At 43.6% G+C, this 72,089-nt stretch overlaps 1 protein-coding gene and 1 long non-coding RNA gene across 3 annotated transcripts in view; one reads left to right on the top strand and one right to left on the bottom strand.

Annotated features, from left to right (window-relative positions):
* The window catches only part of sall3a (spalt-like transcription factor 3a), a 14,069-nt gene extending 4,382 nt beyond the window's left edge, over positions 1 to 9,687 (bottom strand). The window contains exons 1-2 of the mRNA XM_037454396.2: positions 8,983 to 9,687; positions 1 to 1,182 (exon numbers count right to left, since the gene is read on the bottom strand). The exon at positions 1 to 1,182 is cut by the window's left edge and continues 1,965 nt beyond it. Coding sequence (XP_037310293.2) covers positions 1 to 1,182; positions 8,983 to 9,067 — 1,267 coding nt within the window. The 5' untranslated portion in view covers positions 9,068 to 9,687. The remainder of the gene's footprint in view (positions 1,183 to 8,982) is intronic.
* Positions 9,688 to 12,886: 3,199 nt separating this feature from the next.
* On the top strand, positions 12,887 to 64,097 carry LOC119197877 (uncharacterized). Of its 2 annotated transcripts, XR_009957102.1 has the most exons (5): positions 12,887 to 12,943; positions 13,054 to 13,121; positions 40,491 to 40,528; positions 58,134 to 58,212; positions 61,587 to 64,097. It is a non-coding gene; the product is annotated as an uncharacterized LOC119197877 (long non-coding RNA). The 2 variants fall into 2 exon arrangements; XR_005114453.2 differs by lacking the exon at positions 40,491 to 40,528 and having other exon boundaries at positions 61,587 to 64,096.
* The last annotated feature ends 7,992 nt before the right edge of the window (positions 64,098 to 72,089 follow it).

Raw genomic sequence — 72,089 nt, 5'->3', positions numbered from 1 at the left:
GTATCAGCGGTAGACTGGAGGCAGAGCTCAGGAGGCTGCTGTGGTTGAGTGAGGGAGGGGTGGTGGAGCTTCTGGGAAGAGCCGAGCTGCTGCTGAGGCCACAAACTCCTGTCGCGCCACAACTGGAGCTGATGTTGTTTGTGACTGACGAAGAGCAGGAGGGAAGCAGGGATGACAATCCAGTACCACTTGCCGAGGAAAACACAGAGTTATTTGAGCACGTGTTGGGTATCGAAGAGCTACAATGTTGACTGCTACTTTGCGGGGTTTGAGAGAGCGGCCCTTCTGTCGCTGAGGACTGGGGGGACGGGCCCGGACCACCAAGAGTGGCCGGCAGCCTAACGGGCAGCTGATGGACAGGGGGAGTGATGAAGTTGTGAAGTTGAAGCTGACTTGCGACAGCAGGGGCGCAGGAGGATACAGGCCCCTGCTTTCCAGCACCATTACCGTGATGGTGGTTCAACGCAGGCTGTGAGGCGGACTGTCTGTTCATCAGAGCCACCTGACTGCGTATTTGTTCTATCAGCTGCAGCTGGTGTATCTGCTGCTGCTGAAGGGCCATCAGCTGGTCCAGGATCATAGGGATAGCCATGGTGGAGACCCCACTGCCCACTGCTGCCCTTACACTCTGCGAAAACTGGGCAACTGCCACCCGGGTGCCGTGCAGGGTCTCCAAGGTGACATTAGTGCTTGGCATGGCGTAGTTGGTCAGAGTAGAGGAGACAACGTCATCGAGCTGAGGTAGGGAGCCTTCTGGGTCGGGGGATGTCGGGTCTGTCTCTTCATGACCCATGTTTTTTTCTGGCGATAGTTCCATCTCCATCGGCTCATCCTCCTTTTCCAGGACATTGACCCCATTCAATGTCGCCGGCTCTGGGATGTCATCCCCCTCACCAGCAGAACTGTGGTTGCCCTCCCTGGGGTCCTCGCTGTCACCCTGCTCACTGCTGGGGCAGCTGGGGACAGGGGAGAGCTCCGTAGGGTACTCGTGGGAGGGGTTAGGTGTGTTTTCATTGTCATTCACTATGAGCACCAGAGGGTTTTTGGTGCAACTCTTTAAGTGTTCACAGAAGTCTGACCACTTGAAGAACTCGGCGCAGCACTTCTCACACACATGCGTCTCCTCACTGCCGCTGCGGCTCTCGTTCCCGCTGTCGGCATCATCCAGCACTTCACCTCGGGCTGAGGGGAGGGGAGGAGGTCAGGAGAGTAGAAGGGGTGGGGGGGGGGGGAAAGGAGGGAAGAAGAATTAATGAATAAATAATCAATAAAGAATCAACACATATTTTGCAGTGCAGTGCTGCAAAGATTTAACCTTTGGGTTTTTTTCTCTCTTTTAACATAACCAAAATCAATATTCTTTTCATTTTTTTACTCTGAACAAATTGCCCTAGTTTACCAATCCTCGAGATCCCGGTTGTTGCATCGCACCCTCTCAATAGAGCCAGCTAATAATTTTCTTTGTGCAATCCATCAAATTATGAGAGCCTATCAATTGTGGATACTGCCGCTTAATGAAATTCCATAGAGCCTATTGATTTCCAATATTTCATACAATTCACAGCTGCCTCATCTGTTGGGTACAAATCAGGACTTTGATGGCCCCATTAGGATTCACCTCTGCTATCAAGCCCAGTCATTTCCACCTGAATTTCAAATGCTTTGGCCTTTCCATTTAGCATGGCAAAATTAACACTTTAGCCCTGAACGATAGCAAAGAAATCTATAGTGGAAAGGTGCTTTATTATCATGATTAAAATTGTGTTGTCAAAAAGAGATCTGTCAACTTTATTGCACTTGACTATTTTGATTTTGATTTTGATTACAAGCGGGAAGTATGCTCAATCACTGCAGAAGCATCCTGTACATATTTCATTTCAAAGTCTCCTGTTCAGTTTATACACAAAGCTTCAGCATATTATATGTTGGCAATATAACTAACTTATCCACAAATTACAGTATTGCACGTACACTTTACACACTCATTGACTTCATGCAAATAACAGTCATTTATACACCCAAAGAGATGGTAGCTCAAAATAAAAGCTGTTGTAAACGTGTTGATAGTTGCGTGACTTAATCATTTTTTTTAAAACGGGCTCAATAACACTAAATTTCTACAAATAAAGTAAGTAATTTAAAATATTTGTGCAAATGCAGTTCCAGTAATCACATGAGGGCAACTCGACCAATAGTGTTCGCTCTAAAAAATGCAAAACATTACTGTACATTAGAAACTGCACGTGTTTACACAACACCGTGTGTTGTCAGTGAGTAATGATGAGCTTCACACAGTGGTTATGCTCATTTCAAAGGCCGAAAGGGAGCAAATGTGAGGTGGACACGAAGCATTTGTGCCAATTACAGAGACTCATTAGTGGAGAAATTCATCACAATTTCTGACCAACTGGGGCATTTGCTATCACGGCCTGGTGTCTGTAACTTAATTAATTATGAGCAGAAAGGCTTTGGATGGGCTCCGTGTTCCCACTGGGGGGCTGGGTGAAAAAACTATTTTTTTTATTTTTAGATGGCCAGGTTAAATAAAAAAAAATACTTAAAGAGATATAAAATGAAACATTCTTCTTTTCATTTGAGGTTGTTCTAAATTGCTTCTTTGCAATATCCAGCCACCCTAAAAACTCAAGATAAAAATCCAATTAAATCAAAAGAAATGATGGTAATTTCTTTATTTCGAATACATAACATATTATTTACCTCAAGTGACAAAGAGCAAGGTACTGGAAACATAAGCGGCACATGACAACAGGCTCCAAATGTCCTTAGTCCAGCAGAACTGATTTCCATAATTTAGGGTTTAAAGGTCAACGCAAATGAGTAGGAATTGTGTTGAGCTGATTAGTTATTAGAATGGTATTACTGTCAATCTCTTTTATTCATTCATACAATTACAAGGGGGGTCTTTGTATACCTCTGACCTCACACACACACACACACACACACACACACACGCAGACACGCAGTGACACGCTTTTTCCACACACATATGTTGACAGATGGCCATTTGTATTTGTGTTTGAGAAAAACGCTTTTGTTAAATTTACATACACAAATTTGTTTAGATGACACTGGATAATACATATCTTTAGAGTGTAAAAGTGTGCTTAAAATAGTTTTTTTATGACCTATGAATAGCTAAATTGTTTACATTAAATGATATTATGTGAAAGTGATTTTTTTAATTCTTGTTTTTATTTTTGAACATGTAATTCACTTTTGGCATTTTTAATTAGGATGCTATGTTAATTTTAAGCACAATCAAAGAAATATTGTGAATAATTTTACACGTTGGACAAAAGATCTGCACACAAGATTTTGTATTCAGGGGTTAAAAGTTGGGATTATTTTCTAGCAGTTCTGACATGAAAATGAAAAACATTAAATGGAAAAAATTACACAATATTACAATACATTCCACACCATTGTACCACAAAACTATGTGTATGCTTTTATTGAAAATAGACTTACATGGCACATGCCAATGAGCTCGAAAAAAACACTATTCACTCAGGAAACAGTGGGGTGCCATTGTGTTGTGCAGCTGTGTAAAGACGACATTTTGTGTTCTTTATGTGTTTGCAAGACAGTGAAACTGTGTGTGTGTGTGTGTGTGTGAGGGGGGGAGGGGGGGAGGGGGGGGGGGGGGGTTATTGATTTTCCTATAGCATGAGAAAAGAAGGGATGAGAAAAAAATCCAATCCGTTTTTCATTCCTTTAAGAGTCTTAATTTACTCAGATGCAAATATTAAGCTGAACGCAGTCAATAGGAGGATTGTAGACATTGAATGTGTCCGTGTCCGCTATCTTGCTCAGCAATCCGTGGCATGCTAACTGAAACCACTAATCTGGCATATTATATCAGATGAGCTATTCATGCTTTCCACTGTTTCTGTGAAAGCTACAGAGACGAGCATTGAGCGAAGCATTGTGCAATTACAAATTGTCCCATTCTTAACAATTTCCAGATTCCCATAATGAGCGCACACATACAAGCAGACAATGACACAGGCAACATTTATTTCCAATGTTAAGGTTAGGTTGTTCCTATCTTGTTTGTTTTTTTAGGACATGATTTGTTCATTTTATCCCTACATTTTAACTATTTTTCCTTTAAAACTTCTTGGTCAAACTGGGATTTTCAATTGAATTTACATAAATACTGACAGTGATGTAAAAGAAATGCACTTACAGCCTCACTAGAACCGCCCCTCCTTCTGCCCCTTTAAAATGCATTCTTATCAAGCATCTGGGGATGGCTTAGGACCCTTAAAGAGAGATGCATCACTGTAGAGTTAAGCCAAGAAGGGGATAAACAAAAAAGGTTCAACAACCAAATTCTTTCATCCAACATCCTCCGATCTATTCTCGTAAGAAACACATTGATTTATTTAAGATTCTTTTGATATATGTAAGTTCTTTCTTCCAACGGACCCCTATGTTGACCGATGTATTGTTTTTCACGTGGTAATTTGTCTGTTACCACCGGATCATTCAGGGCATCAATCACTCTGATATTCCTTTGATTGTGCACTTCTGCGACAGGTTCATTCCTATCCGGAAAAGACTGAATCTGCATTAATATCCTCTACTTATATCCAGCAGTTTTTTAATCCAGCAGATCCTTTAAAAAAATGAAAAAGAATGTGCAGTAATGTCTATGTGGTCATAAACACATAAAACATCCTGGGATGATCTCATGCGTGCTCAGATCTGCAGAGGCTTGATTATCCATCGCAAGGATCTGTGTGTGTGTGTGTGTGTGCGTGTGAGCCATCGGCCTGGTCAGCTGCAGAGTGGTACAGTCATATCTGCACTAACACAGAGGCCTTTGTCATTGCCTGCAGATGTGGAGCAGCCAAAACATTAACGATTTGTTTGTGTAAGCATCTGCGATACAGTACTCAATGACGCCACGATGGCTCTTCTTCTGGATGTGGATTCACAGAGAAGACAGGGGGGGGGGGGGGGTGGGGGGGGGGGGGGGTTATGATCTGAGGGACAATCATCGTCGGCAAAGGACAGATTCATTTTTACATGGTCTGATCTGGCGTCGGCAGAATTTAGATTCATTCAAAATACACTTTCCATTTAAGATTAAAATAAGTTATATAAAAAACAATCAACTCTTTTACAGCTGAAAAAGCAAAGCACCATCTTTAACAAACTGCAACATTTCAGCTGTCAAACCCTTTGTCCAGGACGTTAGTGATGACTTAAGGCACCTTTCAGTTCGTGCTTTGTTAGTTTTCTCTTAAATCCGCAAAAGTCTACTGCTTCGCCATATGTAAAGGACTCCACAAGTTCACCCTCCCAATCAGGATATTACTTGTTTGTGTGTGTTTTTGGGTGCTGAGAAATAATAGGACACAGGCATATTTGAGTGCCGTCATTGGCACAACTGTGTGGGTGGTCCAGCGGCCTGCACCCAGTGGTGAGGGGATTAACATGAGAGCCAAACAAAGCCCCACTGCAGGGGAACCGTGTTTTCACTGTCAGCGGGGATTTCCTCACTGTATTATGCTTTTTGCACCTAAAAACTACGTACATTCCTGCAGCGAACATGGCGTTGTAGAGCCGGCGAGGAAAGGGGCGCGCTTAAACACTGTGATTACGCTCGCCGATGCGAGGCAGATTTCGACGGTGAATGGGAAGTAGTGTGTGAAGAGAGGCGATCGAAAACAGGAGCTAGAAAAACGTCCATACGTGGCCGTCCACCTGTGCAGCGTGTCTTCCCCCGAGGTGTCTCCCCCACAGGGTGCAGACAGTGAGTGTCGTTATTACGAGCCGAATAATGCATGGTGCAACTTGATCCCGAGCTGTGAACATTACGTCCGCTCCTCTGGAAACAGAGGAGCACAACTTACGTACTCTCGTTCCACGCCTTCAAAGACACTGGATGCAGAGGGAGGGGGGGGGGGGATGAAAAGCCTTTTAAATGTTCACACTTCTCTCGGACACGAGCGGTCTGTGCTACCAAGGTCACCGGCGCACACGTCCTAATTGTACGAGGAGCTTGACATCTAGAGGCAGGAGCCCGGCCCGGGCCGGTAGATGGACAAAGGTTAAGTCAGCAAGCTTTGTAGAAGCACTCCTAAGCAGACCCCCCCCCCCCCCCCCACCACCCCTCTCTCTCCCTCTCTCTGTCTCCTCTACCCAATCTGAACACACACACACACACACACCAACAACCCCCCCCCACCACCCAAACCCCGAGGGGGCAAGTGTCCGGAAGGCCTGAGGCGGAGATGATCTATACCAGACAAGGGCTCGTCGGCACCTCATTTTTAGTTTTTTTTCCTCCGGGAAGCGTCAAATCAAAAGAGGACCACTGAGCTTCAGTGGAACCTCAAAGTAGGACAGGATTCACACACAAATGGTCAGGTCAAAAATACGATGTGAGAAATAAGGAAAAGGGAAACACGCAAGGGGGGAACATTGTCTGTATCCTTTTTTTTTCTTCTCATGGAATTTGCCACAATCAGACCGCGTGTCCCCGAGCACAATTTAAACGCCACCCCGAACGCTCAACTTCCTCTTCGCCAGCAGCACCAACATCGTATGGATTTTAAGTCCAATTCAAGCGGCGACCGGCGATTGGAGCTTTTGAATTCCTTTCGACGTTGTGTGCAATGATTTGTCGAGGCCAGCGATCGATAGCGTCGTCAAGGAGCTGCACCGCGGCAACGGGCAGCGCAGGACCCGACCGCGCTGCAGCGGCCTGACATTTGTCCCTCGCTGATGAGGAAGCTTTGAATGAGACATGGTATTGTGGGATTTATTTAAGTTTGTATGGGCTCCGCTGTGCTCGGAGGGGGGGGGGGAAGAAAAAGAAAAAAAAAAGAATTGGGTTGGCTCCACTGCAACGTCTGCCGTGGAAACAAGTGAGCCAGTAATGGTGGACAGGCAAGAACATTCCGCGGCCACTCGCTTGTCTTAAAGCACAATGGCGTCAATGCCATAGGTTATCCACAACACTGTCGAGTGGGGTTTTTATGTGTTAATGCCACACACACACACACACACATGGAGGAATGAGAGTTTTACAACAGGGAAAATGAGGGTAAAGATTTTTCTGTTTTCTCGGTGCGTCTTCCGATGGTTTTCTGTCTCACAAGCCGCAGTGGTGATATTTTAGATTAAATGTAAAAAATCATCAAGATTTTACAACAGTAAGAGGGGCCGAGCTCACTTTTTCATTCCGTGATCTTACAGGGGAGCAACCTGACGGACGTTTCGTATCACTCAGAAAATCTGAACATTAAGAGAAAACACAGTGGTGGTGTTGAATTTGTGAAACGTTCTGAAGTGAAAAAAAATAAAATAAATCAACATAGTAAACAGGGGGGAAAATAAAGAGACAAGAGGCGTCAGCGGGATCCGCCGGCCCTCACGCCACCGTTTCCCCATGCAGAGAGGGACGCTCCCCAGAGACCATAGCACGCATTTCTATTGTAAAGAAGCCCTGCAAAGTGTGTGACCATGTGTTTGTGCGTGTGTGTGTGTGTGTGCGTGTGTGTGTGTGTGTGTGTGTGTGTGTTGGCCAACATGACCCTAAATAGTGAGGTATAAATAATAGCAGTGATTTGTTGGGAGCAATACCCCCCCCCCAAAAAACACATCATCCATGATAGCTAACGCCTCGAAAAGGGATTATTTTATCCATTAAAAAAAATGCATAGTTAGTGGTTTGTTTAGGTTATTATTAACATTAATTTAAGAACTTTTCTGTATTTGTTGCAACATGCTTTGATATATTTCGGCAAGTTAATATATTACAATTTATAATTATATATTGAAAAACAGTCATATGTATTTTAGGACCTTTAAACAACATTATTAATAACATGTGTGGTGTTGGTCCTGTAATTCCCACAGCATTACGCCTGGCATAAGATGACTTTATCTCCCTAATGGTCGTTGTATTACGCAGAAGAATAAAAGATGAATGAGCCCCTTTTTTTTCTTTGCACATGGAGAGGACGAGCCCTGTCAATCGGTCGTGTCGACATTGTGAGCAAAAGGGAACAAATCAAGTGTGCTAAATTTATGTGAGGGGGGGGGGGGGGGGTAAACAAAAACATTTCCATAACAAAACGAGGCTTCGACCTGCAACAGGATCCACATTTAGCTCCTCGGGGGACCAGACAGGCGCAGAGAGACAAAAGACACGAATGCTAAATAGAAGTAAAATAAAATAAATATTGAACCCGTTTGGAATTTTTTTTTTTTAATTGACATGGAAAAATCCGAGTTGTTGCATGGTGCATTTATACCTGCTGAACTAATAATTTCTCAACAGCAAGAGAGAATGTCAAATATTTTAAACTTCTGAAATTGCGAGTGGCTGTCCATGCAGTTGTGTAGCGCGCGCAGGCACACACCCGAACATTTCAACGGAGCATTTAATAAAATAGCTCCAAGAATTGATACGCAGCGCAATATTAAATCAATTGTATTTTAGGCACCAAAGGCCTCCGGCGCACAGTGTGTTTTACAGTGTTTCAAACGAATATTTCCATTGGCTGCTTTTAATCCTGAGAGTCACCTTTCGGGCCAGCAGCCGATTATGTGCTGCAGGTTTAACTCAAGCAAACACACAACTTCCGAGAAACGCTCCTGTCCTCTAGAAAGGCGCCCGCATTAAGAACCGATTTGTAATGGATTCATCACGAATGGATGCATCTATGTTTAAGAAATGATTGGCACCGAAGAAACCCAAAAGGGAGATTTAGAGAATTAGAGGGGAAAAAAACTCCTCAAACAGAGTGAAATCAGGGACCAGAAGTCGCTGCAAAGAACACCGCCGATGGCTGTGTGTGCGTGTGTGTCTGTGTGAGTGGGTTTAGGGGTACTCGGGGGGGGGGGGGGGGGGGAGAGGAGAGGGGGGGGGGTGGGGGTGGTGTGTGGGGAGTCGGTCCGCGTTTTGAAAGGGGAGACCTCAGCTGATTCGAATCCACTCACCGTGCTCGGAGATCACGCCGGCCACCGCGGGCTCCTCCTCGTCCGACTTGAGGTGCTGCGGCTTGGCTTGCTTGCGTCGGGACATGCTGCCGGTGCTGCTGCCGGTGCTGCTGCTGCTGCTGGCGTCGGTGTCGGTGCGGCTGCCGGTGCTTCTGCTGCTGCCGTGGCGCTCCGTGGTGTCTCTCCGCGTCTTGCAGATGCATCGGCGGCGAGCGAACGACTCGACACGCACGCGCACACGCCAAAAGCAAACAAAAGAAAAAACAACAAAAACAAAACAAAAAGAAAAACCAAAGAAAAGAAAAGAAAAAAAAAGTTCGCGAAGTGCCTTGTGGCGGAGGGAGTGGAGAGAAGTTTAACACAGAATAAAAAGGGGGGTCTAAGGTGAGCCGGTGTCGCTGCTGCCGCGGCTGCTGCGCGTCGGATCCCGCATGTCGGTGTAATAATTACTATAGTGAATAATACTTGGTCGGTTGATGGCAGCGTGTGAAGGCGGGGAGGGCTGGCCGCAGTCCAGCGGACGCGCGCATCGGATATGCTAATGAGGGACGGACTAAGCAATTAGCCGCTTCGCTCTCAGACTTTATCCGTCTCTTTTCTCTTTACTGTCCAACCTCCCTCTCCAACGACACACAACACAACACACCGGAGCTCTTGTAATGCCCGGTTCACGAGGAGTGGGCGTGGGGGTGGAGTGGGTGAAGGAGAGGGGGAGGGGGGGGGGGGGGGGTGTCTTCAACAGGGAACGTCAGGCTGCTTTTTTTTTTTCTTCTTCTTTTTTTTCTTCCCCGTTCCCCCGCGGCAGCGCACGCACCGCCTCACAAGCGCCGCGCACTCGCCTGCGCGTTTCTTCTCGAAGTATCTCTCATCTTCATCGCCTTCGCGATGCCACTTTTAACCCAGAGAACACGTGACAGCGCTTCCCCGTAAAGTGTAAATCTCGAGAGTCCCGGCTCTTTCTTTCCCGCCCGGTAACTTTTTTGTTGTTGTTTGTTTTTAACGCGCGTGTTTGACGAGGCTCATCCTCGTGAATTGGACTCGAGATGAAGCGCTGTTTACAGTCTTTGAGTTGCTCCGGGGCTTTAAAGTTGTCTCTGGATGAACAGGTTTCCGGTAAAGCCGACGTGCCGCGCGGACACTGCTGCCAGGACACGTTGAAGTTCTCGACGAAACCAATAAACTGTTTTTTATCGAGTTTCCTCTTGTTTCTACTGCCGCGGCTCCGCTCTCCAAACTTTGACGCGCGTCTTCCGAGAAAGCAACAGTCCTCCTCCTCCTCCTCCTCCTCGTCCTCTTCTCAGTTTCGGCGCCAGTGTCAATGTGATCAAAAGCTCATTTGTCCAGCAGAAGACAAAGTCGCTTTAACGTAACTCGCCATCGCGGTGAAGTCCACCCTCTCCTCCTCTTCCTCGTCCTCCTCGTCTCGCCGTTTCCAAGCTCCCGGTTACTGCGCTTTTGCCTCGGTGCGCTCTCCAAAAGAGCCTTTTTATTTTCCTGGAGAGCTTGTGGCCAGGCACCCAAACACCCTCTAGTTTCTCCCGAATGAACGCGCCAGTCGGTGTCTTCGTCCTCCAGGTCGGCTCATGTCGAAGTCAACTTTAAAAAAAAAAAAAAAAAAAAAAAAGATCTTCCGGCAGACTCGCGCTGTCGGTCTCTCGGCGTTGGCCGTTGGCTCTGTGTGCGTAAGGGGACTGCGCTGTGTGTGAGAGTTAACCCCCCAGGCAGAGGTTCAGCCCATTGCTTTCAGTCACCACTAGGATGTACCACCACGTTTCTCTTCAATGGGTCGCGCTCAGGCTCCAGTGTGAACACCCACATTTGAACTCTCATCATACTATGTCGCACCAGCCGCCGCCCCTGAGGTCATGTTCATCTTGCAAGAGTTTTGTATTTATGAAAGTGGCGATTTTTTTTTAGGCCCGACGGCCATCACAACCTTGTTTTTTTTCTCTTTATGCACCATTTTACGCACGCTGGTAAAGACTGGAAATGTCATTTGCGCTTCACTGACACACAACCAAGTGATTTGTAGTTTTCCAAAAGATAACCCTACATCTTCTCTACAGCTATTAAATGCATATTTTACATATGATGCAATACTTGTATAAAATAGCCACCCCTCCCATTCCTCGTGCTTAAAATGCGGAAGATGTGAAGAGGGGAAACGATGTTGTGCATCGATGTCAGCTCGTTGTGGGGCGAAAAATAAACACATTAACCCTTTACTTGGCACGTTTATATTTGCGTTAATACCTCCGGCTGCATGTACACGTTAATGGGAAGGATATTAAAGAGATTCAGATGTGCGTGGCCGACTGGCATGTAAAAAACACGGGGGGAAGCGTGCACGATTGTTTTATTGATGAACAATATATTCCACTATTATATTTAGTATTTTTTACTCATTATTGACATAATTTATTAGTCATGGTTATTATATAACGGCTGGTTATAATATTACGCGTTACAATACATTACTTTTTTACGTTTCAAAATGATGCAGACTGTATTTGATTGCATTGTTAATTCCAACGCGTAAAAGGTGCATTTTGGATGAAAAAAAAAAACATTTTACTGTACCGTTTGGTTTTTTTATCCGGTTGAGTCTTGTGTGCGTACGTTTGCGTGCACGTGTGTGTGTTTTGGAGGTGATGGGGGTGGGGGGTGGTGAGGGAGGTAGAGCCTCCTTTTCCCCTCCCCCCTCCCTCCTGTCCGTTTGAGTCGTCTATTCCCCCGCGTGCGCCTCTTATGAGGAGACAAATCTGTCGACAACAAGGTCGTCCTGTGAACAAACTTTCTTTCTCTTTTTTTTCCTCCTTCTTCCTCTCCTTCTCCTTCCATCATCGCCCCCCCCCTGCGAAGTTATGTCCAAAAGGCTGTTATTATCTGGTATTAATAGATGCAGCCCCAGGAAGACAAAATCAGCTATTGATAATTGCAAGGAGTATACGGCAGCTACTGTATCGATCGGCGTGTCCTCCACTCCCCTGGCACTGAGAGATAAGGAGACACACTCTTTAGAGCAATATAATTTCTTTTGACCTATCTGCTCGCTACAGACTTATGATGAATAGCCAGAGTGGCTGAAGTCCTTTATCACCAAAGTTACCCCCTTGATATAATATTGATTCTTTATAACTAGCTCGCCACACAAAAATCAAACTGTCCACTTGGCCATCATCATCATCAATATCATCACAAAGGCGGAGGAATGAAGATCCCCGCGCCTCCCAAAAGGCGAGCCTTTTACAATCTCCTCTGTAGGCCTAATCTTTATTTTGCTGATGATGAAAGGAGAGGGGAAACGAGGCAAGGTGCCATTTAAAGACGAGGTGCCATTTAATCCGTGCTAGACAACACACACGCATACAAAGAGAGAGAGAGAGAGAGAGAGAGAGAGAGAGAGAGAGAGAGGAGGGGGGATCCAGATTGATCAGGTTTGCAAGAAGCTTTATTTCCTATTTTTTAAAGCATCACAATTCTCATAACCAATTACAGTAGGTAAACCCTGACCCTTCTGATGCTACTATTAAACTATTAAAACTCGTCATACGTCTATTTTGGTTTGGCCATCCAAACGTAGACCAAAATAGATTGCTCCTTAATTGACTGCATGGGGAAAGTAAAAAAAAAAAAAAAAAAGAAAGAAAGAAAGAGGAAGACACGGCTGACACCGGATGCGCCCCGGAGGCACGTCGGAGCCCCGAGGAACAGGCGCCCCATCGAGGGCTATTCGAGCGGATCCACTCTCTCTCTATTCGGCCTGAGAGCAAGGGAGAGCAGGGGGGGGGGGGGGGGCTTCTGGGGGGTGAGGAGGGGAGGTGGGTGGAGAAAGGAGGGAGAGGGAGAAAACGTGTAATCACCCAAACAACCCTTTCTACCACCCCCCCCCCCCCCCCACACACACACACACCACCACCACCACCCCCCCCCCCTACACACACTGGATCTGTGTCGCAAGGTAAGAAAAGGGCCACTTGGCTTCACCACCGGCCCTCTCTGCATCGGGAATTGGAGCGGCTGACTTTTGTTAGAACTCCTCTTCTTCTCTCCCTCTCTCTCACTCTGCAGTCTGCCGCTAGGCTATCCGTCTTTCACTGCGGATACCGTGAGGGGAGGCCGAGGAAGACACCCGAGAGGTAAAGGACGCTTGAATTTATTCCTTCTTTTTTTTGTTGCTGGTCGTCGTCATAATAAAAACAAGCAGCGTGTCAGCCATGACGTCACGCATCAGATGTCATGTAACTAACCTGGTGCGTGTCACGCACACGCCGTGTTCGGATCGTAAAAAGCATTTTGATTCGACCGCTAAAGTAGCGCAGTGTGGGATAACTGCGTCGCTTGCGTCAGCGTCCAATCAGACGTCTTTGCGCCGCCGCAACTGGTGCCAAGACGCGTTCATACCCACACGCACACGCACGCGCACGCACACACACACACACACACACGCTACTGTAGCAGACTATGGCAGCCTATGGCATTCTGCTGAGGCTTCTATGTGCACCAATCAGAGGCGATGTGTTACTTTTTTTTCCTGCCATTGGATGATCATGTAGCATCCATCCTAGAAGTGTCCATCCATCCGAAAATATTTATGCTGGATTGAAAATCATTTATTGTTATAGATAGTAGCATTGCTTGCAGATTTAACATAACACCGTGCCTGTAAACATAACCTCAACATAAACAGTTTGTGAAATTCATTCACATTAAAAGGCCACATTTATTTCCCTTATTAATAATTCCATGACTCAAACAACATCGTCATTTTCTTATAATAAAAACATTATTCCAGTACAGACTTATTGAGACTTGATAGTGAATTTGACTTTGTGATTGTAATATTCCTATATTATTGTATTCTCGTTTTTTCCGATACTACAAAGCATTTTTTATAATTAGGGGGACACCACCTGTTAGGCGTCAGTAACGTGTTGGTGGGATCATTTTAAAGTAATCTTTTATTTGATTACCTTGAAAGTGATTAACAAACATATTATAAAAGTATTAAATATTATTACTTTTTGTTTCATCTTACTATAACAAAGCAGCATTTTAACATTTACAAGTAGATCCTTGAGTTGTTTTTACAAACATGGGTAAGTTGCTTCTTTTGTTTTAATATAGTTTCTCTCATTTAAAGGAATCTTTTTGTAGTTTAGCTTATAATTCTGCTATAGTATTCTTAAAGGGGCACAACCTCTTTGTGCTACCTCGTACATTAACGGTCTTTCATTAATGCGTTGAAGGTAAACATATCTACTCTTCAGTGTGTGTGTGTGTGTGTGTGTTGTATAATTAGACACTCTGTGAAATAGCAGCTGGATGACATGAATATAAGAGTGTGTTCTTTTCTCCTGACATTTTTAAGCTTTTCTCTGTGCTGCACATCTGTTAGTTGAACATGTAAAACACACACACACACACACAAACTTGCATACACTATGTGATACATAATTGGGGACACTGTGCATAAGTAACGGCTGTTGCAGCTCTTGGGTCCGCTAAGTGGCAACTGGCTGTGGTCCTGCAGTGAAAAAAAATTGTTTACTCCCACAGTTATCACAGAATCAGAGATTAGAAGGAATTTAAGTGTGTGTGATCTGTTTTTACATAATATGTCAGTCAGTCACCAGACGTTACATTTTCGGTTATCATATCACGACCTGCTCATCCGGCCTCACATGAGGGCGAGCAGAGATCAGATGTGACAGGCCCGGCCGTACCTGAGATGAGTCAAATGTGATGTGACTGCTCCAATCGGGGCTAATTGAAATGAATCGAATCAACCCATTTCTTCTGCTACTGTAATTAAATTAGTAGCCGCGGTGTAATTGGACATCGAGTTGGCACTCGGGAGGCGATGACAAAAAGCTCATTGCTGCCACCAAAGGACTGTGTGTCAAATTCAGTGTGAACGGGACCACGCCAAATGCTGGCTGACGCGTTGACGGGGCTGGCGCTTCCCTCCAAGGGCCTGCAAAACAAAATCCTCCGATTGTATGCCAGACTGAAACGCTGTCTAATATGTGGAGTGAGACACGTAGAGAGCTACTTGTGTGTGATCTAAGCAAATACCGTTTGTGTGGAGGGTACAGCGTGTCCACATATATACCACAATTATTGTTTTTTTCTCCCCTGATATCCTAAAATAATACCAAAATGCAGAATTTGTCTTAAAGACAGAGCAGGATCTTGAATTCAGAGTGCAATAAATAACAACGTTTGAATTTAAGATGATGCCACATTAAAAGTAAATAACACTATTGTATATATATATATATATATCCATATATATATATATATGTATATAAGCAAGAACATTGTTACATGTTGCTGTTCAGATTGGAGGCCTTGTATCAAATTTCTCACATATCAATTTGGCCCTCACAGGAAGGGAAGAGGTTTTAGTGCTCCAAGGCCGTGGTCATCTGTGGCTTTAATCCCATTTCCAAGAACAATGAGCACAACGGGGCTAAAGTCACACTGATGACACTTAATCTCATTGGAATTCCGTGTCAGGTTTGACCTTGGGAAGATATTAGCCACCCGGCAAGTGACTGTGTGAGTGGGAAGGGAGAGGTGCCTCTGTGTCTCTGTTGACAGGTATGCGATTGCGAGTTGTGCATGGGTGTATTTGTGTGTGTGTGTGTGTTTTCTGGTGAAAACACTAGCAAAACGTGCTTTATGGAGCCGTTTTAGATTCGGACTGTATGATTATCTGTCAGTGTAACTGTGAGTCACTGAACCTTCCCCGTATGTGCATGGTGGTCCAGCACGTCTGAGGTATCGCTGGATTGCAGGCAGGGCGGCAGGGGGGGATTACTCCATGTGCATGAGAGCAGTCAGCAGCCAGACCAGTGGGCTGCTGGGATCTGTGGCCCGGTGGTATATGTGCCTCATTGTCTGTTCAATAGAGGCCTTTGCATTTTTAAACAGCATCGGTTACTTCGTACTGTCATTGCTTTGGCACCACTTGCCTTGCTTAATCCTGTCATGTGCATAGCTACACTGTTTCACTGACAGGGTACAAGTCTGTGTGTGTGTGTGTGTGTGTGTGTGTGTGTGTGTGTGTGTGTGTGTGAGTGAGAGGGAGTACAGATAGACGTGTAGCATTATCATTCAGAGCTAGTGAAAGTTAGCCTTTAGAAATGTGAGTAGGTGTACACCTGCTCGATGCCTTACGAAATGAGAGAGAAGGGAAACAAAAAACATTTTCACAAGTTCCCATGAATATTTAAAGACAAATTTTAACAGATGCAACCTCCCTGAGGTCAGACTCGCATGTTTCGGCGTGAAATAACGGCTTCCCTTCAGTCAACTGTCTTCCAGAGCATCAGTTGGATCTTGCAGTTCCTACCAAAAAGCCAAGCTTTGAGAGCAACATAACAGTTGAACTGAAACCTTTAGTTGCTATGTGAAACTGAGTTGGCTACCACACCGTGCTCCGTGCACAGTTCAGGCTGCACCAGCCTGCCTACAGTCCGCCAGCCTTCCCCCTCTCTGTCCTCACAGGGAACCGCCCGCACGCCGACTCATTCGCGCTAACCTGCTCACGAGCCTCCCGCTCCTCCCGTAGCGGCAAGACAGCACCGCGTGGGACATTTCGATTTCTCCCCTCAAAGTCGGTTGCGGGATCCACCCAATTAAAAAGGCGCAAAGTGAAATGAAATCACGGAGCGACCTCACACCTGATCAAACACAAGGTTGGCCGTGCGGCGGCTGTGTGTTTTGCCGTGTTCGGGCCCCGTGTTGCTATCAGCCTGCCGTGCGTTCTGGAGGGCTGCCAGCCTGTGGAGGAAGAGCACCTATTTTGTGGAGAGGTAATTGCTACACAGTAGCCTCTGATTGCCAGGATCTTTCACTGGGAACGGCCCCCGCCTCCGTTTTTCACTTGCACCGACAGCCTGATTACAAATCATCTTATTGATTTGATGAGTGCAAGATGTTTGCTAATAACTGCTCTCATACCATCTGTTAATCTTTGTTGTGATTAAAGAGGTAATCCCAATACCCATTATTCCCAATGACAAGAGCGGGGATCGTTCTCTTACACAAGCTTTAGTCCCAAGCCAGGGGGGGGGGGTAAAGGGGGGTTGCGGTACCAAGGATATCAGTGATCTCCGAATGCAATTGAGAAATCGGCTCCACCTCCCACATAACAAACGCAATACAAAAAAAGAAAAGAAAAAAAGAAAAGAATTACACCCCTCGCTAAAAATCCATTACCTCGTATAATCACGCAAAATGATTTTTCTTAAATATGATAATAAATCACAGGCTGGATCAATAGCCTGGGGACCAACTGCTATGCCCTGATAACGTATCAATCAATATTTAGTATTTAGATTTTAATTAATACCTCTGTGGGGTTTGGAGCCTGTTAACAAAGAGGGGAATGTAATCTGTGATGAAAATGGGCCAAAGTAGAGAAACTGATAAAGGAGAATCCTGTTTGCATTCCACAGATGTCCCATCAAAATGGGACAGCTTCCTGTGTGTATGTGTGCATGTTTGTGGTCAGCGCACAATAGATAGAAGAGTTATGGATGTGGGTGTTTACATGGCAACGTGTCATCCATCACGACGACCTGGGCATACACAAGATCATGTGTTGGCTCACAAGTAAGCCATATTACAGCTAAAAAAAAAGATCACATTCATTTTGGAATTCATCAGTATACTTTAAAAACCTTTTTGACTCGCCTCACAGTAGACCTTATACAGTGCAGGCTATTTTTTCTAATCCCGATTGTAGTAATCTTAATCTTCACGCTCCTGCAGGGTTACAGGTTTCTATCATACACTGTTGCCAGGCAGCATACAGCCGAGCCCTGCAATTAAATGACTGCCGTGTGACAGAAACACGTGAGCAAATAGTTTGCGAGTGATTGCATGTAAGTCGTTGCATTTTGAAAATGCACGTGACGGCCCCTCTGTAATCTTTTCCTTGGCTTTTACTTGTAAAACACAGGGCTGCTGCCAACTGTTTTTCAATTGGATTGACTCTTGTGCCGTTGGTAATTGCAATCCTTTTTCCGTTATAAAGAGATTAAAATAGATAAATTTAGAAACAGTCACAGTTTGACCATCAGGAACTGCATGGCTAACACAAGATTAATAAGACCAATAGATAAACAGGATTGGGTGTTAATCCTCCTTTGAACTAGTGCATTTGACTTGTAATCTGTTGACCTCCGCTTTTCCTCTCCAGTACCAGAGACAAACATAGTCATTGTAATAAATCAATTACACAGAGCAGAACACATTAAAAAAGTTCATTATTGATAAATTGATGATTTATTCCCTTGTTCGTATCTTAGGCATATGGCCTTTCTGCCTTAGTATTACGTTGCCCCATTCAAAACATTTGAAGAGGATAATGTGCAGGCTGTTAGCTGAAGGCCCGGGTGGGTCCGCAGAGCGTCAAGCTGTGACCCAAACCAACAGGACACATGCGTGCTGCTCATTGTTACTGCTGCATTTAAAGTGTCCCGGGGCTGTCAAAACGGAAATAAGGCCACAGCGACTGGGCGGCCCCACTAGCTCATGCATCACCTGAGCTGATCCCTTACACACACACACACAGGGTTGACCCAAACAGGAAGACACACACACATGAACACGGCGAGAAGCTCAGTCGGAAAAAAAATGATTGCGGTATCAGAAAGAAACCCCCACACGTTTGACGCTCCAGGCGACAACAACACAATGTAGATGTGACTATCATCTGAAGATGTCAGTCACATAGAAGTGGGAGTCCTCTCCTAGGTCTTGATATGAGAAGACAAGGGACTACAGCAGGTCGCCATCAAACTGCAGTTATTAGTGACGCAGGCACATCAGCTAAGCTGTGTGGTAAACCTCACACGCTTGCATGAGACTGGACTGGATTGGCCAATCCCTATTAATCCCTTCTTACTGTAAGGTGCACAAGATGCCAAGGGGGAAGGGGGGGGGGGGGGTGTGCAGGGCTGGCATGGGGGGGGGGGGGGGGGGGGGGGGGGTGAGCGGAGCGAGTCAGCTGCTGCCGGCATTACAGTAATTCAATTAGTGTCTGTGTGGTTGGGGGCGCGCCTCTAACGCGTAGCGCAGTGAATTACCTCTGATTGTCTTTCAACCTTCTTCTTCGTCTTGTGGGTAGCATGCAAACGCATTGAAACATTCGAACCAAGTCTACCATTGCATTGGTCTTATAGACAATCCTGGCAAAGGTAAAAGGAGCAAATGGTATGACAAAAGGAATTCAATATTTTATTGCAGGCAGAAATTAGGAGGTTGGAAAGCAGTGGGAACAGGATTCATGGTCTTAATCTCGAGGAGCATCACCAATACCTCTGGTGTGGAGGGGGAGCTTGCAGGGTGTAATATATATATATATATATATTTTACTTAAAGCTACATTAATTCATATTCTAATATCCACTAACAGCAACCTAAATTCTGTTGCGCCTTACATATATATAAAATATTTTTTATATTTTGTTCTCTCTAGGCTCCAGGTTGTTTTGGGACAATTAATAAATATTAATATAATCATTTTTCACTTGGTGAGGTTGATCCGATGATGAAGACGATCCGATGATGGGGATGATCCGAGGAACCCCCCCGCCTTCCCAAAGCCAATCATTGTGGTTTTCAAAATGTATGTATTCATGACATGAAGCATATTTTCAGTCAAATTGTGATTTAGCTCTTGTATGATCTATACTATTTGCATTTTTTCTTTTTGTCTCTGAATACCCTCCTCCTCTTTGTGCATATTTAGGTTTTTGATTTGACCAACAATGGTCCTTATAGGCCATCGTAATGACCTTTGTCCAGGTCAGTGTGCAAAGTACAAAACTCACGTTATTGTTAGTTACATGGACAACAAATACTGCAGCTACGTTCTTGCCTTGCCCCAAATACTCTTCTTTTTGTTTTTATTTCTTGCTCACATGCAGTTAACCAGTTCAGGGTTAAAAGGGAGAAATTGTTGTTAAACTGTGGGATTTTCCCACCTACTAGATACTAGAAAAAATGAAACCATGACTTTGCTTGAATAATAACATTTCTTACATCGTACAAATCAAAAATAGAACACATGAAAAAACAAGCAGTGAGTGGAAAAACACCCCAATCAGAATGCCTGAAATCAAGTTAAAGGAGTGAATGAAGATGGTGGGGTGGGGGGGGGGAGGATGATGGACAGTTGTGGAGACAGGGTTGTTAGTTTATGTAGGCTGTGGGCTGAGTCGACTGGAAAATTTTGATCACTTTAATTTACTATATCCAGGGTTGCTTCTCTCCCTGTCCAGCACTTTTATCAAGCCCTGTGAGCCGGTATTGATTTTTTTATTTTCTGCCCAGGATAAGAAGACAGAGAGTTAGGGAGCTCTGGTGAATGGAGAACTTTCCTCAGATTGCTGCTATTCTCCAGCTTATTGCATCCTGTCGTTTGTAGTTTCAGATGATGTCCAGTACGCCACGGCTGCTCCAGCCAATAAACAAGGTGACTAACAATGGGAGAGGGCCAGGAATGAAGAGAAGGAGACAGGCTAACCACTGCAACCACACACACACACACACACACACACACACACACACACACATTGAAACCAGTGGGGGGAAGAAAGCACGTTTTATAACTAGATTTAACAAACTAGATAAAGCTTTTGCTTTATGGTCACTTTGACACTTTTTTTAAGAGTGGGTGCTTTTGTTTGGGTGAAGAGACATTTTTACTTCATTGTATTTAGGAGACATAAAATATCTAAATGTGTTGAGCGTATCAACGAGTGTTGATACGCTACTACAAAGCCCACTAACAACATTTTTGAAATTGGTCAAATTAACTTAATGCAAATGTAATCATCACACTAAATTGAGTAATATAAAGAAATTACCCCTCTCAGTCTTTTTTGAAAATATTTTTGTCATTCCAACTTTTAATTTACAGTCTGTTGGCACTTTGGTAACTCTTCCCTTTTGTCAATTTTAAACCATGATGTCATTTTACATGAAAACCAGCAGGTATTCATCCGAGAAAAATGCTGCCGAGTGTTATGTATTATTTTTTCTCATCTCGTCCCACAAAAGGCTTTCATAGAGTTACTATGTGGAATTTAAATAGTTAGTCTAAGACTTAAGGCAAGAATACTATTTACCGTTTTTGTATATTCTTGTTATTGGTTTATGTGTGTCTCCCTGAGCAAAATTAATTGCCACCTTTGCCCCAAAGAAAATTCAATTAAAAAGTAGAGGTAATGGTTTTTTTCCTCAAAATGAAAGGGGACGAAGGTTTTGTCCCCAATTCATTGCTTTTTTGATAATTTGTGCATCAGACAAATTGTTGTACTATAAATCTTTTTATTCCTTCTTGTGGCGGTGTATTTGCATTTCTGAATGTGGGGATAAGAGGATAAGTGTGTGTGTGTGTGTGTGTGTTTGTGTGATGGAGAGAAAGGGGGTTAGGAGGTGGGAGAGAGACCGGGAGAGATTAGTGACAGTCTGATAAAAGATGTCTCCAAAACCCTAATTAAAATTGAATACCCCTGCAAATGCAAAGCAACATGCAATCTCCAGGTATTTCATTTAGAGCAACTATCTCAGTGCGAGGCTGTTTTTTTATGTCTGTCTTCATTGCACACAAATAGATATCCCCTTTTCCTTTTATTTTTCACCCTTGCACATCTGCCACTGTCTTTGTCAGACCTCACGTTTGCTCTTCCCTCCCTCCCTTGATGACAGGCACAATGACAAAATAAAATCAAACCGAGTTACTCGACGTGTGTCCCTTTATTATCCAAAACATTTCCAAGGTTCAGCTCATTAAACTGCAGAAAAAGCAGGAAAAAAAAAAAAAAAAACCTCATGGCTTCTAATGCAACAGTGAGCACAGCGTAAAGCCTTCAATGTTTTTATAACACAAACATGTTCAGCAAATTAGAACAAACTTTAACTTTTTTGTTAGTGTTGACTTTCCAGTTGAAATAATCCCCATGGGTTATTTTTATTGCAGAAAAACCTATTTTGACATTTGCATTGAACTGTACAGTTTGGAGTCATTTCATCGCATTTTAATCATTGATAATTTATATTATTGTGACTATTTTCGTGTTTTCCATTCTGATCTTGCTTCATGCTCGGATCTTGAACTCAAAGTGCATGTTCATGAGTATTCATGTTACATCATTAAATCAGGGGCTCATCCTCTGTCCTTGGTCTTCAAGTAATATGCTGCAGCTTTGTGAGTAAAACAAGAAGAGGGATTGCATTGTGCAGCGGAAAACAGGGTCGGGGATCTGACCCGTGTTGTGGCTGCGGCGGCACTTTCACTTCCTACTGTCTGGACTCGGAGGGCCGACCATGTGATCTCACTTAATAGGAATCCACACACACACACACACACACACACACACACAGGCTCACACTCACTTGTCATCGTCATCGGCAACTGGTGGCTGATATCACAGCATCAGATAGTCATTTCATTCAATTTGCCGCAAGTTTTCATTAAACAGTTGAATTTCTTATTAATGATCTCAGTTGACAGTTTTAGTGATGATTGAAATGTGACTTTTGTCTTCTGTTTTTCACAGACTTTTTTTTTGGAGAATGAAATCACGTCAAAGACGATAAATTCCTGCTCCAGCGAGTGAGTTTATTCGAGTGTGATCTCGGTCCTGGAACCTTTGCCAGGCATTCAATTCAAAGTGTGGAACTCTACAGGCGCAACAAGTAATCAAAACAACAACCATGCCTCTAACGCTTAAGACAATTAACACATCGGCAATTAATAAAAACAAAACAACACCAGAATGCCCATGAATATAGAAAACTAAATTAAAAATAGCCAATGACAAATGATTTTCATGTGGCAACCATGAAAAGTTCCAAAGAAGACAGACGGTTTACAACCTTTTCAAAATGACATCCAGCTGTACAAGAGCTCACGTTTGGCATGTGAGAGAATAATCTTTGTAAAGACAAAAAAAAAAATAGGTGTCACAATAACTGGTCCAGCTCTCTTCCCTCGCTTTATTCCATGAATTGAACCTACAAGAAGCCGGTGTCCAGTAGCTCCGGCTGCTTGGGGCCACACGGGCCGGAACGGGGCTCCAAGCTCACACCTATAATCATTTTTTTTACATGGCTGCCTGCAGGAAACGCAGGGGAAATGGCTCAGGCTTAAGCTACCGTTTAGTCATAAGGGTATGGTCAATTTGGCCGCCTGCCAAAACCATGCCCCTGAGTCACTTTACTGTACGCAGTTTTTTTTTTTTTTGTCATCCACTCCCGGAACACCAGTTGAATCATACTGCAAATAAATAATCCCCAGCTCGGGCGGGGGGGGGGATTGGGAGGTTGCGCAATAAACACGTGTCTCCTCATGCTTGGGTTTTTCTTTTCCTTTAGATACACGGACTTAGTTAAACCTCCCCCGCACTCTCCATCATGACAGTTGTTAACTTTGCAGATGATATATCTTGTCACGTTAACTATCAATCCCCGTCATCATTGGCGTGCGTGACAACGTGGCTCCAGCCGTTTTGTTGCATCTGTCAGGAGTGACGGGCCCTTGTGTTAAAGACATGTTTACTTCAGCGCGGGATCAATAAATGCTGTGAGCCAGCGTGAGAAAGCATAGGCCCTTACCCGAGTTATCGACGCACCACGTATCGCATTATGAAATGTACGTCGGAGGAAGCCGGTCTCACGATTAAGGAGTCCTCGTGGATCAATGAAGAGCATGAGCATTAATGTAGTGTCTGCTACTTCCCTCCCCTGGACACCGCGGGTTATTTTTGCTCTCGGGCTGAACACTGATGCACGTGGACGTGCTTTCGCGTGAACTTGGGGAATTAGATTTGCCTGTCGGTGTTACGATCCAATATCTATCGCTGAAAGGATTCTTTCCACTCCCATAGCTAATGCTCCCTCATTTTAGGTGCTCGTTGCATTCCTTTTTGAGATTTTTAAACTTATTAACATGTTCGAAAAAAAATGTGCTTCTCATTGGTGGGGGCCGCTGTGTGTGTGTGTGTGTGTGTGTGTGGCGTTGATCGTGACCTTGAGACAGGACTCAAGGACTGCGTGCCTGGTTCGTGTTGTCAGGAAACGTTCCTTCTTCAAGTGATTTCACTGGTTTACACCATGCTGAAGTTTAGCCGTCTTCATTTAGCGGCTTATTTGAACCCTCGTTTCTTTCATTCTGCATGATGAAAATCCTTTTTAAACACACTTTCCTGCCTTTCTATCCCCAAAATTGTGCTTTTGCCCTGCGTCACAAGCGAGACGTTGGAACCAGCGGTAATCATTTTTCACCACATCCAGTCGACCTCATGTGTAAACGGGACTCCTCCACCTCATTTCCCACAATGCCGTGCGAGGCCTGTGTCTGAATATATCCCCACCGTGGAGCAGCACAACGGAGGCCAGTTGTCATCCAGCTGACCCTTGAAGTGGCCAGATGAAGGGCGGGGGGGGGGGTGAAGAGTAGAAGGGGAACTCTGGCCAAGGTCAAGAAAGCTAATTTGTTTCCTGCGTCCCCCGCCGTCTCTGGGAGGGCGGACCACACACTGCCCATGCAAGAGGGGCTTTAATGTGGTTGAGGGTGCGTAGCATGTCGTTGATCTCCTCAGCTCCCGGGTCCCATATCCCAGAGGAAGAAACCCGCATCCAACTAGCTTCTTGTTGGCAATGTAAAGAGGACCAATCAAGTGCTCAATGAACAGCGTTATACGCAAGCTTTTTTTTAAATTTGAACTAAATGATGATTTTAAATCAAGAAAGTATAAAACATGTTTAAATATAAGGTGGTAGAATGTGAACAGACTCTTGCATCATTACATGCAAAAGACCTGCTTTCAGAATTTGTTTTGTATTTGTATAATAGTCCTGACGTCATTTCATTTAAAAGATCAACCCTTAAAACAACACTAAGATTCTATAAATGATTACACTCAGACATGTTATGATGAAACTGTGTGTGAGAGAGAAATTGTCTTGTTTAGCATAAAAACTTTCAACTTATATTTCTAGAAATCAGCATAACATTCAGCAGGTTTGTGCTAGATTTATTCTTTTGGTTAATACTCAAGTTAGCGAGCTCCTGCCGTCAATCAAAAGCTTACCGGAGTAAATGACATGAAACAGTGTTTTTTAAACAGTCAAATTGAAAGAGGAAATGGATGTATTTGCCACCTCAGGGACGCACGTGGCACCTCTGTGGCACCTCTGTGGCGCCTGTGAAGCAGCCCTTAATCGCTGTCTGCATAGAGCGGTACTTTGAGCTCTCAGGTACGACGAAGTCCTGTAATTCACAGCTCAAAAGTGTGCATATGACACTGATTTATTATTTATTGTAGTATTTAGAAATGAATGATGTGGCACTGCATGAATATCATTATATCTTGATTATCATTTGGATTTGAAAACAGTGTATATATAGGAGAGATAAGTTTGCCAAGTTTGTCACGGATGAATTTATAAATTAATGGACTCAAAGTTACCAAAGAGATCTTTTTTTTCTTCTTTTTAATTAGCACCTGTGAGCTGTTTCCCATTAACACTGTGCACATTAAAAAATCCCTCTGCTTTTTCTAATTAAGTAAAGTGGAAACAGATTAGATGGCGTCTTTGAACAAAGGTCAGTGATTGCACTTTGTCTCGCTCCTGTTTGTTTGCTTGGTCGGCACCAGGAGGGAACCTGCTTCCCAGAATGCAACTTCACAATCACTGTTTGCTTTACGGAAACAGCCTTTTTTTTTACCCTCCATCTTCATTGAAATCTTTTTTCTTTTTTCTCTTTTCATGTGATCAATAGATAAAGACGTGCCTCGCACTACGTTGTGTTTTTCTCTTTTTATATCAAAGCAAAAGTATATTGTGCTCCACAGGTGGGGCGCCGGGAACGAGTGAGCCTGATGTGATATAGATTTTCTACTGATATGATTATAAAGCATGTGGAATGTCAGATTAAAGCCGGGCTGATGAAAGATAGGCATCAATCAGCAATGTCTCTGGGGAGACTGCAAAGGCATGACATGGTTGTCAAGAAGGAGGAATATGGTGACTCATCCCTCCCTAATCTCCCTTTCCTGGCCAATTGATTGGTCTTTCATATCCATTAGCCGTGCTTTCATAGCTGATGTAACAAATGGGGACACTGCAGATATACTTTAAAAGTAAACTTGTCAGAGCAGCTGTGATTCATTTAGGCATCTCGCACAACATCATGATACAATCCTCTACTATTGTTTTACTCCTGGACTTACATAAAACCTTCAGGGTATAGCTTATTGTATGCCTGTTGTTGAAACTTAACTCAAACTTAACTCGTAGAAATGTTTACAATCATTTTTGGCAACACAATCAGCAACGTTGGTTGTGAGGTTTGAGGCTTCCTCATTCCTCGTGTGTGGTTACGTCAATGCAACCCACGCACTTTGTGAGTGAATGGACACTTGTGTGAAGAAAGTTTTCATTTCAGTATTTTTTCATTTTCATCATGGGATTAGTTCATATGGAAGCACTGCAACATTAATTGTAATTTGATAAACGTGATAGAATAGACCAGAAACTTGATGAGTAACCTAAGGCATAAGGTTTTCATTGTTTGTCTCTATGTTGGGATCAGGTACAGTATGAATAAAAATACTCACAACCGATCAGGTTGACCTGCAGTTTCAACTCGGCCTCTGTCAAACTAAGATAAAGAAAAACTGTTATTTTCTCAACTTTTCAAGTGCCCATTCCAGATGTTTGACAGTGAATCCTTTCATTGGAATTTGTACTTTATGGTTATTACCGACACGTTCTTTCAGCCTGAATCCCCTCTGCAACACCTTTTTTTTTTTGTAAAGAAAAAAAAAATCAGCGTTACGCTTGAGAAGAAGCTGACAAAAGGGAGCTAGACGGGAAGGAGAGAAGGACAGAATTTAATAAAGTTCAACAAGGCAGAGAGGATTGCACAAGCGGTGAATGGAGATTCTGCCTTTTTTCCCCCCTCCTTTACAACTCCTGCCTACTGCCTACTTAAACACTTTTACACCCCCTCCTTTTATCTGCGTCTGCATTCACGAGGAATAGCTTGACACAGAGGGAGACACTCATTCCGTTTTTTATTTTTTTTATTTGAATGTTGACCAAGGATGGCCACCATCTGTGCAAACTGTCTGACTCTATCACTCCCCTGCATGCCCAGCCATAAATATCCCACTTCACAGATAATACACATATGGCAATTTATCGTCTCGGGGCCTGTTTTGCCACTATTTAGGCTCTTATCGCTAACAAAAAAAGAAGTAGCCTGTCATTTTTCAGCAAACAGGGATTTCTGTGTAACATTATCTCACACACTCGCGTCCCATTCACTTGTGGCATCTGGTGCTTTTTGTTTTTCCCCTTTCCTCATCATAGAGAAAAACCTCTCCGGTCTTTCCAGAAACCCAGCCTACACTTATCTCTTGCTGTGTACTTCCGCTAAGCTCCAACACACAAGGGAGGCGGTGGAAATGGGGTGGATGACATTGTTTTCAGCGATATGGATGTATGGCTTAAAGACAAAAGTGTTGGTTGAATGTTGTCATGTCAATAAGCCATCAGTCGCGCTGCTAACAATAAGTTAATGATTCCCCAGCAGTAATACGTTTATGAATAGAGAAGTGTCTTCTTCGGCCCAGCGGGTGTGCCCATTAAAACAGAGCATGAACAAAATAATTGTGATTTGCGGATAAAATCCACTTTAAAATGGGATTCCGACTGAGGAATTGTTGAGAGAGCTGTAATTTTCCACTAAAACGTGACGCACACTCACAGGAGCCGTGCTAATCAACTGGAGTTCTTCGGTGAGTGTGTGTGTGTGTCGCTACGTCTGTTTCAAAAATCTGCATCTTTGTACAAACAAATTAAATGCAATTTAGTTAGGTAGTTCCTCTTCCTAAAGCAAACGTATGGGATTTTTTTCTTTTTTTTTAGCTGCAACACAACTACTTTTGCTGAATCTTATTAGCTTATCTCCCTAAAAGATGTTTATTTTTAATCTTAAAGCATAAAAACGGTCTAAATTCCCTCAATAGCAATTTGTTTGATGCAGTTTAACAATATTTCAAATAGTATGAAGCATAGAAAGAATTGTATTTGAGAGAAATATGTGAAATTTCCCCCCCCCCCCTCCTGCAATGGCGATGGTAAGTTAATTGGGGCGCTAATCTGTGGTGGACACATGAATACGAAGGTTCAAAAGAAGCCTGTCGGGTCGATCCCTTTGTGAAACAAGAAGTCAAGAGTCACTTTAGGTCATGAACATGTGGAAGTAGAATAACAAACACATTTTTTATTTCTACCAAACTATGTTTTCTTTCTAATAACAAACAAAGCATGTGGGTTGGCATAAACTAAGCTTACATTAGTTCAGATGGAGGGGGGGGCATTCCCACTACACGTAACGTGCTGTAGAGACTTTGTAGTCATTTCACGTATAAAAGATGAAACCTTTTTTATTTGAGCTTGTTTGTTTTATGTATCTTCGAATACGCGGCTTTCACCCAGGAGACTTGGGTCTGGGTCCCATGTGAAACGTTGATGTTAAGTTATTCCGAATAACCAAAGCCACGCAACAAGTTAGAAAACAAACAGTTTTTTGAACCCGCGCCATGAAAGCGCCACGGTTGTGTTGACTTAACCCAGTGGTTCCCAAACTGGGGGGCGCGGGGGAACCAGCAAACACTATTGGGACAGAGTTGTAAAGGAAGTGCACTTTATTATTATATGTTTGCACCTATGAGATTAAAATGAAAGAAAAAGAAATCAAGCGGAACCGACGTGACATGCACTGTGTTCCACCCCCGCTATCTTACAGTGTTCAATACATCTCATACACACAGGTGTAGGGGGTCTTTTTGCAATTAACCCAGACTTCTATGTATTTTAATAAAAAGATGACTAAAAAATCCAGTTTACACAAAACGTGGGGCTATTTCTCATACCTCACTGGGATTGTTAGAGCCTATAGAATTGAGCCATTTCCATCGAATTGAGATTGACAGCACTGTTAGCCAGTAAGAGCAGCTTCATGGGGAAGCTGGCGGTGCGGATGGCGATCGATAGGCGGACGCGTAACCTTTGACCCTTCCACCAAAGAAAGAGAAAGAAAGAGAGTGCGTCCTGGCACACAGGAAGTTTTCGTCTTGTATTACCTCGTTGTTTTCCCGTTAACCAACATGTTGGCAAACTGCTAAGGTAAGGGAGATTTTACAACTATTAATTATTATTGCTAGGAAATTTATGTGATTGAAAGATGTCAATTCACCAAGACCTGAATGGCTCTGAATAGGTAACATCCTTGAAAATGGAGAGATAGCCACCCTGGTTCTATGGCCAAGTAATAACATGTCTAGACACCAACTAACATGAATTTCTCTAAGGAATTAGTGTCACCAGTGTGAGGGTCCTGCCCTGTACTCTGGGGTGCACTTCTTTTAAATCGATGCTTGCCTGTCCTTTAATTGAACTTTGTGGCCTCCTGTCGACAGGAAACAACCTGACTGGGGATTAGTCAAACATTTCAAACTGCTTCCTCTCGTGACAAATATCCGTCCGTTTAATTCTGACAGTTCTTAGTTGAAAGAAAATGTCCCACATACATATAAATATTATTTACACCTTTAATCTTTAATCCAACAGTTTTTCCCCAAACAAAGTAATAATTAGCATTAGCAAACTAGCATTGATATTACATTACTAAAGGAAAACGTGTATTCCTCAGGAACGGAAAGTGTTCAAAGCAACCCCCCCCCCCCCCAACGGAATGAAAAAGTAGTTGCTACACAAAGCAGCAAAAATGTGGAGGGTTGTTTAGCCATTGTTCCTTTGATTAACTTTATTACCTTTGCCCCTTCTACTTTCAAGAATTGGCCGTCTTGACAGAAGTCCACGTAAAACTTCTCCTTCTATTATGCCGGGCGGGATTCCAGGGCAGTGTTATTGCCTCAATAAATTAAAGAAGGCATACATAGGGTAGCTGACAGATGGGAGATATCAAAAGACAGCCGTGCCACACTAGGTGTGTTCCTCTCTTTTTACTCTTCACGTCCATACTTTAAATTTATTTCCGGCGCTACACTTTGTAATTTCATTGTCCATTCTATTTTATCTGCATCTAAAAAATACTTTCCTAGGTTTATATGTCCTCCTATTTACCTGAAATGATGCATCTGTTGGGTATACGTAGTCAGTTTTATTGGGTGTATAAAAGAAAATACAATTTTATAAATTCAATGCAAATAAATTATTTGTTCATGCTTTTATTTTGTTAAGCACCAATATTGATATTGATTTCTATTGGTATGTCTTTGCTTTTTGTCTCCCAAGTATTTCCTACTTACTTTAAGAGAAGCTTTGTATTTTTTCCACTCATTATAAAATTCCCCCTAAAACCTCAGCTAAGACTTCCAAACGAGTACATCTCTATCAGTCCTAATCTCTTTGTGAATCTTACAATAAGAGGAATTATCAGTGTTGAATATGATACTGACGTCTTTCTTTCACAACAGATTACGATTCACATGTTGAAGTGTGATCGCAGCGTGAAATGGTTTGCAAATGCAATTAGAAATCCTTGCTATAGTAATTGGATTATCATTTTATGTAACAATTTACAAAGACTAGTGTTTGGTCGCCTGCTTAAAACAAGAGTGGGGTACCTAAAAACTCGAGATCTGAACAGTTTTGAACAGTAATACAGGAGGTGCATGAGGGGGGGGGGACTTGGAAAATGCTTCTTTTCTGTCAGGTCCTGGATCCTCTAAATGGCATGGCAAACTGCCCTGGTTACCATGGCTATGAGGGGGTTCGAGAGCACATTATTAAGGAGGATTTAGGTTTCTTTCCTTTTCATTTTACCTTCTTCTCAAAAACACTCCCCGACTTCCATTGTGAAGCGGATTCATGGTGGACAATTTCTGTGCTGGTAGATCATGGGATTTGACTGTGAGAGGTAACAGTTTATGATTAAAGGATGATAGATGGCTTTGGTCTCAGTCAGCAAACTGTTAATGTTAATGTAGAAGTGTGTTTCAGTAGAAAATAGCAGAAATACCGCTTACATTTCTTAAAATCAAAGATTTAGGCGACGAGGTGTTATTACTATGCTAAACAGGCTACATGGCTGTGTGGTTCATAGCTTAATGACGATTAAATGTTTTGTGAAAGCTTTGGCATTGAAAGGTGTATTCATTTGCTACAAGGCCCATATTTGCCAGTCAACCAGCCCCTTGTTAATTGTGCAATCTGGAACTAGTAGATGATGTCTGATTTGGCTGCTTTGGTCTTGGGTAAATGGAGCTCTTTGTGTTCACACGTTTTACCTGTGACGGACAGACAGCTTATTAAAAAAAAGAGATCACGCATAAAGCAGTATGCGCTACTTTCCTGCAGCGATTTCCTTCTCTCTTATTTAGTCGGTGGGACACAGCGAATTGATGATGACAGAGTGACATTGCATTCTGGGAACCCACAACTGAGGTCATAAATCCATGGGCAATTCGGCTTTACAATGGCCCACTCCAGCCATCACAGGGTAGGAGGTTGTTCTTGCATCGGCCTAGTGAGCTGCTAGGGTACAACTGTAATGCTTTGGTGTGGGGGGGGGGGGGGGGGGGATCCAATTAAGACACATGGGGAAAGATAGTAATGAATTATGAGAAAATAATAGAATAAAAAGAGGAAGAGGAGAAAGGCAAACTTCTTTGGTGAGTGGAAATTTCCCACGCTCTTCAGATGTTAATGTGCTGTGATACTTTTCAAATAGATCTGTCAAATCGGAGCCTCGGCTGTATTAGAAAGCAAATAAAACACATGGACAAATAAACACTCTTGACCTTTCAGAACCAGCTGTGTTGTGAGTGCTGAAAACTGCCCCCACCCTCTGTTCCCCCATTCTGGCCAAAGTGTGTGTGTGTGTGTGTGTGTGTGCTTGCTTACTTCTGTCTATGAACAGAATAGAGCTCTTGAGCATAAGTGTGTGTTTTTGTTCAAACTGCCTGCGTTTGTGTATGCCTTTGTACTCGTGCACGATGAGTGGCTGCAGCTATGTCATTTGATTGGTTAAAAACATACTTCAAATGTATTGATAATTCCCATTAGTCCCAGATGGCCTTCTGCAGTCTTGGGATATAAGCTTGAGAGACACTGGCTTACATAAATAGTCCCCATGTCCACCAATAATAACAGTATAAAATGTTTTTTACTTATCGTATATCCTTCTAGTTTATATTCTTCTATATTATACAGTACATTTAAATTGTAAATTGAACGTGCCTTATTTTCCTGCACTGTGTCATTTCTCTTTTTGTCCATTGTCTCAGTGTCTTATTGTCCAATGTTATGCTCCACGCGCCAGGTCAAATTCCTTGTATGTCTGACATACTTTGGGAATAAATGTTCCTGATTCCTGATACATCGAGAGTGTACCGATTTGTAACAATACATTTATATCAGATGCAGTGTTTGTGTTACACTATTATTATTATAATAAGAGTAATATTATAATATAATAGTTCTTTGGTTCTCACCTATCTAATTTCATGTTGTATTGGAGTGATGCTATGTGTGTTATCATGCAATGCAAACAATTGGAGACAGCTGGCGAGCAGAAATTACTTCATTTTAAAGGATCCCACTGTTTTAGTTGTACTCTTTTGTGGAGATAATTTTGTTTTTTTAATTTTCTGAATGGAAATGTATTGCTAGTGCTAACAGCATGCAACATTAAGTTAAAAAAAGTGACAAATAATTCAAATTTTGACAGTGTGTTGGACCGGTCAGAACAACAATGACACAATTAACGAAATGACTGCATCATTTTTGTAAATTTCCAATAGCATTAAAAAAAAATTCCATTCATTTGAGCTATCTGCAGATTTAACTTCAAAAGTACAATGTGTGTAATTTAGTAAAACTAAACTTTTATGACGAACCATCACCTCAAAGCACACGAATGAAAGAGAGGGAAGAACTATGAATTCCAACCACGCTTTTCTGCAGCTCTACAGTGTGACCTCCTTCCTGTGCGATCAGCCCTGCAGGACTTGTCATCTCCCAGGTGGCAACTTAGAGTCCCCAATTTTTAGGTTAATTAATCAAAAAGGATTTCTTTTCTCATTAGCCATGCAGTTGGTTTGCAATCTGCGAAATCAATGTTTTACAGATGTTTCCTTGGGTTTTGTTTTTCGAAACGGCGCTGATTTTTATTGGGTATAGATTTTAAGAGGGTGCTGAGGGATTGTGAGTTAACTCAGACACACACACAATCAAACACACACGTGCAGCCACAGACACACAAACTGCATAGCATGCATAGTAACATGCTCAAGTAAACACCAACATAAATACAGTATGAACAGACACATACACACAAACTCGGCTCTTTACTTTCAGGAGTGTTGAATGCAATTGTTTTCTATCAAACTGATATGGACAGCAGTGCTGCTCTCTTTCTCCATTTTGGTTTGCCTATATCGAGTCGAGCGTTGCCAAACCCACGGGGTCGAGCCACACACACACACACGTGCACACACTCTCTGGGTAGCACTCTTTAATCACGTCAAACAGCTTCTGGTTCGAGTTCCTGTTGGTTGTAAACAAATGTAATGTTGCATTTCCTGCAGTCTAGACAAAACAAAAAAACCCTGGCAGAACCAGAAAAGGGAGCGACTGCGGTTGTTAGGGAGTGGCTGGCACAAGTCGGCACCAAACCAGGGCCCAAGGTACGGAGGAAGGAGCATTCAAACGTACAGCTGAAGCGTCGGGCACATGGTCGTTTTAATTCGAGTTTTGCGTCATTGAGGAGGGGTCTAAGTTCTGGGTAAAAGTTAAGGAAGTGTATGTCGGAGTGTTAAAAATGCATCAATGCACAGCCGTTATTAAAAAGCATTAAAACAAAAAAAAAATGTTTGAGTCTTTTTCAGATTGATGAATTCCTTCATGTAAACCAATGTTAATTATTAATGCCATCTGCTTCACAGTTGTTCTGCCGCCTGTAGTATGTTGGTGAGTGTGTGTTTGTCTGTGTCTGCATTTGTATATTTGTACGCTGGTCCCCAGCAAACCGCTCCGCTCAAATACGCCAGGAAAAAGAAGATGAAACAGAGGAGCAAAGGAGCCCAAACAGGAATTATTATTGATTTAATCACATAATCAGCCGCAAACACTTCAGGCCAAGATAGCAAATCCATAACAGCCTCCCCACATAACCATCCATACAAATTTACCATCAAAGCCCAGCGCGCACACACAGCAAACATGGGGACCGGGGGGGGGTCACCTTCACTGGCAAAATATTGATGTTCCTAATGCTTCTATATGTTTTTGAGTTAAGTGTTATCAATCACTGATAAGGGCTGTGTGTCTCTAAAACGTAACTCCTATGGCAAAGGAATTACAGCATCGCCTTTCTCGTCATAATCTAAAGCATATCTTCTCAAAGTGAGAGGATGGTGAAATCAATGTTGTGCGAGGCGGACATTTCCCACCACGGCCGATCCAGTCGGTGTTCAGATGAGAGGCGGCAACAGTGTTCAGACCTTTGAGACATCCAGATCTGTCTTGACACAAAGTGCTCCCGTTTCAGAAAACATGGCTTTGTTTTCAGAAAACGTCAAACTAAAATAACCATTATTCTTTTTTTCTTACAATGAAGCTCTGAATTATTTAATCAAAGCACACTAGGATACATTTTGTCCTGTTGAATGATTTAATTTCATTACTGTTTAATTAGAATAATCAATAAAGACACAAAATGGAATGGTTTTTACGTTAATAGCCTAAACTCCACTTTTTCACCTTTATTCCCCACAAGTCAAAAGGTGCACCTCTGTTACCCTGAGAGCAGTTGCACAACCTGCATGTCTGCAAATATGGCTGCACAGCATCTCTTTTTTAATCTGTGTATTTTACAAATGTCATGTGCAAGATTAAATGAAAGGCCATACTGAAAAAAATGGTATCAATATTTCTTACCAACGATTAAACTCCCTACTCAAAAAATAAAATAAAGTTTGAGTGAATTGCATTTGTTAGCGATAGCCATTAAATGTAGTTTCTGTATATACAACTCTATATTAGTTTTCATTGTTTGGTATTGCCGCGCTAGTATTAAAATGCTTTCCTATGCTCACTGTTTAGTGTTTCTGAACCACTTTAGGGTGAGTGTCTCTTAAAGCATGATGACACTTTATTTCTCTGGTTGTTTTGTACAATTTGTAAAAAAAAATGGTAGAAACCTTTTAACATCAGATTCGCTATATTGTTGTAAACTTTAGAAATGGAGGAAACCGTATCGTATCGCCACTAACCGGCTGATATCTGTTAATTGATAAAAGCCCCAAATAAACCTCAACTACTTACCCAATTACGCTGCATGAGAAGGAAGATGATTTGCCTAATTTTGCGTGGCTGTAGAACAATGAACTGGATTCAGATTTCACATCCATCTCTCCAGCTATCTATCCGTTCACTTGCCTATCCTTGTCCATCCCGCCCGGGGCTGTGGGAAGCCTAATTGTTTACCAAAGGGTTGCGGCTCATTTGCTCCTGGAGATTGGGCCTAATTAACACTAACTTGTCTGAACACCGAGGAGCGCTGTCCACTCCACTTTAATCTAATCTGTACTCTTTCAAAAAATAATGAGATCATTTACACCTCATTAACGAGCAATGTAATGTCTCGGCATTAATCATAATGATTGCTTATCATTTCACTTTGCAATATTATCTCCTCTAATGAAACTGTTCACACAACTGCCAAGAGGGCCTTAATTGGTCGTGTGAAATCACAGAGCGCCCGGCAGCTTGCCGCAACGTGTGTGAAGTTCTAATTTGCATGGGTGGGGTGGGGGAGGGAGTCGGGAGGGAGGGAAAGGGGGAGGGGGGGGACGTCAGGGGAAGGCATCACTTGGGAACGCGAATGCACACGGTCACACACACACACACACACGTGGTAGAAAATAAGTTAGCATTGCATACTGGGAGAGATCCCAAGTAATGATGCTCAAGTTGATACTTCTGTGCATACTTAGAACAACTCCAGACTCCTTGGCCATTTAAACATTAAGTCTGCCGTCCTCCCCTTTGGCATAAGATCCATGCCAGTGGTGGATGTGATTATCCAGGTGACATGGCACCCACACTGATCCCAGCTTTGTGCCTCCACCGTGAAGCCAAGACATGAAAAACACCCGACCAAACCACCAATCCACGTCTTCCTCACAGCCTACTGTACATCCACCCAGCTGGTCACCCCCGGCACTCCCTGCCCCTAGAGGGAGGCTAAACAGTGCTAATAACAGTCAAAATATGCAATCCCTCTGCAGTGTTCGGACCACCTAAAGAGGTCACGCTTGAGTGGAGGGAGGAGAGCACTGAGGCTGCTCCCGTGCCCTGCCTCCTTAGGCTTAGGAGGGCTTAGGTGCGGATGTCATTTGCTCTTTTTCCCTGGTCAGAGTGGCTAGCTGCTAATTGTGGCCCCTGGTCGGTGAGTTGAGCCTGTGTAGCTGAGGAGAAAAGGCTTGCCCAAATTGGAATCTCAGTAGCGTGTCTGAGAGTTGTGGGAGGGGGGGGGGGGGGGGGGGGGGGGGACTTCCACTCCATCATGCACACAGTTTTTAAGGCACGTTCCAAAATTCCTTCTGCACCAATTTCATGATCCATTTGAGCAATATTATGTTCATTGGTTGCAGGAAGACAGGTCCATAATCAATGGCATCTCCAGGTGAGTAGAGCGGGTCTAAAAGTCAGGGGCAAGATAGAAAGAAAAAAAAAGTTCAATTCAGGGTTTTAAAACTAAAACGATCTGTGTCCCTCCGGTGTTTCAGTATCGTTTGCAAAAAAAACGTTATACCATACTAGCCTTAGTTGTTGTCTGTTCTCACTCGCGTAGCTCGGCCTGTGGCTTAAGGCCCTGTCGCAGTGAAGAGAAAATCATTATTTTGTTCCCATATAGTCAAGGTGTGGACTTTATACATATTTTGTTCTGGAAAATTGTTATCAATAAGAAAAAAGGTTTTGTGTCTATTGTCCTCGAAAGAGGTGCAAACCGCGACACGACCAGTCTGCTCAGTAGGGCTCAGACCGGCTGGACACGATTCTATTCTATTCTATTATGTATATATTGCTCCTATTGAAACGGTTGGCAACCGTTTCAATAGGAGCTGCTTCCCCCGCATGCTGGCATTAGACGCATTATAGTATGCAGAATTGCTTTTCACAACAGCTAATAGTGTGGTGCTCTAATACACTCCAGTCTAGTGTGGACGCTCAGTAAAAAAAACACTGGTTTAGAATGAAAACACGGACACATTCAAAGTCATAAATGGGCAGTTCAGGTTGAACATATCTGATGGGTATTTTAGTCCCCAGCACGAGTCTAACTAGCATTTAACTAACTAGCATTTAACCCTTTACCCATAATTCTAAACGGGCCCTAAAATGGTAGAGAAGAAGTAGAAAAGGCCTTCTTTATTTTTCCCTTAAAGGCAATAATAAAGAATGGCCTTTTCTACTTTTGAGGGCTGACTGCCTTCTAAACTTTGTCCAAAACTCTGGTTCCAAAGCCAAAGTCCCAACAATCCACTGCTGAACGTTGTGGATCCAAAAGACCACAGCAAGTCCCGGCCCAAACGCACGCGACGAGGAGAGGTACAAGGTGTCAGAAAAGTCGGCCAGAGATTCCCCCCTCTTTAAATAATTCTCTACCTCCATCGAGCCCCTCCATCATTTCCACTTGTCTCCCTCCCTCCGGTTGAAGCCAACTGTCGGATCCTCTCTGTCTTATTGAAACTCCTCCGCTCTGTGGCAGAGCGGAACGCCCTGCGCTGCCATGACCACGTGCTGATATGATTTATTCCACCCCCCCCGAGGACCCTTGTAATGAACAGAGATGTATGCTCAGCAGCCCCGTTCATGTAACCTCCGTGAGCTCAGAGGACGGCCGTGCTGTAATATGATAAGTGCCTTGTCGATAGGCTGTATGATATGCTAATCACACTGAAACACGGTGCCTCGGGCTCAACCCTTGTTTATTTATGAAGGCTTGACCTGAGGGAGGGCGGTAATCGGCTTTTCTCTGAACCCTCTAACCCTGGGAGCCAAGGGAACCGCCAATCACACACATCTGAGTCCTATAATTCCCCCACCTCCATCCCTCTGTTCTCCCTCAACCCGGCGCTCGAACGGCAGATTTATGCAAACCGCACCGTGTGTGCATTTTCTTGCCCGCATTTGTTCGGTCGGGCCACGTGTCAAGTGCTCAAATCATTAAACTAATTATTAATTGGGGGTCGACGTAAACAAGTTGTCGGCAGCCGGCCGACTGAAGCGCATTAACCCGAAATGTTGGACGTGGAAATGTGGGACCTTCTCCCATGCAAATCCAATGGAGGAACTCACGCATATACTTTGTGTAAAAAGGCTATATCAGTGGAAGATCAACGGGACGGTGACCTCTCCGTCTCTTTTAGAGGGCAGTGGGGGTCGCTCACTGTGGAACACTCGCGACGTGCGCGTGAACCCGGCAAAATTGTGTCCCGAGGTCACAGAGAGGTTCACACCCGGTGGCTGAGAGGACAAACTTTATGACAAGGTCAATCTTCTTGATTTACTTATGTATTGCATATAGAGGTATTGGAATTAGATTGGAAACATTTCATCAGCATTTAAAGTTCCTTGTGGCAACTTTATGTGACAAAAATTGTACATAAAATAACATGTTGCCTATCATATTAATAATAATGTAATAATATATATATATATATATATATATATATATATATATATATATATATATATATATATATAGATGTATTGTACTGTCTTACACACACTACTGTAACTGCTCCTAGAAATGACTCTATCAGTACTGTGGTCTTAGCAAAATGTATTCAGACGCATCCTCAAACAGGTCAAACATGTCCTGCGTACTGTAAAGAATAAACATTGACATACCTCAGAGACCATGTGATAAACAAGGGACTTCTACGAATGAATTAGGTAGGTGTCTGATAACTAAAGACATGGAATGCATCAATGCTAAAACATAGAGCATCCATCAATCAGGGTAGTTATACTTAATCATTTATTTTTCTATTCATGTAGCCATAACAGCAACATACATTGGCCTTTCAATTCAATCTATATATATATATATATATATATATATATAAAAATACAGTGTTTGTGGCTCAAAGCATTTAAAAAGGGCAAATGTGTCTAGCTGTGGGACGTAAATCAGAGCTCGGCCTTTATATCTGTGAGCCAGGAAACAAAGGTTTGTTTGTGAGCCTCAATCACTCTTGCTCATGAAAGCAGACACTTACTCGAATAAAAAAAGATCCTCTTTTTCTTTTCAGAGAAACACTCTAAACCAACATCCTGGGTATAAATTTGCAAAATGCGATACAGGCCTGATTGTGTGTGGAGTCGATGTGGGGTGCATACGAATGGACCTTACACCCATTGCTCTTTCCTCCTCCTCCTCCTCCTCCTCCTCCTCCTCCTCCTCCAAATAGTACCACTCATTCCCTCCAACCCCCCCCCCCCCCCCTCAACCCTCTCTGTTGTCACGCAGCCAAGTAAGCAACGTGGACACAAAACGAACCGAGGCGGTTTTGGTGTTGTTCGTGGTTACAGCATTGAACTCTGAGCTTGTGTCTTCATTTACACCTGACAGTGTAAATCAAGTGCAGCTGGCCAAACATCATTTCAGGGAAGGATTAAATGTTTTTAACTCTATTCACATGTTCACAAGCATTTAACGGTGAAAGTTTTTCATAGCTGCCGTGTAGAACCACACTTTTATTCAGAAGCGACTCACTCGGCTTCACGACATCCTTTTTAGAACATCTAAGACGTTTTGATACAACAGAACCCTCGTTTAGTGACTCCCATATGATGATCTAATTCTAAACTCCAAACCCAAATCGTCTCCTCTTTGTCTCTTCATTGGCATTTCATACGACGCTGGGAGCATGACGTTCCATGTGCGTGGCGGTCTACAGTATCAGAAAGAAGGCTTAGGCAGGGGGGGGGGGAGTCTGAATGGGGAGGCTGGGAACAAGTGAAGCCTTGGCACTGACACCGGGTCAGCTCCAAGCCCACTCTCAGCACCAGGTGTTCCCCTGCATTCAAATCATTCTCTTATTCATAGACTGCCCCAATTGGAGTATTAAAACTCACAATTTGCAACTGAATGCTGATATAATCCTGGAAATATATGTCTCCATTAAAAAGTAGCCCATTTAAAAGGAACAAGGCGCTCTTTGTGTGGGGCTTTATGTATATTTATCAAGGCGCTAAAAGGGAACCAGGGGCGGGGGTTAAGGAGAAGGAGACGGGGGGTAGGAGGGCAGACTTTCCAACTGTTTACATGTTAATTTCAAACTTAACAACCCTTTCCCTGGAACTATTTATACACCAAATGCAAATCATGTTTCCCTCCCTTTGTTATCCTCGTTTTTTTTTTTTTGCAGGCACTTGACTGTTGATGGAAAAATGCAAATGAATGAAGGTATGGAAAGTTTTTTGACATTGTACCTCTGGGTTTGATTGACAGATAACATATTTGCTGTAACTATGCCACCTGTTTGACTCGAGACCCGTGAATGATATATCGTGGGCCCACTACAATCTCCTCTATACAGCAGGTTTCTTTTTGCATGTTAGGGTATTTATTTCATAAATATTTCCCGTAGGTAGTTTGTTTTCTTTATAGACTAGTTAACCTTCAAAAGAAGCTTCAAACTAGTTGTTGGAATTTTTTTTTTTTTTATTATATTTGAAATGTCTTTTGCCAGGCCTGTAAAATGACAACGTATACAAGACAAAGTCTGCATATGACAGGTGGATGAACGTTTTATATACACAACAAATGAGAAATACCTCGAATACAACGAAAAAGGGATGATTTGAAGTCTTGACTTAACATTCAGACTGAACATAATTAAGGTGACCCATCATGTGCTAGCTTTGCTGTTGATAGCGAGGTCTTTGTAAATAGAGACAGAGAGAGAGAGAATATGACATGTGGTCACCTACATTGACATGGCAACACCGGTCAAGAGTCCACAGAAAAGGAATGTGTGTAATGAAATGTAACAATACCCCCCCCCCTCTCCCCCTCCTCCTCTCCCCCTCTCTGCAGCGACTTAATGAGAGAGTATGTTTTATGGTCGGTAGTGCTGCGGCTCAACTGCAGCTTTGTTCCAACCGCTTTTAGATTTTTGGCCCATTACGTCTTAATGTTTCAAGGATTTGATTAAATAAATCTGAACACTTTAGCATTTCTTTTAAGGGCTGATAGAGCATCTTATCTTGTAGAGTGCATATTTTTGGCCTTCCTTCTCATTTGAATTGTTTTTGTTTTTTGTTTGTGGGATGCAGGGAAAAGACAAGGTCTCTTGCTGTGAATAGGACACCAATTAACTACACAATCACTGTCAAAGTCACAAACCTTTGATGTGAGTTAAATGTAAACCAGAGTGCAGTACTCTCATGGTAAAGCAATTTGTATGAAAGGTGAAGACATTCACGTTGATTCAAAGTAAAAAAAAAAGAACTTTAACACTTAAAATCACGGCACACAAACTTTTGAGCAGCTTCAAAGTGAGGAACAATTATTGCACCACCTGAAAAAAATGAGTAAATCGTTAATGAGTTATTTAACACAAATAATATCTCAGAATGTACGACTCAATAGGAGGCATTAATGAGTTACTGGAAAAATAGCCCTGGAAGTGGCTTTATTAGTGAATCATTGGATAATATTCACAAAATCATGGATACTACGATCACATTCTTAATGAGTCCTTAACGTTTACTGCTTTTTTAGTCATTGCCTACTCTTGTGCAATGCTAAAAAGTAGTTATCAAAGTTTTCCCAGAGCCGGATTTAGGAGCAATTACATTTTTAAAACCAGTTAGCACACGAATGGCTGAAATAATGAACTTAAACATAGGCATATCTGATTAAAATGCACAGTAGTTGGTCACCGGTATTGTTGGTTTCTCCACACAAACTACGCATAAATCAGTCATCACCTCATCCTCTTTCTCTCTGTCTGATTATGATGCTAATATCATCATTCTAAACAAAGAAACAATCCCAGTGACAGCAATGAGGGCCGCGGCGGTGTGGTTCACAAAAGAGGGAAAGTATAGAGGTATTATGTGGGCTACAAGACTGTGGGGCAGAGGGTGATGCCTACAGAGAGGTTGCATCGGCTTGCTAACGTGAACACCTGATTTATGCACAATCCATTGTGTTCAAATATCATAATTTGATGCGTGAAAATCCCGCCCCCTTCCATCATGTGCCGAAATTATTATTTATGTGTTTGCAGAACTGCAGAGAGACAATTAGTCATATTTGTATGCTGAAATTAATTGAGAGAGATGCGGGGGATAAAGAGAGAGAACAAAGACAGCTTTTTTGTCACTTCTTTCCATCTGACAGGGATAATTAGATATATGAAATTGAAATTCCTCACCAGGGGGTCCTGTTGACAGCACTAGTATTTTCTGTTTCCACTCCTCTCCCCTTCTTCTTTTGTGTTCCTGTTTATGCTAATCTGGACCCAGTGTTTTTCTCTGCCCACTCAAAACAGCTTCTGATTTCATTCACGTGCAGCCTATTCAAGCCTCCCCTACCTGTGATTTAATGAGGGGCTGAAATATTTTCCAATATTATTAGTACGATTTATCCATCTTATATCCACGTTTATGTTATGGAGACCCACAATGTTCATAAAACATTGTAGAAATGGGATGAAGTAAACCAATAAATGGTCCTTACTTTGAAAATCATTGAAGCTCAGGCTGTTTTCATAGTTCATTTTGTATTTCATGACAGAAATTAGATTTCAAATCCTTTAAAAAAAAAAAAAATTCATTCAACTTTTAAAGTCACAAGACAGCAAAAGGATCTATTAGAATACTACTAGAATTGCTTCTTGCAGCCAAACATCTTTACACGTATTTGTTTTAAAAAATGAGTTTCTAGTATTCATTTTTGCCCTTCATATCCATGACATCGTGTCCTCACTGGCTGCGAGATGGCTTGAGGGAGATTGCTTGAAAGATACAGATACATTTTATGCAATTTCCAATAAATATCACAAAATAAAACTGGATTATTTCTTGTTTAGTTTGACTATAACCTTGTACGTCATTTTCAATCAATGAAAGTGGCGCGTTGCAGGTGTGGTGCCTTCAGTGAACACAAGGACAGCAGCTGCTTTTATTTCCCTGATATATTAATATTGATTTGATTGCTTGAGTTAATATTTGTATTTATTATATATATATTAACGGTTGAGAAAGTGACCGCCATGCATACATACATTCACACATACATGCGTACACAAACATACATGAATACATGAACATTGAAAAAGTATAATATAGTAAAAATGTTCATTCAGTTGTGGACCCTTTAGCTTCCCACATTTTGTGCATTTTGCTGGCATTGGTTCGGTCATTGTGACTGTTTTGAGTTATGTGAACCAAGCTCGCAGCATCGGAGAGGAACGTCTGATGAAAGAACATTGTGGTTTGAGTGGAATTATGGGTTATGTCACCTTTCACCACGGAACTATTAGGGGACAAGTTTTCCTCTTACATGAGAAACAGCCACTGTAATGTTTCTCACAGCTGAAATAGACCGTGTGGCCCATTATGTGAAACATGTTCAGTTCATAATATGTCGACACGGGTTTACCTGAGGTGGTGGCCACGATTAGAAATGATACATTTTATAAATGTTTCAAAGAGAGGCTTTTATACTGCACTTCAGCTCCTATACATAAACAGGTCTAGGGTGAAAGGGCATGGGTACTTTCATGACTAATTTTAACTTATATTTAAAAAATCTTCAATGTTATTTTCTTGTAATTAAAACAGCATGTTCGTATCCATAACGTTTTACCAGTTGAACAGTTAATTAAGTATTTGGGGGTTAACAAATGAACACCAGGCAAAGGTTGTTAGATTGCTGAGTGAAATCAATTTATTCCTCCAAAATCACAAAATAGAGGGTTTTTTTCTACTTACTGACTGACAGCTTTTTATCTCTCTGTCTGGACCCCAATTTTATCACTAACTAAAAAAAAACGAACAAACAAAAGACAACAACGCTGGGCCAATAATTGACCTGACATTAGAGATTGTGACTGGAGATATACAAACAAAAGTAAAGGGGGGCGGGAGGGTGGGTGAGGGGGGGCGGGGGGGGGTGAAGATGGAGCGTGGTTGTTATAGGAAGGAAGGCAGGATGGAGATATGAATTGAACCGGAAAGTGCCTCGTTTCTAATGCTTGCCACATTTGCTCTTGAATGAAGGTCTAATTACCCATTGGTATTTGGTGCCAGCGTTCCCAGGTCCCAGCAGCCCCTGGGCCAGTGGAGCCACTGAGCGTCCTCAGCCAGCTGCCTCCCAAACATTTGCAGGTATACAGGCTCGGCTAATAGTCCCACCGCAAAGGAGATAGATGAAAGAGGAGCAAACTGCTGCCAGAAACCCCGAGAGTATTCATGTAAAGACGGGAGAGAGATGTAGGGATGTAGAGCTGACTAAAGCCACCGTAGCTTAAGCGACCTACCTGTTGCGTGCCGAATGGTGCACCGTGTTTAACGAATATTTATATTCATAATCCCAGTTTAAAATAACTGATAGGATCAAGATGAGGGAAGTTAGAGGTCTGTTGTTTCCAGAGCCACAGAGGACGTTATACAACTGTTTTTACAGGATAAGTGGAACTGTGTGTCGACAAAAGGCGTGTGAGTTAAATCAGTGGACTGCACCTTTTAAAACGAAAACATTAAATTGTGTGTGCAAGCATGCAATCCACTCTGTCCGATGACCGAGCTGCAAAACTATAAACTCCTCCCATGCGTTTGCGTGTGTCCGCGTGAGTAGTTTTGCGAGAATCTAGTAAAGGAAAAATGTGATTTGAAAAAGCAATGAAAGAGCCCGGCAGGGTGGGAGGGAAACATCGAGAGGACTCTAGATCCATCCCGAGGAACAGAAGTTCCCACGAGCTGGATAAACATGCAGTTTGGTGGAGGAATTGCCTCTTCGACACTTGTTGTAGCCACACAATTACTCATCATGCTACCAATTCCCTGGGATTCACTCCGATTGAAATCTTCATGTAATTGTGCATGTATTCCCAGCGCCGGTGAATGACATAATCATTTTTCATGCAGAATAACGGCTGGACTGTAGGAGAGAAGAATCAGCCATGCCATGTGTCACTATTCGGTGGCGAAGCAAGGGAAAGCCCCGAGAATACTCTTATGGGTTGAGAGAGAAGCATTGAAGGACTTACTTAAAATGAGTTTATTTTCTGAATGACTCGTCTGCTGCAAACAGCTCCCACCATGTACGTCTTTCATATCCAGCGTGTGTTCTTCTGCGTCCGTCTCTCAGCGAGCTCACATATGCGCATCGGCTTTTGTGTTTTTCGCATGTAATTACTGTGAATCAACTCTTTGTGCGAGGTCATAAAACAAGAGAGGAGGGACGTCGTTATGCTAGTGGGGCACCTCACTAAAAAACGCTCCAGTGACGGAAAATGAAAAGCCGTAATTCCTCCGGTGAGGTGAAGTCTGACTTGTCGGAGTAAAGCACTTCCGATCCTTTTGTTCGCATCTCAAAAGGAATTATGGGGGGGAGAGAGTTAGATATGGCTGTTAATAAGACCAGCGAGCCCCGACCAGATGAATGTCCAACTGATTTAGACCATAACAGTTTTATGTAAGTAATGAAACCGCAATTTAACTTGGAAACTCTTATTTTGGACCAACAGAGGACACAAAACAGTCTTGTCGTGCACACAAGTATAAAGTGTTTAATGTCAAATGTATGTTTGCTTCCACGACTGAATAAAAAGTAATCAACATGAAAGCTGGTTGAATTTTTCTCCTGAAAAATACAAAAATCACACTTGATAACAAGAGTCCATGTGGTCTCCATCTGTATGCCCCCCTCCCTGCTCTTACTCATATATGTTATTATCCTGTGTCGTCAAAGGAAAGAATTGATGCCATCAGCTCTTATATTGATAAACAAAGAGGAAGCCGAGGAGCTGAGGGATGGTTGTGGAGGGGGGAGGGGCGGGGAGAGGGCGGGGGGGGGGGGGGGGGTGCATGGAGATCAATGGGCTAATAAAACAAATCAATGGAATGAAACCACGGGAAAAAAGTGAAGTCATTAATTTGCAGAGACAGGATGATCCCACCAACCACATGCATTGATTAGAAAGGAGGTCTGTGGAGAACCTTCAGGGGGGGTATCATATTAGTGAAGGGGAGCGACGGCCCTGGGTGTGTGTGTGTGTGTTTGTGTGGGGGGGTGCTTTCCTCCAGGGGTTTGCTGCTGTACCGGTGCAGGAGAATAGGTTAACTGGCGGATCAATGGCCTCCCCCCCCCCCCCCCCCCCCGACAACTCCAAGACGACGGTGGATCTGTGTTTGCTCTCCGACCCAAAGTCAACACAATATCTGCAGGTGTGATGCTTTTGCTGCGCTTATGAGCACGGCCTCATTGATTCCCCCCCCCCCCCCCTTTCTTTTCAAACCAAGTGTACTCAAGCATGATTATGATATTGAATATCTCATAGAGTACAGAAGGGTCTGCACCAAAGGTCAGAGGTGAGGGCTAATGTTCCATTTTTATCAATATAATTATTGTTAATCATGATATGTGATCAATAATATTGGACTGAGTTATCTCGGCTGAAGTAGGGTTGAGGTGGCGGCGGAGGCCCCCGTTGTGTGCGTTGGTAAATGAGGGCTTTAATGCACGATGTGGACACACACACACACACACAAGCAAGGACTTAATGTGAGATGCTCCGCCCCCCCTCAACCGCTCAAATGTTCAGAGGAAGCTGCTCCAACGATCGTTGAACGAAGGGCTTTTCTTTGTTTCGTTGATATGACCCCATCCCTCCTCACCAGCCCACGGGTTTGATCGGTCCGGGTTCACCCGATCCGCAGACACAGCACAGCCTTTCTGCAGCCATTTTGGGGAGTGGAGGGAGGGAGGGGGGCGAGAAGAAAAGCAGGTGATGTGCGATTGACGACTTAAATACTTCATCAATCAATGCTGCGGCCAATGTGTTGTTTGGTGATTGGTGGAGAATTCAGGCAATCCATCTTTCCTCCCGGCGACTGGCGCTCAAGATTCTCCTCAGGTTCTCCATGTATGCCTTTATTTCTTTATTTCCAGGGTGAACCTATGCTGGAGATATTTGTTTGTGTGTGTTGGGGTAGGAGGGGTCCAACTCTAACCCTTCACCTGTTATTAGAGTCTATTAGACGGTGGCAGAATGTGCTGCACAAGTCAATTCACTGTCCATCCTGCCACAGCAACTAAATCATATGCAACATATGGAAATTGGATTATAGCTAAGTGGATTGGTAGTTCATGTCTGCACATGCATTACATTTTAGAATGTGTTTTGCTGTAGTCAAAGGAAGGAACCGTATTGACTAAACCCTTGCATTCAAGATGGATGAGTCAAATTTTGCCTTCGCAGAACAAAAACAGGTTCAGTTTTTTCAAATCACCGCACCATCGTTTCAACATCACATTCAGCTAGAAAGTTAGAAAAAATGTACCCCAAACAACCCACATGTTGATATTATGATGTAAATAAGGTTGGTTGTCACTCTGCTATCCATCATAATTTATTTGTGTATGGTCACAAGAAATCACACTTAAAACTGGCTTTACATTTAAGCAAATGTTCCAGGTGTGAATATTGACCTTTTGCTGTGGACTCTTTAGCCACACATGAAGCTGGTATGCATGGTGGCTGCTGGACATTTGGGAGTGATGTGAAATACCTGAATCAAAATAAACTATACAGTATGTTTGTTCAAGGGAATTAAGGATCATGTCACCTAGTTTCAAGGAAGTGGCACACAGTTATGTTACGTTCTCTACGGCACATATCTACACATGATACCCGCTGGTAGGCTCAATTCATAGTTGGTGTAGTTCTTATCCTGCTATTTAGAAGTTACAAGAAAATCACAGAATGTTTAGACATTCCACTCTAACACGAAGCTACAGTTAAAGTGAGGACAAAATCAAACATCTCGCAATCACCACACACAAACAACATGCATTTTTCAGTGTTCCCTAAAACAATTCCCTTACATATATTCTCCATCGTCATCTCACTGTCTCCACCTTCATGTGGTTTTAGGAATACTGAAGCCCCTGTGTTTTGCTTAATTAAAATACATCCTTTTTGTGTTCCCCTCGGACTGCAGTGACAGAATAACTCTGCAATGGGGTTTGGCTCCTTGAGGAGTTAGCCAATGTTGTGTCAGGCAGCCACTCACAGCTAAATCAACAGAGAGAGAGAGAGAGAGAGAGACGCACACACGCAGAGGAAGAGGAAAAAAAAAAAGGGTCGGCGTGAGGGCGGAGGCGGAGGGGGGGGGATCCCACTTTGTGTAAAACCCTTAGCTTTTCTGACGTAGCAGCGTTTTCACGCTAAGCTCCGAGCTTGATCTGAAATCCTGTCACTTATCCTCAAAATCCAAGATGAAACACTGTCAGATGAAGTGTGATCCAGGGAATTGGGTGGTGGACTGACAGGCGGGCCAGCGAGACGTATGAGTGACTGATGCAGCGAGTGTGCGTGCTTGTTGGTGTGGAGGAGCAGCGGGCAGAGAGTGAGAGATACTGTGAGGGGAGGAGATTTAATGCAATGATTTGTCACAGGCAGAGTGAGTGACTCCAAGGACACAGTGGAAAATACACCACATAAACTGTACCATCCTTTTCATTTCACACATTACTGTTTGTAGACTTTAAAAAATCGAAGTTCCGTGTACATTTTTTTTAAATCACCCTGCGATTATAACGTCTTTTAAATTGCTCTTTGTATTTGATTCAGAGCACTGTACAGGGCAACAATCTGCATACTATTAGGTGTCATTTTGGAAGCGGCGTACGTTCTGCAGTCAAATGTTTTTTTTTTGTGATATTTGAAAGGGTTTGTACGCCGCTCATCTCTAAATAGCTGTAAGGCACGGCTAGGAAATGGAGTCCTGGCATTTTGTTTTGCATCAGCGCTCCGTTTTATTAGAGAGGAACAGAATCGCCATAGAATAATAATTGGAAAATTGTAAGCATGCTTTCATTATAATTAGCGCGATCGCTGGATGCAATAATCCAATTATTTTACTTAAAAGCAAGTTTCCTCATCCCTCTGCAATGTGCTGGGCGGGGATGTGTAACCTCATCCTACATGGGCATACCGGTGAAACGGCAACCCCTCCTCCCCCCCCCTCCCCTCACATGTAAACACCAGCATGCTTGAGTGTGCTCAGACAGCTGAACATACACTGACATATGAACACCATTTACGCACATAAACACACACTTACACACACACACCCCAACAACATACAAATAATTGAGTAAGATTTGCTGGTACATTAAGTTTAATGTGTTTGACATTGGGAGCGGGAGGATATGGTAAGCATGGGGTGGAATAGCCGCGTCTTTCTTCAATCAGGGCACTGCAGGGCTTTATTTTACTACTTGGACGCAAAGCGAGGCCCGTCAGAGCTAATTAGCAGGGTTGCAAATGGATGCAGGTCATGGCTCTCTGTGGATTGGTCCACACAGGGGTCACCGCAGGGGTCAAACCTCCAGTATAGAATGATATAAACAATCATCTATAGACCACAAACCAATCATTCCCTTTTAACGCTATCCACTTCCTGGTTGGGTGCTCTCAGAGGTCAGGGGTCAATGTATAAAAAGAAAACTGAGCGGGTGGGTTTGGGGGTGGGAGGAACATGCTACCTATAATCTATTCATTGATGTATTAGCATTAATACACCAGCAGAAACATTAAAGCTATTCGAAATACACTTGATATGTCTATGCAATTATTTTACCAGCTTACATATTCATTTTTTCTCAATGTGTTTATTCTTTTACTCATTTTCTTTGTGTAGGGGATACACCCAGAGTGTAGACATATTTCTTTGTATTCAGCCTCTGAGATTACTTTGGGATGTCAATCTCAAGTTTCACACCCAATAGCACCCCTGAACTTGGCCATAGGTCCGGCCAATCATTGGCCAGGAAGTTGGTGTGCAGGCAAACGGCGAGGGCGGGACGAGGGGGAGACGAAGAGTGACGAAGAAGAAGGATGGCGGGGCCCTGGGAGTACACCTGTGATTGAGGAAGCGCGACGGTAGGATATGTCAGCCAATCGCAAGTTTAGCTTCAAGTTAAGTTCAGGGTCCGTGTCGACCTGCTACATATGTAAATATTTATGTATATATGTATGTATGTACGTGTAACCCGGCTAGAAAAAGCATGAGGTGATGGGTGATGCTAATAGTATCATTCAATAACCGGGGCATATAAATAGTGTCAGTACGGCTGGTGCGAGGGCAAGGAGGGAGGACTCAGATGCGGAGTAATGAAAAATAAAAAGACTTTAATCGTCAAAAAACTCTAAATCAAAATCACTCCAACCAAAAAGACAGGAAGGAGGCGAAAACAAAAATCAAGAAACACAAACAAGGACCTGGACTTGAAACACCGACATATGTGACATGAACCATCGACATGTAATGACGCCACACAAGACAAGAGACTCACAAGGCTTAAATACACAAGGGAGGTGCAGGTGATTGGACACAGGTGGAAACGATCAGGCACGGCAGACAATCACTTCGAATTTGAAAGGCCCTCCCGAAAATCTCCCGGACCGACCTTTCTCCCGATTTCCACCCGGACAACAATATTGCTACACCATCCGTCACTGGGCGCGCCGTTTCAGACCGAACAATAATAAAGGTTACACCTTAAAGTCAAGCGCGGCAATTAGAACGGAAAAAAATGAGACTGGCGCTGCAAAGAAAACCGCTAGCACACCCCCCCATTTCAGTGTGAAATAATCCCATACCTTAGAGGATTTAGGTCGCATTGGTTTCTCTTCCTCCGCCATGTTTCAGAACAGTATTACGGGTCTCTCCGATGGTCTTTCCTCTACCTCAGCGCTGCTTTTTTATTTATTTTTCTTGGCAATGCTCTGCTGGGCGAAGCTTTTTTTTTTCTTCTCTGTTCTGCTGCGCGAGGGCTCAACTTTTTTTTTTCAGCTCTGCGCGGCGCTTGCAACTTTCTTTTAATACTCAAACATAATAGTCGCGCGACACAACAAATCGATAATGAAATTCGTTGCCAACACTTTTAATAATCGATTTTAATCGATTCGTTGTTGCAGCCCTAATGTTTATACATATATAGATACATCTATATATGTGCATGTGTGTATACACAAACCCTAACCCTATATACACACACACGTGTATATACATACATATTTACACACATGTATACATACATATACACATATATGCATACATATATGTAAACGTATATACATGTGTTTTTGAATCGCTCTTAGTCTGGACTCTCCCCTGAGACATGTTGTCCTTGGGCCGCCCGACAAGGGGATCGAGCCACAGAGACAACACAGATCACAGGATCACTGAGCCACTCAAACTCCTCCACCACGTTAAGGTGGCGATTCACGGAGGAGTTTTTTTTTTAACGTGGGAAACCCAATAAGGGGAAAACCCACTGGTAAAACGTAAAACATAACTCTTTAATGACGTTTTACCATGAATGGACTGAATGTTTGTCCTTGAGTTTTTATTTATCTATTTAAATATATATATCTATTTATTTATATATATATATTTTTTTATATTTATATATATATATATATATATATATATATTTATATATATATATATATATATATATATATATATATATATATATATTATTAAAGAGAGAGATTATTATTATATTAGTATTTTTTATCTTTTTAAATATATTTATATATATTTATATTTATATATATATATATATATATATATATATACATTTATATTTATATATATTTTTTTATAAGCTATTGACCCAACGATCCATATAAATACATAATAAATACATCATGAAAAAGGGAGAAAGAAAGGGGGACAGATAAGGGGGGGGGGGAGAGGGGGGGATAGAGAGAGGGATAAAAGGGGGGAGAGAGAGATGTCCGTCTCCGGCGTCAAGTGGCTCCACTCATCGTCCAGGACTTCAGCCCGAGTCCGAGTTACGACGGGAACCGCACCCTATCATTTTATTACAAAATGAAGCATGAAGAGTGAATATTGTGTCACACAAAACCCATAGAATGTGACTACTTTTTGTGATACCTACCTTACGCTTGCGGTGAGGGAAGCAAGATGCGGCGTCTGAAGCTCACGATTTGAATAACTTGCACCAAATGAGGGCAATGAGGGCATTGCTGGTTGGGTGTGATTTTTGTAGCTGGAGTCCTCATTCTCCCTTTGTTTCCCGCCAGCGTTGTGCAGTCATTCCACTCTGGTTTGACTTGAGCAATCGGTACAGATTCTTTTGTCATTGTTTTCCGCTGTTGGCTACCTATGGCTTTCTTCTGTGGAATTGGTGGTAAAACACTTGTTCCTGTTGCTGCTTGTTCTCGCAGAGTCGGGCGTCTTGAAAGGGGATTGACAGCTGGATTTTTTGGGGCAAACTTTTTGGGAATTGTTGGTGTTAAAAGTGGTGGTCTTATCTTTGGGCATGGTTTGGTTCCTTTGGGTATTTCAGGCCTTGGTACACTGGATTCTCTTGGTTTTTGTGGAGACCTGTTGCTGGCATTTTCGAGCTTCCCCCCTGTGCCAGTTGGTAAAGGCTTTCTGGGTTTAGGGGGCACATTTACGTTTGCTGGAACTTTAGGTGCTGCCTTCATTGGTGTTGTTTTCTGTGTGCATGGTGCCAGTGTTTTCTTGACATCTCCAATGGTTCCTTTTCCTTTCTTTTGACTTTGGGCTGGTATTAAAAGTGGTGGTCTCGTCTTTGGGCTTGGTTTGGTTACTTCTTTGGGTCTTTCTGGCCTTGGTACACTGCATTCTTTTTTTTGTTGTGGTAACACAATGCCAGCATTTTCTGGCTTCCCCCTTGTGCCAATAGGTACATTATTTCTGGATTTAGTGGGCAGATGTGCTGGAACTTTAGGTGCTGACTTTAGGGATGTTGTTGTCTGTGTCTTCTCGGCAACAACAGGGGTAAGAGGTACAGGCTTCTGTTCTTTACCCCTGATCAATGGTGCTTTCTTATTCCTAGCAAAATATTCCAAATCTGAGAAGAGAAAAACGCATTTCAGAAACATAAAATGAGTACACAAGATTTAGCAATAAGTACAAGTCCTTAAGTACATTGGAGCAATTAATAATAGCATTACATTTTTAACAACGACCTTTAAACCATGGTTCATCTTTTTAAATGTTTCTCACTTTGTGAAATTATCCGATTCTAAACATCAAAAAGAATTACCTAAACATAATCTTTTGTATATTTAAACAATATCTTACCGCGAGTTTCTTGGTATCGAAAGACTTTTTCAATGGGATTTGTTTTTCCTCCTTTCTTGATGAGATCAGACCCATACTGCGCCAAATGTTTTGGGACATCGGCAGGTTGTGCGCAGATTGTATCTCTGGCCATACACTCGATCAAGCTTTCCAGTCCTCGGGGGTGTGGATGCCGGGATGCCATCTTGTTAAGTCCTTAAGTTCAGGTGTCTTCGTTGACTGCTGATCCTAAATGATCTTAATCATAGCTTCCTTTAGTAATTCCGTGGTTCACATTCTATTTGAAGTGCACGGAATGTTTAGAACAGCGTTCCGCTAAGTTCTATTGGTTGGAGCTTGTTTTTCTTCTCCTTCTCAAACATTTTAACTGATGATTAGAAAAGAAAAATGTTCTTGAGAAAACATGAACATGTGGTTAATGTTGTGAAATTGGACCACTTTATTATGTTCACTACCTGGTTGGGTTCAGGAAAACATGATGGTTTGGGTTAAAATAACAAAATAGCGTCCTAGTCATATATCTTGACATAAATATGCAGTCAAAGGTTTGGACACTCTTTCTCACCAAATTAAATGGGAACATTTGTCCAAAACTTTGACTGGTGTTGTATAAATATACTGTACATTACATGTCATTTAGTTGACGCTTTTCTCCAAAGCAACTTAAAGAGTGAATTTCAACTATAGGGATCCTCAAAAGAACAAGAAAGTGCAATTTCATCAAATAAGCTGATTTACAACTTTCTATAGATAAGAGCCATTTTCAGTGCTACAAATTGTTAGTGTTTTTTAGTCAAGGTATATGGAGCATCCTATTACTGTTACTACAAATACTACTACTGTTACGGTGACCACTACTACAGCTTTTTTGTATAACTGTAATTGTAGTATTGAACTATGGAAATTATTATACATTTATTATGGTGAGGAAGCAGTGTGAATAACATTGAACTTTATTGTACACAAGGACCTCTACGTTATGGGTAGTTTTGAACGATGTGATTACATGTTTTCTGCATTCCGTTAAGAGCAACAGTGTTAAGCTTGGCCTGTCGTTTACCGCATCTATGGCTATATGTTGCTGATGACATTAACACGCAGTGGAATGAATATATGTTGTTACGGGGAATTTATTTGTTTTGTTCTGGTTAATGAGCCCCCTTCAGTTCGAATAACTCCCCATTGAGTAAGACGGGTGTGTCCCTGTTAAAGCATGGTCATGAACAAGGGGAAATGTTTTAGTGTGAAATAATTGTTCTAAATTTCAATTAAATCCTACATTGAATATAACTTCCTTTATGGTTGGTTCGACCTGTTACATTCGCTTGTTGGTACATCCACAATAAAACCTCACAGGCAACTGATTGTTGTTCTTTAATGAATTCTAAAACCGACAACAATACATATGATAAAATACATCAATTTCAGTTAATATTTTATTTGTATGCAAGTTAATACTACACATGCGCATGTGCTTTTCCTCACACACAAAATAAAGCCACTTCAACATCAACATGAAGTTCCACAATTAGCTGAGCAGAGAGATAGCACCAATGAACTGAGAGGAAAGGGAGAGGGGGGGGGGATGGAAACCAATGCTTGAGGAATTGAATTACCAGAGCCTTTTCTCATTATCATTTAGTCGTCTTTTATGGCCCACCAGTAAGAGACGATGTTCCCATGACCCCACACAATAAAGAGACATATTATTCAATCCTGCCGCGATGAAATTCCTCCAAATAAAACCTTTGTGCCGGGCAACAGCTAATTATTTGACAGATTGGCCCCCTTCTGGATCGGGTTACAGTGTGGAGTGGCCGTGTTTTTCCCCCTTTACCTCCCCTTACACCAGCCCCCCCCCGCCCTCCCGCCCCACTGCAAAGAGGGGCCACTTTGAGAAAATCCCAGAGGGCCTCATTCTTTTCAGGAAGATTATATATTCCCCCCCCCCTCTCTCTCTTATCCTCCACTGCTCAACCATCTATCCATCCAAAATCAGGGGAGCATGGTGTGTGTGTCTGTGTGTACAGGGGGTGTCTGTGTGTTAGTGACAGCAGTCATTTCATAGTTTAAAGGGTGTTCTCAAGCAGAAATATTTAATCTTCCCACGGAAATAAAGTTCAATGGTGGAAGACTGGTGGAGAGAGAGTGAGAGACAGCAGGAGAGATTTAAAAAAAATAACATGTCCAATATATGTGTTATGTGTACTACTATACATCCAGTGTGTTTTTTCCGTAGTACAAAATTAGAGAGTGGGGAACATTAACGGATTAAAGTTTTGGGTGGGCATGCCTTTGGCAGTGTTTCAGTCCACTAATAACAAGAGTTTGTCATTAGGGTTCGGACATGGACCACCAAGATAAATGCCAACACATGTTTAAATTATCTGGAGAGTAATGGCGTTTTCCTTCAGCCCTTTCCCTCCTCATAAAGATCCCTTGTTGACTCAACTATGTAGACATTTTGAGTTATCAGCACAGGTTTAATCTGTTGCTTATTTTGCACTCATGCATATGGTATAATTCAACAGGAAGTATGTATTAAAGGTGGTTAAAACTGAACAAATCATTGAAATAAAGTGAGGGATTAATTTGATAAGACAGCCTTTAAAGCTTTTGGGTGAACTGAAATAAAAGAAAGGTGTATAAAAACTATTCAAACATTATACTGATGGATTTATACAAAAACAATGTGAGACTAAAGTGGGTTTGTGTTTTTGCAGCTTTTAGACCCTAATATTATCCCGATATAAAGTATTTAGATATAACTTATGAAAACAATGTATTCTCTGCTCAATATAATATTAAACATTGACAACCTTTTTTCAGCTTTTTGGCTTTGACTCACTGGGAAGTGTTTCACCTCAAACTAAAAGTCACAGATTACTATGAGAAGAGTGCTCATACAACCACAACACATTTATCTACAACCCAAGAGAACTCATAAGATGAGAGTACAATTCGAGGCCTTTCTTAGTACACTGCTTTCAGAATTTGACACGGTGGAATTGTAGGGAAAAGTAGCTTATGCCGTGCAAGTCGTATCATGTCACTGCTGGTAGCAGCTGCAGAGTAGATGCTAGTGCCACGTCAGAAACAGTACGTATGGCACCACATTTTTTAGTTGAGTGTCTTAATATATGTCGTGTTGAAATTGAGTCACCCTCAGCAATATAACGTAAATATGTGCACGCCATGTCTTATTTTAACATCAAGTGAAAGACTGTTTAATGATACTAAAGGTTTACAAATGTTTTCCACCAAATTACAACTGGAATGAACCTGCTTCCTCCTAAAACCGGAAAGTCCCCCACCCTCTCATTGTCCACCCTCTGTGTGCCCCCGTCAAACGCTCGCCGGGCTCCGGTCGCATGTCTGGGACGCCCGCGACTACTGTGTTCACCTGGCATGAACCCAAGCGAGCCGAGCCGGGAGTATTCATTGCTCAACCCGGGTGAAGGTCATGGAGTCCGGCCCTTCGCTGCTCCGCTCCCCAATGGGCAAACATATGGTCACAGAGCACCTTGAACATGTTTGGGTGACCAGAACCTACTTGGGGCCAAGCCGCCGCAGCGGAAAAGAGACACGAGGCGCCGAAGGAGGTTCAGGCTCACCTTGCTGTAGCAGAACAAGGATAAGGAAAGGGGCTGCCATCAGTCACTAGTTGCTCGCACGCGGGGAAGGCCCCCCCCCCCCTTCGAGATATAGCGGCAAAAAAGCTACACTCAACTTCCTGGTCGCCTACTCGCCACCCTCGTTTCCTCCGATATAAATGTGTGTAATCATAAGAAACAATATCAGCGCCGCGTTGCTCAAACAGCCAAGCCACGTCTAATCGCTTCCATGTTGCCTGCGCGTTAAGCTCATTAGTGGGTGACCTAAAGGCATGTCGGAAAAAAAGACAAGCGAGAAAGACAAAAAAAAAAAAAAAAAAAAACAACAACTAGATCTTTGGATAATGGATTCTTGCTGTTTTGAGACAGTAAAAACAAACAGGTCTGCGGCTCCGGTAATGAATACGCTGTAAACATCAACCCAGAGTGCGAGTTTATCACACACGTCCAGCGAAAAAAAAACCCCACTTGTGTGTGCATTCCCACACACAGCACAAGCACGCCTGTGTTTGAGTCTATGTGTGTGTGTGTCATTGCGTGTGTGTGTGTGTTTGTGTGTTTGTCTTTGGGTGGTGTTGAAGATGATGACTGACTGTTGGACTTTGTGAATGGGATGCGAGCGTGTCTCTGGTGTCTGAGTGCTTGGCCCAGGTGGCGACTGGAAGGCCGACTTCATTAGCCTTAAAAGAGGAAACAAAGGAAGATGCATCGTAAAAAAAAAAAAAAAAAAAGTGCCATCCCTCATCTGCGAGGCCACCGCCTGACACATTAGGAATCTGTATGCTCAATTAACCACTGGCAGGCTCATTTTTCCTCTACCTCTCTCCCTCTCTCTCTTTCTCTCTCTCTTCCTTAGAGCAGGATAGAGCGTTCACACCGGACTAAGACACGTTTTTTGATGTTTCAACGTATTTGGTTTGAATTACAGTAAGGCAATGTGGAAAAAGTCTTGTGTGAACTATATTTAACAATAAGTATTGCTAATATTTCATCGAACAAAATGAAGTACAGCGCTGAAAATGCTCCCCATACCTTTGACAATGAATTGTACCAACGGTCTTGTTGCAGGAGGAAGAGGAGGTCGGATGGTCGGGAGGACGGGAAGTCACGAGCCAAAACAATAATACTCCTGAAGTCCGATTTGCACGTAAGTAAGTGCACCTAAGTCTTTAGACAGCCTGTTTTGAAGTGTGGTAGTTTTTTTCCACAGGAACTTTATATATATATATATATATATACACTTGCTCCTGTTATCTCCTCCGGAGCCACCATGGGCTTCATACAGCTTCGTTCACACCGGTCGCCCCAACACCGGTGTACAACAGTGTCAATCTTCAGGGCTGCAGACCTGATTGGCCGTAATCAGGGACATGGGACACACATGTGCCCGCGGTGCCTCATGCATAAAAGCCTGAGCAGAAGCAGAAGCAGATTTTGGCCACCTGATCTCCTCTCAATACAAATACGCTGCGTGGTGGCTTGGCGTCTGCTTTTACACCACAACACCATTTTGTCACATGTTGGTCCGTTCTGACCTTTTGTTGCACTTGGTCAACAAATCCAACCCTTTTATTAAGAATCCTTGTGTGTCACAAGTTTTTGTCACGGTGTAAGAGTTCGGCTGTGACTAACGCAACGTAGGAATTGGATTTCCTCTTTGCTGGTTACTGGTATAATGCACCATTAAGCAAATAATAATCTTTATATGGACAACATCGACCCTAGTCTTCCTCTTTAATCGACATGAACATGCACCCGTCAAAAATCAACCCCCCCCCCCCCCCCCCCCCCCCCCCTTCACCCCCTCTTAAACTGGGTGGCGACCTGAGGATCTTTATCTTTCCGTGAACCTCCTGTGAAAAATGACTAAGTGCTATAAGGACCTGGCTGAGTTTTTTTTGTGGGGGGGGGTCGCTGTGATACGCATCAGCCTTTGATTAACGAGGTGAGCTAGACACTCTTTAAAATCACAGGGGTCACGGCTCAGGAGGCCTCTGTCCACCACTTCGCCACACTTCACAGCGCCAACTTCTCTTTAATATTGGACCCTCCCCCTTTTCCCTCACGCTGTCCCCCTTCTCCCTCTCTATCTCTCTTCCTCTCCATACCTCTCTTTTGAGGTCTATCAGAGAGATGAAAAATAGCATGCAGCTGGCCGAGCACTTCCTTCCCCTTTGTCGGGGTCAACAGTTCACTATGCTGATGGAGACCCTCACACCTTCATTAATAAGAGCCCCCCTCCCCCGCCGCCTCCACTCACACAGGTTGCCGTGCTCCATCGCTGGTCGGCCAATACTCCATTCATAGGTCTGGCTTTCACACTCCTTCATCACTGCATTAATCATTTATTATCTTGCTGAAGACCTTTTTTTGTCCTTTTAGAAAGAAGTTGAATATTGAATCCGTGACGTTGGTCAACACATTTCATTCCGCTTTAGGAACAGCCTTTAGTCAAAGAATCTTACCAATCAAAACCAAGACAATATCGCAACAACACAACTTTTTAAACATGCAAACAACACCCATTGTGTCATGTGCCTTTTGAATAAGGCCTTTCAAAGGGAATGTTCTCCTCCACCTCATCAAAACCATTCAAGTCTCTTTGGGCAAAAAGCAATGCAGCCAGAAGTAAAACAATTCTAATAAAAGATTTTATAATAAGAATATCATGGCACAACTAGGTAGATCATAGATAATGAATCTCGATCTCCAGCATCTGCTTCAATGTGTGCTTTATTAGGGGCGTCGAACAGAACCGATTGACAGCAGAGGCCCGGCTGGTCGGCCTCAGAGTGCGCTCAGAGAGGTGCTTTCATAATGCTGTTGAGCTGCTAATTACCTTCATTATGAAGATGCACAGCGCCTGATCAGAGGCGCCTCGGTGTATACATGTGTGTTTGTGTCTGTGCGAGTCTATTTATACACGTGTGTGTGTGTGTGTGTGTGTGTACTGGTCTGTGGCGATTAAGAGGAGGATTAGCCGTCCATCCTGAGGAGGGAGGCGACCAGGGGGGTGTGTGGCGGCGGTGGGAGGAGGAGGAGGAGGAGGAGGAGGAGTGGGGTGTCCCCCCTCCTGGAGACGAGCCCTGACCTTCTCATTTCATCCTCATTAGTATCTCGTGTCAACAGAGCAGCCACTCCTTAATCATCTGCTATCATCCCAGGCCTGCACACACACACACACACACACACACACAAATAAAGACACAATGAATGCATACTTGACCAGGCTACTTTTACAGATAGAATTGTTAACATTCATTGAAGAATATTTGTCCTAGCACAATTTCACATTAAGAACCCATAAAAATTAAAAACGCCATCTCATCATTCCATGTATGGGCAAACAAATTCTGTATTTTCAGTCCATTGCCATACACCAAACTACGCATTTACTAGACTTGGTCAATGGGACGGTGTGGTGAACACCAGCGCGGCATTGGGTGGGCCCGTATGAGTGTGTCGGCCTCTGCGCCACCGAGACCCCCGGCGGGGTCGGGGGGAGCAGGGGCTTAGGGTGCCAGCACAAATGAGCGCCATTCATTTCCCCTCTTCGGCATATGGTGGCCCATTGTCCTCAGCCACAGAGGCAGAAGTGATGCAATTTGTTGGCATGTCCTGTCATTTCACAAACTGCCCGTCCCACTGAGGCTCTGGCAAGCAGAAGACAAGCAAGGGCAGCATGTTGTTTCACACTCCAACATGAAACGGTGCCAACCGATTACAAAGACATACGCAGTAAATATTTTGATGATGACAATACAGTGAGAAACAACTGAATTAATCAGAGTACATCTGCAAGAAGATTATACAATACAGTATCTGTGTCAATCCCACACAGTTGTTTTCAGGTTATAACAGAAGCTTATCCTCATTTCAAGAAAAAGATGTTGTCTGATCTAGGCATTAAGAGATGATTTATAGGCAAAGAGGTCCGCTCATGGCAAAACAACAAACACAACAACGACAACAAAACGCTGCACTTGGAATCAAAACCAGCAGAGAGAGAATAAACAGTGAAACCTGAGGGCTGAGGGAGAGTGAACTGGGCAGATGAGCCACGAGCTGTTCCTAGTTTCACTTTGCCAAGCATCAAGCTACTGTCTGACGAGAGAGGGGAAGGAGTCTTGTTTAACTTCCCGAAAAAAAAAGCAAACTTTTGACATGAGATGCACAATCCGAGCAATGCAGCAGCAGAAAGTAAGAAGTGTCTAGACACCACTGCATTTAGGTCAGACAGAGGAAAACGTATGATCACAGGGTCACGCACAAAACGATGGTGGTATATGGTGTTGACAGGCGTTTGGATCGCCGGGTCAAAAGTCAGTGAACCCATTCCACACTGTGTGTGTGTGTGGGTGTGTACTGCCTCCCTGCTTCGCTGGGTGGTTTCACTCAATACCGGCTGCATCAGCTGGAGGTTTGATGTTCGTTGTCCGCACAGCATGCAGCTACAGCCTCTCTCTTCACGTGCCTCTGTGTGTGTGTGTGTGTGTGTGTGTGTGTGTGTGACGGGAACAGAGGCTGTTCCACTGAGCTCCTGAGAAGAAATCCACAGAGGGCAGCACCTTCAGACAGAAGTCGACTTCACTCCAACCGCTGTGAAGATTGATGACGTTGGTCCTCGTTTTCAGTGGGAGGAAGAAACAAGTGGCCCTCCGAGACTCATTACACCTCGGCAAGATTTGGCTAATGGAGTGACATTGCTCCTGACTACCAGATTCATCATTTGTGCTGGTGTGGGTGGCTCTTTCGAAAAAAGGCCAGCTCGAGAACTGTACCAAAATTAGACATGTACTGTTTTTTTTTTTTGTCGTAAATCAGATAATCCATCTTCGTCCACCAACACAAATATTTAGCCGGTCAAGGCGAGGTGCGTCTAATACCCCAATCATATACATCCCTGACCTCAATCCTGGCCACGCTCTTCCATTCACTTCCCCCCCCCTTGTTCTTCTCGCCACCATGCTGAGGTACTCGAGGTCCCTCTCCGACCCTATCCTTAACCCCGATACCCTCCACCCCCGCCAAACCCCCGACCTGTCAGGGACAGGCTTCCCATGTCCATCAGTGTGTGATGGATGAGGTGGGAGGTCGTCACCCCACTCTGAAGAGTTCACTGATCCTATCAGCCATGCAGACACCTCCAAATCATACAGGGGGACGTTACTAAAATGATAGAGAGATACCCAAAAACAGGGAGCTGCTGCTTTGCAAGATTTACTTTTTAGAGAGATGTTTTATTGACAATTCCATCAGCTGTCATTTCTTATGTCATATTCAAGGATACCAGCAAGGAGGGATCTGAAACTATTAAGCTGTTTAAAAGCGTGCATCATAGATTATGCATTACAAAAAAAGGTCAATTTGGCAGACTCAGGTAAGTCACGCCAGTAGCAGTCTTTAACTTCTTCTCTAGTCTTTAAGTCCCAAGCAGCACGGAGCTCATTTTAACTTCTCAACCAAAGATTGTATTTCTTTTAGAAAGGTGTTGTCTTCAGACACCCCAACACTAACTGAAGTGACACCACATTACATCACTGTATTGGAATTAATTCAGGCTTTATGCAGCTACTTTCACACTTGAAGCAGCACCTCCCAAAATATAAAATATATGGATTTTGGAAGTATTAAATGATAATTTTAAAGTTCACATTTAATATTTTGGCCATCCTGAATGTTATGATGGAACCTGGAAGGGATTCTGCAGATACCCCACAAAGTGGAATTGGAACGGGCTGAACCAGTAAATGATTGTTTGTTGCATTAGAGATTTCCAGAGGTGTTACGTATGAAGATGCATTTTCCTCCTTTTCAACTTCTTCTCCAATAGATTTATAACACTCAGTATATAAATAGAAATGATTTCCTGAAAGTGATTTTCCGTAAAACGCAATGAAATTTGATTGCGCCCCGGTGTAAACTAGTGCAGTGTCTCACCCCTGACTGACCTTAAATTGCCTCTTGATGCCTATGGCGCTGGGAGAAAAACGGTAGTCCCTTTGGCTCATTTCACATATATCCTGCTAAACAGAGATTTGGGTTATAGTTGTAGTTTGAATTGCTGAAAAACCTGGAGACGGCAAACTCTGTTCCCACGTAAGTCTGTTCGTGGCTCTGCAGCAACAGAGCACACGGCAGGCAAAGGAGACGTTCATGCCATTCAGTCAGAGTGGAGATTGATATACTATAAACCCACAAGAAAAAAAAACAATACACAATAGTGTCAAGCTTCGCCACTGACAGGGGGGCATAGATCAATGTTATTTCCCGCTTTTGCAAAAATACCTAATTCCTCTTATTTAATCAAGCGCCTCCCTGCCCGGGCCCCTGCGACTGATTTATGACACCCACTGCCTTTATGAGTACCTGTTTCATTTTCTTGTCTGTGCTCTTGACACCTAAAGTGATAGGAATTTTATGTTTTTGATAACAATATGAGTTTCACTTTGGCCCACAATTGATGGCCCTGTCAGTGGTCGATAAATAACAACAGCGAAAACATTCACGAGCTCTCCCACAACAAAGCATCCGAGCAATGGGATTTGCCTTGGGATGGAAGCTGAGAGGATGGAGCTATGAATAGAAAGAAGAAAGATGAGGGGGTGGGGGGGAAAGCACAGGAGGTGACGTCCATCGGAGCGACGCAGGATCATAGTAAAAGGTCATGTCAGCCAGAGCGAAAAGTGCAAAGTGTTTCCCCCTGTCGCCTCATCAGGAGTCATAATTGGTGTGCTGTCATATGAACATTTTGATAATGTCACATGAACATAAATGCCATGCTTTGACACTCAGTCCTCTGGCAATCATAAGTATGTACAGCAGGGGATCTCAAACATTTTCATGTCAGGGACACTCCAGTAAAAAATCATTAGAGGTCATGGACCTCCATCTTGTCTCTTATCCCGAAGGCGGCAGCTTTGTGGAGAGCCTGGATGCTGTTTGTCTAGTGAGGGTTTTCTGCGCTTTCCGCTGAACCTTTTTACGTTTGCTTTCACCCCCACTTGTTCCAGCAAGTGCTCCAAAATGAAGTATGCGAATGTTTAACTGAGTGTGTCAAAAGGACATCCCGAGTTTCTCCACAATAGTAGACAGAGGACGTTGTATGCCAATAAAGTTTTTTATTCACATCCTTCCCAAGCCGTAACGTGCAGGTGCTCACAGGTGCAACCGCTCCCACCAGGCGTAGCCCACCAACTCCCGATGACTCCACTAGGTGAGACATTTATACACCTGGGTCCCACCAATTCTAGGGCCCTAATCACATGGGGATAATAATGACCATTAACATGGGATACTTGTGCAGACCCGGTCTTACTAGATTGCCTACCCCATTTCCCTCTGTTAACAGCTCTTATCATAACACCGTACACATCCACCAATAATTCTAACAATGATTATGGAGCAAACCTCACTAACCCCACACAATTTACCCCCTCCTTTGCCACCACACTTGGTTTCTCCCACTACCCACAATGCAACAGCACAGGAATAAAGCACTGAGAAACAACCCTGTCAATCTTTTATTTGAAGTCAAGATGGCCGCCCCATGTCTGCTGACGTCAGGTGAGAAGGGGTAACCAGGGGTCACAGAGAACAGAGGGTGGCTCTGTGACACTTCTTCCTCCTTCTGCAGACGACCACTGTCGTCCCAAGTGTCAACGCTCCACCCCTCCACGAGCTGGGGTCACCAACCCATTTTAGTTATTTTCCTCCTCTGGGATCCGCGACAAAAAATCAGCCACCTTGTTCCTGGCTCCCGGGCAGTATTGCACAGTAAACTGGTAGGGCTGGAGAGAGAGAGACCATCTTGTTATCCGGGCATTAGAGTCTTTCATGCGGTCCAACCACTGTAGAGCCCGATGGTCGGTTTCTAACACAAAGGGTCTTCCCAACAGGTAGTACCGTAGTGAATCCGTGGCCCATTTGATGGCCAAGCACTCCTGTTCCACTGTCGAATAACGGGTTTCCCGAGGGAAGAGTTTACGACTCAGGAATGCCACCGGTCTGCGGTCTCCGTCCACTTCCTGTAGTAACACCGCCCCCAGTCCGACTCCAGAGGCATCCGTCTGCAGAATGAATGGCCTCTGGAAATCTGGGCTAAGCAAAACGGAATCTCCACATACTGCCTCTCGTAAGTCCTGGAAAGCTCGCTCACCCTGCTCCGTCCAGACCACCTTGTTGGGCGCGGTGGCTTTTGTGAGATCTGTAAGCACAGAGGCCCTGCCAGAAAAATTAGGTATAAACCTCCGATACCATCCCAACAAGCCCAGAAAAGATCTCACCTGTTTCTTAGTTGTCGGAGGTTGGTAACTTCGAATGGCCTCTATCTTCTCCTGCTGCGGCCGAATGACTCCTCCTCCAATCACAAATCCCAAGTAGCTGATCTCTCTCTTGGCAATTGTACCCTTCTTTGGGTTGATGGTAAGACCGGCTGCCTTAATTCTTCCCAAGACTTGCCGCAAATGTTGACAGTGTTCTTCCCAGGTCTCACTGAAGATGACCACATCGTCCAGATATGCGGCCGCAAACTCCCTGGTGCCCTGCAGGATCTGGTCCATCAAACGTTGGAAAGTCGCTGGTGCCCCCTGCAGTCCAAATGGCATAACCCTGAATTGAAATAGCCCAAATGGGGTTCTAAACGCTGTCAGTTCCTTGGCTCTGGCAGTTAAAGGGACCTGCCAGTACCCCTTGCATAAGTCTATGGTGGATAGATATTTGGCTCTGCCCAGTCTTTCCACTAATTCATCGATTCTTGGCATTGGATAAGGGTCTACCTTAGACACGCTGTTCAGATGTCTGAAGTCAATGCAAAATCTAAGGGTACCATCCTTTTTGGGGACTAGAACAATGGGGCTACACCACTCACTAAGGGATGGTTCGATCACCCCCATGGAGAGCATAATATCCAGTTCATCCTTCAGCACTGGCACCAGGCGTTCAGGGATCCGATAACTCTTCTGGCGGGCGGGAGTTATCTCCCTAAGGATTACATCATGTAGCACCAAGTTAGTACACCCCGGTTTCTCCTGAAACAGCCTGGGATCCAGCAGTTGCTTTATCTGGCTTCTTTGAGGTGGCTCTAGATGGGATATATCAACAGTTTGTGGGGTGGAGCTGGTGGGGAAGTACTGCTCTGTTGGTTCTTCTTCCTCACCGACCACTCGAACAAACAGTTGTACGGCCCCGGTCTCCTTCCTGGGGTGGAACTCTTTCAACAAATTAATATGGAAGTTTTGAGTTTTCTTACCCCGCTCTGGCATGGAGATTGCGTAGGTCACTCTACCCGTTCTCCGCAGCACCTCATAGGGTCCATGCCATTTAGCTAGCAACTTGTTCTCTGTGGTGGGTAGCAGCAGCAGCACTTTTTGGCCAGGCTCCAACGATCTCTCCTTTGCCCTTTTATCGTACCAAACCTTTTGGGTTTGCTGGGCTTTGTTGAGGTGTTCCTGGGCCAGTGAGGTCATCTCTTCCAGCCGCGCCCTCATTTGGACCACGTAGTGGACCACACTGCACTTTCCATCTTTGGGTCCCTCCCACCGCTCTTTAAGCAGGTCCAAAGGTCCTCTCACCTGCCGGCCATATAATAGTTCAAATGGGGAGAAACCCGTGGAAGCTTGCGGCACCTCTCGATAAGCAAACAACAGATACGGTAACCATTGGTCCCAGTCGGACCCTGACTTGGAAACGAACTTGCGCAGCATGCTTTTGAGAGTTTGGTTGAATCGTTCAACCAAACCGTCCGTCTGGGGGTGGTAAGGGGTGGTCCTAATTGCCCTTATTCCCAACAGCTGGTACACCTGTTTTAACAGCACCGACATAAAGTTCGTACCCTGATCTGTTAAGATTTCACGAGGAATTCCCACTCTGGAGAACAGCTGTACCAGACAGTTAGCTACTTGTCTAGCTTTGATGGTTCTAAGGGGAAAGGCTTCTGGGTATTTGGTGGCATAATCACAGATTACTAAAATATACCGATTCCCATTCTTACTTTTCTCCAGGGGCCCTACTATATCCATTCCCAGGCGACTAAAGGGTGTGTCAATGACCGGCAATGGTAACAAATGTGCCGGGGCCACTCTCCTTCCCGATGTCATCTGACACTCTGTACAAGTATGAACAAACTCTGTTATATCCGTATATATTTTGGGCCAACTGAACCGACTTCCAACCCTTGCTAACGTCTTGGCCTTGCCCAAATGTCCTGCCCAAGGCACCGAGTGGCCTAAAGTAATCACGGTATGGCGCATTGCTTCCGGCACTGCCAATGCTTCAACCGCACCTTTCACCTGATAGAGTATGCCTTTTTCCAAAATGTATTTTTCCTCCATCAAAGCCGATCCACCCTCTTTCCTAACCCCATCTACCACAGACACCTTCTGGAACCAGTCCTGCAAAGTCGGATCATTTCTCTGCATTTCACCTATGTCCTCCGGGATTGTCATATTAACAGCGCAGTCGGGCAAAGGCAGTTCCTCACCTCCCGCTTTCATACTACCCTCAAACTTACACTTCCGCCTTTCTTTTTTTGATTTGCGTCTTTTCTCAACTGGCACATCAAAGTCAACATCTGCAAAAGGCATCTCCTGCAGGTCAGCTATCGCCCTCTGGGCTCGGGTTACTGCATAACAGGGCTGAACTTTGGGAACCAAATCACAAAGAATGGGAAGATCTTGCCCTAGTACTACCTCATGTGGTAACTGGGCCGCCACAGCCACCTCCATCAAAAAAGTCTGGCCCTGCACGGTTATGTACATCTCTGCAGTCGGATACTCCCTCACTTCCCCATGCACACAGCAAACTTTAATGGCCTTCTGGGTACTATATTTATGCACAGGAACCAAGCTGTCACGTACTAACGTCTGAGTGCTACCCGTATCCACTAAGGCTTTAGCCGACTGACCATTCACCAGTACTGGTGTCAATATGTCTGTGGTGCCTGTCTGCCTAGCCTCAGGTGATACAGTGTGTGGCTCGTAAGGGCGACGAACATGACAGACAGCCGAGTGCTTAAGGTTCCTGGATGGACAACTGGGCTTTGTATGTCCTATCTCCCCACAATAGTAACATCTAACTTCCTGCTTCTTAGTTCTATCCCCTTGCTTACCAAAAACACTCCCTATACCTTGGGCATGACCCCCTTCCCCCCCAGACTTACTTGACCACCTTTGACTTCGACCTCCAAAGCTGTGCTGGGTCTCCCGGCGGGCAGCCAGGTATGTATCTGCGAGCTTGGCTGCTTCTTCTGCTGTGGCTGGAGCACGCTCCTTAATCCACACTGCCATGTCAGAGTTTATCATTCGCATGAATTGCTCCAAGATAATAATTTCAGACATCTGCTGAATACTACACGTCTCTGGCTTCACCCATTTTGAGAAGAGATCTTTCAATCGTACATAAAGCTCACGGGGGTTCTCGTCTGGCCGAATCTCTACTGAGCGGAACCTTTGCCGGTAAATCTCTGCATTAATCTCATATTTTATAAGTATGGCCTCCTTCACTTTATCATAGTCCTCAGCATCATTCCCATCCATGGCTACATAGGCCCCACGTGCCTTTCCCGTCAGCAGGGGAACCAGTCTTATCGGCCAATTAGCTTGGGGCCACCGGCATGCCGTAGCCATTCTTTCAAAGGTTGTTAAGAACTGCTCAATGTCGTCCTCTCTGGTCAAGGGGTTTAACCTTGGCTCGATAGTTCCAAACGACGTACCTTCTTCTGTTGGCACTGGGCTTGCAGCGGTAGACACGGCCTGACTTGCCCTTTGGTCCCCTCCGGCCTGGATTTCTCCCACTTGGTGCTGGATTTGCTGGAATTGGTGCTGCATATTTCGCCAACGCTGGTCTTGTTTAGCCATTACTTGCTCCATTCGATCGTCACGGGCAACTTGGGACTGTAGGAGGACTTTAACCAGGCCCGCCAGTTCTGAGACAATTCCCTCTGTTGGGCCCACAGCAGGCGGAGTTACGGCGTCACCCCTACCAACAGCAGCTGGTTCTTGTAACTCCGTAGAGCTGGCCGGCTCCTGCTCCATTCCCCCCTGCTCCTCTGTGCCCGCACCTCGGTCTTGCCTGGTCTTGGGTGGCATAATGATCCCACTTCTGACACCATTTGTCAAAAGGACATCCCGAGTTTCTCCACAATAGTAGACAGAGGACGTTGTATGCCAATAAAGTTTTTTATTCACATCCTTCCCAAGCCGTAACGTGCAGGTGCTCACAGGTGCAACCGCTCCCACCAGGCGTAGCCCACCAACTCCCGATGACTCCACTAGGTGAGACATTTATACACCTGGGTCCCACCAATTCTAGGGCCCTAATCACATGGGGATAATAATGACCATTAACATGGGATACTTGTGCAGACCCGGTCTTACTAGATTGCCTACCCCATTTCCCTCTGTTAACAGCTCTTATCATAACACCGTACACATCCACCAATAATTCTAACAATGATTATGGAGCAAACCTCACTAACCCCACACAATTTACCCCCTCCTTTGCCACCACACTTGGTTTCTCCCACTACCCACAATGCAACAGCACAGGAATAAAGCACTGAGAAACAACCCTGTCAATCTTTTATTTGAAGTCAAGATGGCCGCCCCATGTCTGCTGACGTCAGGTGAGAAGGGGTAACCAGGGGTCACAGAGAACAGAGGGTGGCTCTGTGACAGAGTGATATGAGGAGCGCGAAGTAAGAAGTTAGGTGACATTTATCCTACAAAACCAGCTCCCTGCCCTCCCTTCTTGTAGCGCTCTCTCTTCACTCCTCTATCTGATGCGTTGCTGGGTGTAAATAAAGAAAAGTGTGAGAAAGCCATACCAAAAAAATTCTCATGTGCATATACAATAATCTCCTAAATGGGGCCCAGAGGGGTTTAGATAGATTTATATTGCCTCTTCACACATTCCTTTGACAAATTGGCCGTTTCTGTGTTGCTGCCAAAAACCTGCTAGTTACCACGGCAATGCCATTAAACCGAGTGGAAATGTCTCTCTACATGCGATAAAGACAAACAAAGATGACGCACTGTACCCGCTGACCAAATCTAAGGAAAAGGAAGTAAAATGTCAAACATTTCAAAAGAAAGCTGCTGTAAACTGTGGTTATGGAGACTATCACGAATCACCGCCCAACCCCAATGGCCTCTTTGTTCTAACCCCTCCTGGTCCTTTCTAAGTGAGTATTATGGCTCTGGGTGAATGGAGAGAGAGAGCGAGAGAGAGAGAGTGATGTTTTTTTGTGTATCCCTACTTGAGTCCTGTGTGTGTTTGGCACAGGGGCCTCGAAAGAGCTCAAAGAAAAGAAAAGACAGGGTCACGACAACTATTCCGTGCTGAAGGGGTGTGAACCGCCACAGACTCTTGGCACGGGCACAATGGAGAGCGGGATGGCAGCACCCAGGAGCCAACCTGACGGAGACAGAAGATGCTCGAGGCCAAACCGGCGTCTCGGTGGGGCCGCAGAAGAAGAAGAAGAGGAGGGAGGCCGGATCAGAAGCAGAGGGGAAAATTGAGACAGATTTTCCTGCAGGTGTTGAGATAATAGACGGACAAATGATCTAATTGTTGGAACATTTTGGGGAGGGGAGGCTGGGGGGCGGGGCTCAGGCGGGCTAGAGCGGAGGTTAAGAGATCACAGAGAAGCATCATTTAAATTACAAAGGCTAGCCGTCTGATGTGTGCAAACCTGAAAACGATGACAGACACAGGAAGTCATTAGAGTTCCAAGCCGATGTGTTCTGATGACTTTGAGCTCAGTTCATCTAAGGGGCAGCAAAACTGAGAATCCATCGCCAACATGGTGCAACATGAGCATTAACCGCTTAACCTCAGCATATGAGCACTACCGTAGTGGGCGTGTTGATGTAGCTTCACCAAGCTGTTTGGAGCACACAAAATCAATGACTAGATGAAAAATGTACACAGGTTGGCGCAAACAAATGCTAGCTATCTTACAACAAACGTACAATGGCTTCATGGACTTTATCGTTATCGGTACATTGGTGCTTGTTTAACCCAATTTCGTAGGATGCTCTCTTTTTATATCCACAGTGTGTATTTTTTTTTATTTCAACATGAATGTATTCCCTAACAGACGTTATGCCCTTCTACTACTTGCTTACGCAGTGCGCTGTATTAGTACATACAGTATTGCATTAAAGGTGCACACCTTGAACACAAGAACACATGCTAATCGACGGGCTCCAGTTTAAATGATTCAGAGTCGCGGCCATATTCTCTGGTGAGAGAAGCCAGGATGTATTTGGAACATCACACTTTTAAGAGCGTGAGCTTCAACTCCCCTGGGTCATTTTCTGCCGCGGTCTTAATTGAGAGTGTTCTGAAAAATCATTACTATATTAATGATTTAACACAAAGTAACTACCTGCTTTTTTTCCAGGAGGAAAGGGAGATTTGCTTCGAATCAATATCCATGCACGCTCATTATAAGGGGGGGTAAAGTTATAGTAATTAGGCAGACACCAATAACTTTTTAATGATCTTTGTTTTTAATTGCATATTATCGGGTTGCACAGTCTGTGTGTTTGTACCCAAATACAAGATAATGGTGAGGGGAGAAATAGATAAAAGAGAGGAGGCACCTGCAATTATTCTTTACCTCAGCAACAGCCCTGATAGTCTGCGGCGTGCACGGACCATTTTTCCTTTTCTTGTGTGCATTTTCTATCCCTTTTCTAGTAATGTGCCTAATGGTGTGTTGGTTGAGTAATACCACTTCGCTTCCTGCTGTCTATTGGTTGGAGGAAGTGAAAGGACGGTCACAAAGAAACAGTGTGAGGAAGTTCAAAATTAGAAATCAAAACATTAATATAGTAGTGGTATTACGGGATGTTACAGGATGTTACGATCGGGATGCCCGACAGACAGGTGAAGTGAAAATGACCAACGGAACATGGTATCTGTTGTGTGTGTGCAGTGTTGGGCAGAGGCGGCACAAAAGTAACAGAGTCACTAGTACATTTCTTAGTTTCTGAATCAAATTATTTTCTTTAACAGCAT

This window comes from Pungitius pungitius, chromosome 11 (genome assembly GCF_949316345.1).
Source record: "Pungitius pungitius chromosome 11, fPunPun2.1, whole genome shotgun sequence".
Lineage (NCBI taxonomy): Eukaryota > Metazoa > Chordata > Actinopteri > Perciformes > Gasterosteidae > Pungitius > Pungitius pungitius.
This window is presented reverse-complemented; position numbering and strand designations above follow the sequence as displayed.